General features: G+C 33.4%; 3 protein-coding genes across 3 annotated transcripts; 2 read left to right on the top strand and 1 right to left on the bottom strand.

Moving 5' to 3' along the window:
* Nucleotides 1-7,798: 7,798 nt before the first annotated feature.
* LOC104884780 (glycine dehydrogenase (decarboxylating), mitochondrial) lies at nt 7,799-15,441 on the bottom strand. Its single transcript, XM_010669474.3, has 15 exons — nt 14,054-15,441; nt 13,006-13,251; nt 12,846-12,923; nt 12,630-12,730; nt 12,354-12,549; nt 12,119-12,244; nt 11,448-11,633; nt 11,227-11,340; nt 10,223-10,375; nt 9,750-9,938; nt 9,556-9,633; nt 9,344-9,469; nt 9,144-9,242; nt 8,318-8,435; nt 7,799-8,231 (listed from the first exon to the last, which is right to left on the bottom strand). Exons 1-15 carry the CDS (start codon nt 15,278-15,280, stop codon nt 8,140-8,142), a joined length of 3,129 nt encoding a protein of 1,042 aa, XP_010667776.2. The 5' UTR covers nt 15,281-15,441; the 3' UTR covers nt 7,799-8,139.
* Nucleotides 15,442-21,291: 5,850 nt separating this feature from the next.
* LOC125494886 (putative F-box protein At3g58860) lies at nt 21,292-22,034 on the top strand. The gene is made up of 2 exons (XM_048638753.1): nt 21,292-21,780; nt 21,837-22,034. Exons 1-2 carry the CDS (start codon nt 21,292-21,294, stop codon nt 22,032-22,034), a joined length of 687 nt encoding a protein of 228 aa, XP_048494710.1.
* A 26,383-nt stretch (nt 22,035-48,417) lies between these two features.
* Nucleotides 48,418-49,162, top strand: LOC125494885 (proline--tRNA ligase, chloroplastic/mitochondrial-like). Its single transcript, XM_057393002.1, has 3 exons — nt 48,418-48,476; nt 48,574-48,772; nt 48,867-49,162. Exons 1-3 carry the CDS (start codon nt 48,418-48,420, stop codon nt 48,954-48,956), a joined length of 348 nt encoding a protein of 115 aa, XP_057248985.1. The 3' UTR covers nt 48,957-49,162.
* Nucleotides 49,163-68,163: the final 19,001 nt, after the last annotated feature.

Genomic DNA, 68,163 nt, shown 5'->3' with positions numbered 1-68,163 from the left:
TCATTCCCTTTGGATTATAGTTAAACAAAAACAGATGTTGAATATTCTTCTAGTGAGGATTGCAAAACATATGTTAAATATTCTTCTAGTGAGGATTGCAAAACAGATGTTGAATATTCTTCTAGTGAGGATTGCGAAAGAGATGTTGAATATTTGTATACATCAAAAAGGTTCTGTAGCATCATATTCTCCGATTTCATTGCATTGAGTTCTGTTTTGCAACCCAGAGTATAAGCCATCTAGAAAAATCCACGAACTTCATGTCGACATTACTTTGTTCTCCTCAACACTTCATGGAAACAACTCTCATGTGCATCAGCAGATAAGTCAGAAGCAAAACAATGCAAGAGCAAGCAGCTGATGGATGGCCAAGAGAAAATTCCAGCATTTTGCGCACAGATGTTGATTATTCTGATGACTACCGACGGAATGATTGCAAATCCTTGAAGATTGATTATGGCAGATTTGAAGGATTATATGAAAATCCAGAGAAGAAGAAGAAAGAGGAGAGAGAATGTGACCTAAAAAGTGAAGCAGAAAGAAGATGTATTGGGCTCAGCCCGTCTGACAGTAAACAATACGTCAGACGGTCTGATCCAATACTTTCACATTTTTTTATTACCCCTCATTAGCACCTTTAGACTTTCTTTACAGATTTACCTATCTATTGATTGTCGTTGTCACCTTTAGACGTAAGATTTGTTATACACATGATATTCTTAGTGATGAATCTATATGATGTAATTCACTACATTAGATTCCTTTTTAACTAGAGAAAAATCTTTATCAAATAGTTGGTGATAGGTGATCGAAAAGGGTGAAAGTCTTTCTTTTAAACTTCTTCTTGGGTTGGCAATATAGATGGGTTTAATTGCTTAAACCTCTTAATGATGATAGAGTGTAACGATTAAAGAAGGCAAGAAAAAAAAAGCAATGTTGAATTAACGGTTTTAAAAGTCTTTCAAGAATGAATCCTAAAAGTTATTTTTGTCCTTTATATATTAATTTTCAATCCCCGTCTTGTTGGAAGTCCCTTGTTCGACCAAGTTAACTTTCTATCAATGCACAACCTAGGAATCTGCACAATTGGTCATGAAAAACTCTCATAATTTTATGGTTTATGCGTAGTCCTTATATTTGCTCGACTAGTTGCATATGTGTGGTCCCCACACATATATCTGCTCAAGTAGTTGTAGATTTCCTTACTTCTATGTGCGGTCCCCATATATATGCTTCTACAAACGCCACACAAGCACACAACTTAGTTTTACTCTTATTTTTGGAGTTACTAAGAGATGATATCTTGGATATTTTGTAACACCCCCAAATTACTCGCTTTGAAATAAATAATTTAGTAAATAATATTTGAGTAATTTAGGAGTATTACCGCCACGTGACTAACACGCTTTCGACAACCAACTACTAACTAAAAAAATAACTTGCAGCGGAAGACTTTAACCAAAAATAACAATACTTCTTTATTAATAAAAGTAAATATTGTCTCAAAACTCAAATTAAACAAAACACCCTAATAATCTAGTTGAAGACCCCTTCCTAGTATGCTCCCATGCACATCCAAAACTCACCTGCAAAACTGCTTACCAAAAAGGTAAACAGAGCAAAGCCAAATAGGAAAAAGGAAATACGCGTCAGTATAAAACTGAGTACGAAATGTACTAGATAAGTAACACATTTTTCGCAACATTTTTCATTTTGAAAACTCCATCACTAATAATTCAATAACAACTTTTTAAGAATAAACTATTTTCAAACACATCAATAATAATTCAAGAATAACCTTTTAACAACAAACTCTTTCCAAACACTTGAATAATAATTCAAGAATAACTTTTTAAGAACAAACCCTTTCCAAATAACTTGGATTCAAAATAAACTTGAAAACAATTCCTCTTCTTATCTCCGATCCCTTTCTATTTCCTAAGTGTGCACACCCCCAAGCTAGTCATCCCATCACGGATCTATATCAAGGGGTAACAATAATTGTCAACAAGTGGGCTTTAAAGCATGAACCCTTCTTGATATTAATTAAGCGGTATTAATAATAATATAACATGTAAGTCATAAATAAACCCTTCTTGATATAAATCAAGGGATAATAATAATGATGTGACGTGTAAGTCATGAATAAATAAACCTCCTTTTCTCATAAACAACTTTTTGAACATTCAAAGTTCATAAAAAACAATCAATCTCTCCTTGTAAAAAATAAATTGAATTTCCAAAAAAGATAACAAAACTTTTATATAAAAATGATTGATAGAATTATTCATTCTTTTCACCTCCAAGAGTGAATAATAAAATATTGTAACCATTTCAAACCAATCCAAACATTAGATCAGTAAACAACTAAACACACATAAAACCACATTTCGAAAGATCTAGCTACATAACATACCTTGATTTTCCACAAAGAGTATACTAGTATCTTCATTTAATATTATGCTTGAGCTTTCTCATAACCAACCAATAAGTAACTTATCACATGAATTTAAACATGAATGACCTATTATGAGCATAATATTTTTGAGTAAGAAACATGAAAATCTTTTTCTTAACCCAAAGAAAAATAAAACTTGAATAAGAAATATAAAACTAGAATAGATAAGAAGAGAAATAAGAACCTTAAAGTAAGAGAGTATGAATTCTTCAAAGTTTTTGGGTGGAAAAGATGGCTTAAGGTATGGGGTATTTATAGGAGTAGAACAAGTAGTATTTAATTTTCAAAATTAAATAGTTTGTAACCTTCACCATGAATTAGAAGATCAAACCAAGATTTGTAACCTCCATCATAAATTTGAAAGTTTGAGGGAAACACAACCCCCCCGGCCCCCCAATATACAATCGCGTCAAAAATAATGGTCCAATTTTTTTTTTCTTTTTGGAAAATTTTGACTAGGATTTAAAACCCAAAGCTTAATAAATCCAATTTTGGCGTCATCTGCAGCCAAAATAATTTAAAAACGAGTGAAGTTATTAAAATACCCTTTGCTTAAAATAGTTATATTAGAAAATAAATATGTTAATTACTTGAATAAATACTAAAAAATATGAGGTACTCATTAATGAATGCAATCAAGTTTGTTTTATTACATTTATTTTCAAGTTATCGACGTACTCCATAATTTCCTTTATTCTATGATCGTGTAGATAAATCTGCAAAATATTACCAATTTTTTTAATCTTTTCATTCATTTTGAATTTGACATTTTCTATGACTATCAAGCACACCGTCTAGGCGTACTATGTCATAAGAGTGAATAGAAGAATATATTAATGCAACAATTATTGTTTGGAAAGTAGTACTTCTTCCATTTTGAAATAAGTGAAACGCTTCTCTGTATTATGTGAGAGTTTTTTGAGACAAGTGTTTCACTTATTTCAGAATGGAAGAAGTATATGATTTAGTAACTAAAAAAATTTGTTATTTCTTTAATAACAATATAAATATAATATGAATTGCTTATAAACTAACTTACATTCTCCAGATGTCTTAGCTTGCACTGGTTTGAAGATATTAAACTAATATAATAAGAGCATTGTTATATTATATTATGTTATGTTATGTTATGTTATGTTATGTTATGTTATGTTATGTTATGTTATGTTATGTTATGTTATGTTATGTTATGTTATGTTATGTTATGTTATGTTATGTTATGTTATGTTATGTTATGTTATGTTGTGTTGTGTTATGTTATGTTATGTTATGTTATGTTATATTGTATTATATTGTATTATATTATATTATATTACAAGATTCACCGTTATAAGGTACGTATGCATACTAGTTCAGTTAGATACGATATTATCATGTTTAAGTTATTAATTCTTTCATTAAAACCTAGAATCATGATAGGTAACAATTATATGGTTATGATTGATGAAATTGTTTGATAACATGAAATCAATTGGAAATTTCAATGTATTTCCTTGTCGTATGGCTTGTGAATTGGAATGAATTGTTATTTGAATACGTAATTCTATCGCATTACAAGCATGAAATAATAATTGGATTGAAAACCTATGACTGATTGTTGTAGCAAGGATCTTATAAGAGGTTGCCTAAATTAAAGGCTCAAGCACAATTATTTAAAGAGCAATGTACCTAAGAAGGGAAACTAAAATAATCTTATCCTTAATGTTATAAGAATGAATATCACTAAGAAGGATAGTTGGCGATCTTGTAGTCGCAATCCCTACAAGTAGTGAACAATGGGGGTGGGGTGGTGGGGTGGTGGGGTGGGGGGGGGGAGAGTGTAAGGATTAAAGAAGAGTGAGAAAAAAAATGTTGAATTAATGGTTTTAAAAGCTTTTGAAGAATGAATCCCAAAAGTTGTTGTGGTCATCTAATTATTGATTTTCAATCCCCATCTTGTTTGGGTGATTGGTCATGAAATCCCTTTGTTCGACCAAGATAAACTTTCTATCGATGCATGACCTGAGGATCTACCTGGGGATCTGCACATTTGATCTCGAAAAAACTCTCATAACTTTTCGATTTTATGTACAGTTCGACATATTTGCTCGACTAGTAGTAGATTTCCTCACGTTTATGCGTGGTCCCTAATATTTGCTCGACTAGTTGCAGATTTCCTTACTTATATGTTCGGTTCCTGTATATCTGCTTTAACAGTCGTACATAAGCACACAACTTAGGTTTACTCTTTCATTTGGAGTTACGAGGACATGATATTTTGGATAAGTTATTCTCATTAATGAATGCAATCACATTTATTTTATTACAGTTATTTTCAAGTTGATGCGAACTCTATAATTTCCTCTATTATGTGGTCGTGTGGATAAATATGCAAAAGATTACTAATTTTAGTTCTTTTTTATCTTTTCATTCATTTTGAATTTGAATTTTTCTGGGAATATTAAGCACTCCGTCTAGGCATACAAAGTCATTGGAGTGAATAGGAAAATATGTTGCACTAGAAACTATTATATTGCAGAGTATCTAATTTAGTAACTTAACTATTCTGCTACTTCGTCATCAACAATCTAAATATAATATATATGAATCGCTTATAAACTAACTTATATTCTTATATGTTAAACTAATGTAATAAGAGAATCCTTATCAATGAACCAAGAAAAAAAAATTGTATATCCTCCTCTCCCTTGCCTTCTCTCTCTCTCCTCCACATCATTTTCATAGATCATTTCAATTTCACTCCTTAACCATGAACCTATAGAAAAAAGATTTATCACTATATCTCAACATTTTTCCTTACCCCATCACATTTTATTCCTCATCCTTGTAAAAAAGATAAACGCAAAAACCAATTAAAAGAAAGAAATGAAAACAGGGGGAGAAAAGAAGACTTGAAATATGAAAAAAAAAGTATAGCAAAATGGGTGTCTATTTATATATAGAGAATGAAAGATTATTGTGAAGTGTGACTTGCGCGAGAGAAGAATGGCTCGGCACGAGTGATGCGCCCGCACCGTGTCAGGTGCGCCCGCACCAAGATGTGGTGCTCCCGCACGTCACTACGACAGATTTCAAGAGTGAGGCAGAACACTTTGGTGCTCCCGCACTCGAGGCATGTGCGCCCGCACATCAGGCTGGTGCGCCCGCACCAGATGATGGTGCTCCCGCACCTATCGGGGGATGCGAAATTTTCGGGTGTTTTTTTATCTTACGACTTAGGGCTTGTATCTTAGACTTCATATAAATATGTTTTGTCATATTTAGGGTTTCTTAACCACAAATACTAGAGAGAGAGATTAGGGAAAACACAATAGAGGAGACTAGAGAGAGTCTTTGAGATTCAATTGGAAATCCATTCAATTGAATCTTGCCTATTGTATTTGTAATCGTCTCGTTCATAGTGAAACAATCTTTTTCCCTGCCTTGAGGACGTAGCTATCACATTGATAGTGAACCTCGTTAAATCTTGTGTGTTCATTTATTCGCTTTCTTGTTTTCTTGTGTGTGTGCTTGGTTGTTGTGAATTATTGTTGGTTTAATTAAACGCTTCCGCATAACAATTATGAATGTTTTTGAATTATATTTCTGAAATATAATCTTGACATTAATTGCTAAGTTTATATATATTGCTTGGACCAGTAGAGAGGTGACAAGTGTCACGAAATGGCTTGCTAGCAGGGAAGCCTGACACATGTCAAGTGTTGTTTCTGTTTTTGGCTTTTACACATTTCAAGACGGAGTATTTTGATATTCAGAGTAGTTCTTTTAAATGCTCGACGTATGATAAACAAGATCACCCTAATTGGTTGACGACAATTATGTACTATTTTTTCTTGTCCAACAAGTAGAACCTTTAGTTTCAAAAAGGGCTCCAGTAACCATCTTTCACTCAATATTAGATTTAAACACTATGAAAGGGAGTTAAATAAACTTTAAATTGGTTTCTTAAACATTTAGAGGATTGCAATTGTTTTTGAAAATATTGTTTTAAAAGTTATGGTTATTTTTTAAAAGCTGGCAAGGAGAATCACTCAACATAATAGATTTTAGTTATATAGCAAAACTGAGCGCAAACTTTTAGAGCATTTAATGCATTTTATCTTTCCAGTGTGTGCCAACCATGTGCATGTTGCAATGTGACGTATGGCCATGCACACTAATCTATTATTGACAAGTGTATCCCACACGACACACACCCGTTGTAGATACGTGTTTATCTTTCTAGTGTGTGTTGAACATGCGCAAGTTGCAATATGACGCGTGATGATGCACAATGATTCATTATTGGCACGTATGTACCATGCACATACAATTCTTTTGTGGCATGCATCCATATAGGTTGGCTCCAATTGACATTATGTTTTATTATTTTTCAAGCTCATTGGGGGGACTATTCATAAGGATTTTTTGCAGGACTTTTCAGTTCACTTGGCTTGCTTGGCAACATCCAACAAGACATTTGGCCTCCCTTTTTCAACAAACATTCCGTTGTAATACAATTGTTATATGCCATATAATTCCAGTGTGAAACTTTGGAGTTCTCTTTTTTATTTAAGAAAAAAAGTGATTAGATCTCGCATATAAGCTTTGTTTTCAAAAAGGTGGTTAGATCTCGCATATAAGCTCGATGTGCTAAAAGTTTCTTATCTGGAGATCCAGTACACCCGATAGTAGGATCGTAACTAATAATTTCATGATAATTTTTTGTGCTTCGCCTTGTCACCTCTATTATAGTTACATAAATAAAAAGTTACCTAAATTAGTTAATCCAATATGAAATTTAGACAAATTTTACTATCATGTTAGCTTCCCTAAATTAATCTTAATAATGATCCGTCCTATAAGTAATCTCATTTTGCTTCACTAATCTATCCTAATTACTATTGTAAGATGATCCACATGAGTTTTACCATTAGAATCATGTACTTTTAGAAGAAACTTAATATTGGTATGCACGGGTATGTATGATGCACTCCATCATATATACATACTAGTATCCTTGCCCTAAATCCACCTTTCAGTGGATTCATCCTCCGGATTCAGAACATAACCATGATTTTCAGGTCTATCTCACTCATTATCCCTTTTAGTGTTATTTATTTAATAACATGTTTTATGAGTTTGACCACTTGAAATTATTGGCTAAACCTACCTTATTGTCCATTTTAAGATATATTCCTCACCTATAACTACACTCCAAAACTTGTCCACAGAGCACATCAAGTACCAGAGACACTGAAGTTCAGGACCATAGTAACTGCCCTTGGAACTTTAAAGTAGAGAACTCAAACATGACATGATATCATAATAAGCTCTAAACTGAGAACATTTTTGTAAAAATTGACAGAAGTAAATTCTTCCATTTTCAGTTTTCCATTTCTTTCTCCAATTTCATTCATGAATATTATTACACAAAGTTCTGATCTTTGAGAGAAAGCTAAAGTGAAAACTGAAAGAAGGTTGCTGAACTAGAAAGAAGAAATATATAAATGACATTCCTTTTTTTGTTACTTTTTCTTTTTAGGGGGGGAAAGGGAGGGAGAGGAAGAGAATGTATCCCTTTAGAAGTGAACATATGAAAATGCCCATAGGGCTAATCCCAATGAGAGAATGTATTATATATACAGCAGGACTATGTAAGAAAGAAATTTTTGGCAACTAAGCCAAAAGGCTCAAAGGGTTTAAGCAGCAGCAGCCTTCTCTTCTTCATAGTGATTTGCTGGGAGAAGGGTGCAGATCAAGTTTCGATCACCATAAACGTTGTCCACACGCGCTGAAATCAGCCATAATAAAGTTTCAGTTTAGCATTTTGAACGAGATAAGATGGAGTTGTTGGTCCTACAAATAGGAGAAGCATACCAGTAGTAGGCCAGAACTTTGCAGCACGAAGCCAGTCAGCAGGGTAAGCAGCATATTCCCGGGAGTATGGCTTGTTCCATGAGTCTGCCATGAGCATAGAGGGTGGATGTGGTGCTCCCTGTAGAAACAATAGAACAATAGCCCATTGATTTATAAGTTCCAAGAACTACTATTAAATCAATTATATGATACAATCGATCTGCTAATATATGCTCGTTATCACTCTCAACATCACTATCTAAATCTTAAAAAATCTATCAATCCATAGTCTTTCATAGGTGTTCACTTAGATATATCAACGATGATCTGTTTGCTAGATGAGAATAAGTGACGGTAATGTTAAATGAATTTTAGTGTAATTTTGCATGAGAAATCGCGTGTTAACGTCTATGATAATGCTTGTTTGGAGAAGTCACTTAAGATATCTCCTTTCTATAAAATAACATCACCATCCTTTATCACTTTGGAAGGATAATTATGAAGAAAACATGTGTTTCGAGACAGAAACTATCGTTACCATGGCCCCATGGGTTTTCTTCACAAAGTTACACTAAAATTCATTAGCATTATTAACATTTATTATCCTTACCAAACATCAAGTGAGGGTAACATGTGCAGAACTTTACACTTAACATACTAACTTTAGAAATGGTCTATGATTCTGGAATGACCTAAAATTGAAATGTCACCTATTACTTGGAGAAGAAAAGGAGTCGTTTTTATTTGCCAAAATAAGCACAAGATATCTAAGTAACAAAAACATAAGATGAATGTACCAAAAAAGTACCTATATCTTGATCAAAAGCTGAAAGAATAAAGACTTTACCTTGAGGACATTGTTGTTGGCATCAGCTTTCCCATTCTCAATCTCAGCAATTTCCTCTCTAATCGAAATTAGTGCATCACAAAACCTGTCCATCTCCGCCTGTTCAAGTGATAAATCCAAAGATCAATCACCATAAGACAGAATATGGAGGGAAGGGTGACTAGCAGGATGGACATATCAAAGCAATTAAGAAGATATACCTTGCTTTCACTTTCAGTGGGTTCAATCATGAGAGTGCCAGGAACCGGCCATGACATGGTTGGGCCATGGAATCCATAGTCCATAAGACGTTTAGCAACATCCTCAGCCTCGATGCCAGCAGTGTTCTGCAATTGTAAGTACCAGTTAACCCTATAAGCATGGGAATTGATTGTTGGAAAAATCGAGTAAAAAAATGCATCGGTAGAATTACCTTGAAGCCTCTTAAATCAATAATAAATTCGTGAGCACATGTTCCATTGACACCACGGAAAAGGACTGGATAATGATCCTGTAAAGACCAATGAGTGTATAGAGTTAAGCGAAAATCTTATTCACATAGTTAAATACAGATTATAGGCTGCGTTCACAAAGGGAGTTCAAACAAAGGTATCCATGGTCACATACCTCCAAACGCTTAGCCATGTAGTTTGCATTCAGGATAGCTTGCTTAGATGCTTCAGTTAGGCCGTTTGAGCCCATCATAGCAATATACGTGTATGAAATTGGTAAAATTAGAGCAGATCCCCAAGGTGCTGCAGAAATGGTACCTAAGGGCTCTAAGTTCTCCGGGGCAGGAATTCCACCAGTTGACACCTTCAACAGAAGAAATGACATTATGAACTCCAATACTCAATGTTCGTCTATCAAGCATTTAGATATTTGAAACACGAATAAATCTCAATGTAGCAAATTGAGATGCCCCGAGATTTATTGTATCAGCTCGGTCCATAAGTGGTCGTCAAATTCTAAAACTAGTGGGGAAAACACTTAATTTTGGATCCAGTAAGCTGATAATCGAATCTTATACTTCTCACTTCTGGAAAAGGGGAGGTTGGATAGAAGCACTATATGCAAGAAGTTTAGATGAGAGTTCATACCACAGGGTGTGATGGCAAAAATGGTGCCAAGTGTTTCTTCACACCAATGGGACCCATACCAGGACCACCTCCACCATGCGGAATGCAAAACGTTTTGTGCAGGTTGAGATGACAAACATCTGCTCCAATGAATCCTGGACTTGTGAGACCAACCTGGGGAAAATGGTCAATATATGTCATGTGCATTGAAGTCTACATTATATTTATCTGCAACGTGAAACAAAATGCTTCCTGAAGGGAAAAAGATGTGTAGATAAATATTTCTGTGGAAGAAAAGTAGCAAACTTAAAACAGAGAAGCGACAAAGTGAAATTATTGTAGTATGAAAATACGGAGTGTAATAACTTGAAATCTTTCTGGGCAATGCATAACATATGCTTCTACTGTGTATATTGCTAACTGGGTAGTATAGTCAAGAGTTTATCATACATTGTCAATGATACTACTGATAGTAGAACCAAAACTTCTGCATGTCTGCTAAGCCATGAAAACTAAGAAATGATATCTTTAAGGACAAATACACATCCAAACTAAGACAGTTGAAGTCTCTAGCCAACAATAATGCTGGGGAAAAGAGCATAAAGGAAACAAAGAGTCAAATACATAAGACGCGTGTATAGACATGATCCTAATGTCTCAAAATCTGTCATTGTCCATGGCAGTGCAACTCTAATCTTATATAAGTGTTTTTTATCTTATTAGATTTCCTTTACCACTTGTTACCAATTTAGATGTGGTATCGGGTGGGAAATTAGGAATACATATTTATGAAAATTACCATATAATTGAAGATAAATTCATATTACCACGGACTTTGGCATGAGACACTTTTACGCGAAAAAACACAACAATTTTTAACATTACTATAATTTATTAGGGTTTAGCTGTTTATCAAACTGGCTGTAAATGGCATCAGAAACTAGGAATTATGTGAACAGCAAATATTATACTCAATGACAATAAACTTAGCACTAGTCTGAAGAAGGCAGATATAATCAATGAACCTGTGCATTCATGTTGGCACCATCCATGTATACTTGACCTCCATTGTCGTGAATAATCTTGCAGATCTCATCAATTCCTTCTTCATAGACACCATGAGTTGAAGGATACGTAACCTGTATGATAGAAAAAAAATCAACAATTGGCAGAAAATACACGATATATATTATCAGAACAATTTACTTGGGAGTATTGATCATCTCCAAACCACAGTGGCTCATACCATAAGGGCAGACAAGTTGTCCTTGTGTGCTTCAGCAGCCTTTCTCACTTCCTCAATATTGATATTACCCTTGGCATCAGTTCCAACAGAGACAATTTTCATACCACACATTGCGGCACTTGCGGGATTGGTTCCATGAGCCGAGACAGGAATGATGCACACATTACGATGATGATCTCCTCGTGACTACATTTAGAAAATCATTCCACATCAATCTCAAGCCTCGCCAACATGGAGGTGGTAAACAACTAATGCATATCAAGGTGCTATCACCAGACAGCATTAGCATCATTAGAATCAAAAGCCCATATAACCCAAAATTATATGTTCAAATCTCTAATAAGCTTTGATGTCTGTGAAATCTAATTCAGTGCAAAGTTTACATCCTAGATCAAAGATTAGCTGTTTTGGCTAGAGTCTATACAACAGAAAAATGAGAAACCACTTACAGAGTTTCCATCTATAAACAAGTTAAAAAATAGCCTAGAATGCAGTACAAAGCAGCAAAGAAAGCTCCACATACTTAAATCTATCAAAGGTGACAATGTTGACATGGGCACGAATATTTATCTTATGATTTCCTCTCAAATATTTTTGAACATAACAGAATTCCACAATTTAGTGGTCTCAATATTGCTAGAAAAAACCAAATCAGACTGGAATAACCATACCAAATGGTAAGCTCGAATAACCATCAACCCAGCATACTCCCCAGCTGCACCAGCATTGGGTTGCAAAGAGAAAGAGTCGAATCCAGTAATGGTACACAACAAATCACCCAAGTTTTCAAACATTTCCTATAGCATCAAAACCCAAAAGAAAGTGTAAGGCACATTCTTAAGATTCAGGAAATCAAGTTGCTGGGATCAAATCATGTAGAAAGCAAACGATTGTTATCTCATGTACCTGATAACCCTGAGTCTGTTCGACTGGGGCGAAAGGATGAATACTTGCGAATTCAGGCCATGTAACTGGCATCATTTCAGTTGTGGCATTCAACTTCATTGTACAAGATCCCAGTGGAATCATACTGTGGCACAGTGAAAGATCCTTTGACTGTAATTTGTAAAGGTATCTCAGCAGCTCATGCTCCGTGTGGTATCTAACGGGAAAAAAATGCACTAAGAATAGGACATAAAACACATAACTTTATCTTAGTGAATTCAATGAAGAACACCATACGAGTTAAAAATCTGGTGAGTCAAATATGGGCTCTCCCTCACAAGGGAAGCAGGGATGGCATTTTCAACTTCTGGAGCAATAGATGCAGCAGTAAATGGTACCTGACATATGATCAAAATGGTGGTGGGAAATTAGTCAGCACACTTTTATATATTGTATGCTACTGCTACCATGAACTTCATTTTAAAAAAAATGAGAACATATTGAAAATCTCACAGCCTTGCCACCAGCAAAAACTTTGAAAAGCTTATCAACATCTTCCAATGTTGTTGTCTCGTCGAAAGAAACAGTGACCTGAAATTCAAACGCAACAATTTCAATATCAGAAGAACCAGATCAACAAACAACGCCAACTATTACAAGGAGTCAAACGTACAGTGTTCTTGTCCACAATACGCAAGTTCATTTCATGCTTTCTAGCTTCATTAGCAATTGCTTGAGAATCAGCACACTTGATCTTGACAGTGTCGAAGAAAGGCAGCCCCTGAACTTCCACTGTCCCAAGCTTTTTCAGGCCAGCTGCCAATGTGCCAGCTAGACCATGCACCCTTTGACCAATGGCTTTAAGACCTTCAGGTCCATGATACACACAATACATAGCAGCCATGTTGGCCAGCAAAGCCTGCAAAACAGGACATAAAGCTCATTCAACCACAGGAAAACCAAAAGGCAGCAGGAATATATGTCATTGACAGTTCTAATGAAAGCTACTAAAACAATTCACCCTAGAAAACTCGGAAAGAAACACATCAAAGCCCAATTGATGCAAAAGGAGCTTCCTCATCTCGTAAAAAAAAACCCTCTCAAAGCAGGGTACAAAAGGAGAAGCAAGGTGCTTTTATTCTTAAACTACCAACAAAAGTGAAGCCCCGGAAGCAATGGAGTACAAAATAAAAGCAAAGCCCTGCAGGCTGCAACCAACTATGAGAGTAATGTTAATTCAAAGTACACAGAAAAAAAAACTAATGAATTCTTTCACAAATCAGGATAGAAAACTTATTCATACTTTGAAAACATAAAGCATTTACGCAAGCCTTTACACAATTGTTGCATATTAATTCGGCCTTTTCTATTTTAGCATACTTCATTTTTTTTTTAAAACCATAAAAATCAAAAACATTAACAAACTCACTTAATCATGTAAAATATAAAACCCAAATGGGTGTCAACTCTTAAATACTATGGAATAAAAAAAGAGAGAAAAAGAACATATTGCTCAAAGACTGTCTGACCAACCCAATACTTTTCCAAAGACACCCCCTCTAATATATTCTCTATAGATATACTCCTAGATTCTACAATGATATCAGTTATTCTCTAAAAATCCAATTAAAACATATAAAAAACCTTAAGAAAACCCATGCATGGCAGGACTAAAAACTAGTTCGTTTAACTTCAGAAACCATGGAAGAGAAGCTCTATACCTGAGCAGTGCAGATGTTGCTAGTAGCCTTGTCTCTTCTAATATGTTGTTCCCTTGTCTGCATTGCCATACGAAGAGCAGATTTGCCAGAAGAATCAACACTAACACCGATAACTCTTCCTGGCATCAACCTCTTGTACTCTTGAGAAGTGGCCAAGAAAGCAGCATGAGGACCTCCATAACCCATAGGCACCCCAAATCTCTGAGCTGACCCAACAACAATATCAGCTCCCAACTCACCAGGCGGCTTCAACACTGTCAATGCCAAAAGATCAGTTGCCATAACCACCTTAACACCACTAGCATGTGCCTTCTTTATGAACTCTCCATAGTCCAAAACTTCTCCCTCAGTACCAGGATACTGAACCAGAACACCACAAACATCACCTGACGAGTAATCGATGTCCTTAAGATCCGCTGTCACAACCTTAAGATCGAAACCATCAGCCCTAGTCTTACAGATATCAATGGTTTGTGGATGACAGTTATTGGCTATAATAAAAGTTTTCCTCTTCCCTTTTAGTATATTGTTACACATAGCCATTGCCTCAGCAGCAGCAGTTCCCTCATCAAGTAAAGATGCATTCGACATGGGCAAACCAGTAAGATCAGTAATCATAGTTTGATAATTCAACAAAGATTCTAAACGACCCTGAGATATCTCAGCTTGGTAAGGTGTGTATTGAGTATACCAAGCAGGATTTTCCATTATATTCCTCAAAATTACAGGTGGTACATAAGTATCATAGTAACCCATCCCAATGAATGACTTAAAAATCTTATTTTTTGAAGCCAAATTCTTCATATGTTCAATCATTTGAGCCTCAGTTAATCCCTCATCAAATTTAGAAAACTTCATAGATTGGATCCTTATTGATTTAGGCACAGTTGCATCAATAAGTGCATTAGTATTATCAAACCCACAATACTGTGCCATTTTTATTTCTTCTTCTGGGTTTATAGAGTTATGTCTCCTAGCAAAAGTATCACTTGGTTTCAATGCATCAACAGAAATGGATCGATTTTGGGGTGTTTTTCCAAAACCCACATTATTTCCTGACTCATTTTTCCAGGAAAATCTAGAAGAAGAAGCCATTGTTGAAACATACCTTGAATTTGAGGAGAGAGAATCAAAGATTTTCTTCCCACCATTGTTGTTGTTGGGGCGGTTGTGATGTTGCAACCGCTTCAACAGTGCCCTGCTAGCAATCTTCCTTGCACGCTCCATTTTTCTAAAGATTTGATCTTTCTGCAAATACAAGAATAAAAAAGATATCTTCTTTATTTTTGTTTGCCCAATACAAGAAATGGGCAGATAAAGTATTTGTTACAGAAAGTTCAGAAATTTTTGGTTTCCATTAGAGAAGGAGAGTGGGCAAAAAGGGTACTAGTGGGTTGGTGATATATATACTACTCCATATTGGGTGCTTTATGTTTATATAAACCCCAAAAAAATAAAATAAAATAATTATTTTTATTGCTGGCAATTGATGTAAACGAGATCCAAAATATAAAAAGAAAATGAAATTAAGTAGCGATTTGGTATAGGGTATTGCCGGTATATAAAAAATGTTTAGTCTTAGAGCTTGTTTGGCTAACCTTTAAATGCATGAGAAATTAGAATTTCTAGGAAGTAAATAAATGTGTTGTTGTTTGGTTGCTAAAAGATGGGAAGTAAAACTTCATAACAAGTTCTATTTCCTGAAAATGGAGGAAATAACTTACCTAGTCCCCTTAAGTAGGTGGAAATTCCCATGAGAAATAGAATTTCCTTTGTTCAACCAAACAAAAAAAAATGTACTTTTAAAAAATAAAATTTCATGAATAATGTAAATTCATGGGAAGTTATATTTACCAATTTCAACCAAACAAGTCCTTAGTTTAATGATAGTTTGTTCGATAGAAATTATTGATTTTTTTCTAATAGTCTCATATTCTTTTAGATCATATATCTATTGTAAATGTCGTATGCATTTTATTCGATTATGGAAATTAAAAAATAAATTTTTTTTGTTGTTAGAAAATCTAAAGTGTAAGAGGAGGATGGTTGGTGGTGATGGGCCAGTATAGAGAGAGAAAGGAGATTCACCTAAGGCAGAAAAGGACAGTGCTTGCTAACGTGCACACGCAAATTTTTAGTAAATATATATTCATTTTATATTAATTAGAATTTGTCAGAATTTTTTTGGTAAATTAGGAAGAGAACAAAAAAGGGCAAAGCCCACTAGTAAGACTGATTGGAGAAGATTGTGTGATAGGAGATTGAATTTCAATGGATCATATTGCACTTTAAGTGGTAAGAAGAGCAGCACCTTAAAATTTCATGTCTTTTTTTTTATTTCTTTTTGGTAATTATAATTCTGTGGATGATTATAAAGAGGTGGGATTTTTTTTAAAAAGGTCAGTTTATCTTATAAAATAAAATTTGGTAAAATTTCTTGGCTATGGAATTCTGTGTTGGCAGATTCTGTTTCACATTTGGCTTATCACAATTTCCCACCTCATAATAATGTCCACCAATGAGAATAGTTTTTTCTGATCTGATTTCCTAGACTTCAGGGAAAAAATCTGGATTTGCTCAACTGTTTAGGAAGGAATTAGAGAATAAGTAAGGATGACATTGTTACATTACTCTCCCTTAGTAGTTTTGGTAGGATATGCATGCATGTTATATTAATATTTTTTTTTTCAATTAGTGATTTATTAGTGATTTAAAATATTTGATTTAAATAGATATTTATAATAATTTTTTAATTTTTTTTAATATGTTTTTCTTAAATCAATATTTTGCTATTTTTTAGTTATATGTTCATCATTATTCACATCTCTATTATTTAAGTAAAGAAAATATATATATAAAAAAAAAACTTGTGTTCAAATAAAGCGAAAGTTTTTGTGTATCAGATTCAATCGATGAATACTAATAAAGTGAAAGAATTTGATTTATATAATAGAAATTAGTGAATAATAAACAAAATTTAGGTTTTAAAATATTTCAGTATAATTATTAATATGAAATTCAAGTATTTATTTTTTTGTTCTGATTGTGCCCATCAATTTGTATTGTTAATTTAAATTTTTGATTAGAGTTTTCACACATATTTAAGAAGAGAAAATCATTCTCCTTAGTTTAATATTTATTTAAAAATTTCAAATGCAATTTCATTACTAATATGTTCAATATATATGACAAGTAGGAAGAAAAAAGACTATTTAATATATATGATAATTAAAATTCATTAAGGGTATATTAAATTTTTTGTAAAGGGACACCATTTTCCTCCCCTATTTACTTATATAATACTAGCACTATATGCATGCGATATTATATTAATATTAATAGTAAAATCATTAAGTGTTAAAAAACTAACTTAATAATAGTAATATTTATGGTGAATATTGATGAGCTTTATGATTTTTTTATTTGCATTGCTCTAGTGTAAAAGAGTAATATTTTCCAGAAAGAACTATGTCAAGATACGATATGTTATCTTATTTGGTAGACAATTCAACATTTCTCCTTTTAAACAATGATTTAGGTTATGTTTATTTATTTATTTAAAAATACATATATTTATAGGCGTATTTTATGAGTAGTAGTTCAATTTAATTCCACTGGCTAATTTAGGAATACTATATATGGTGATTACTGAGTAGTGCTTCAATAAAAAAAAATTAGAAAATGATATTATTTGATGCTTTATGTTTATATATTTCTTTAATTATTTATTATTTCAACTGATTGTGGGCCCTAAAAAACAAAAAAAATGATATTCTCTAAGTTCCTTAATTCTTTTATGGTTTTTTAATGCATGTTATATTTGAAATTGTTATTGCAATTGAGAATTTAGACAGTAAGAATCTCAGTAAATTTTTGCTTTTATAATCGTTTAAAAATTGATTTTGTCAACAGTTTATTTTCAATTGTTAGTTTCCTCTTTTTACACATTTTTATGTATTTTTTTGGTAATGTAGAACTTTCCTTATTACCCATATTTGTAAATGAGGAAAGAATTAAGAAAATCTGTAATTTAATTTTTTTGGGAGATTAAGGGTATATAAGTATTTTTAAGAATGGACACCATAGCTCACCCCTTGTCTTATATAATAGACTAGTCTTATATGCATGCGATGCGTGCGTTAATTTTAAAACTTGTTATTCTATTATATTTACTTCATTTGTACTACATAGTTATGATTACACTTAAAATATGAAAGATTAATAGTTAGATGAATTTAGATATATTAATTTACTAATGTAAAAAACTAATAAAGGTTGTGAGCAATTTTTAATATTAATTTTTTATAAAGGAATTTTGAACAAAAAGAATAGACATAATAAGTTGGTTTGACTGAACTAAAGAGTATCAAAGATAGTGAGTGTTTCAAACTTTTAGGTGTACGTCATGTATACCATTTTCTCTTATAAAAATAAGTCAAGATATCTTGTCCTTTTAATTTTTTAATTAAAGTATTTGATGCATATACCTTTTTTTAAAAAACTTTTTTAGAATGGCAAGTTGAAATGAGAAAGGGATTTTTAATTTGTTCTCTTTTGAAACTTTTTTTCATTCCATTAAATCGTTAAGGGTAATTTAGTATTTTCAAAGGGGGTGGGGGAGACACCATCTTCCTCCCCCCTTCACTTATATAACACTAGCTTTTAATGCACGCAATGCGTGCAACGATATTTCCCTCAGTTGCAGAGTTGGCTTTGATGGTCATGGAACTGGCTTTCGCGCAGCCCGTCATGGATCTCTGAGCTTGCTTGTGGTGATGACCAAAGCTCTGCAATTCATGTTGATATTCGATTATGGGCAAAAATTTTTGATTTTAATATATGGGTTTAAATATTTTTCTTTTATTTCCCCCAAATTTGAGTTCTCATATCATGTCTCAATTTTTTAAAATATTTGGGCACGAATATTAATGTTATATTTACGAAACTTGATTTTTTGATTTTAATATATGGATTTAAGTATTTTTCTTTTATTTCCCCCAAATTTCAGTTTTCATATTATGTCTGAATTTTTTTAAATATTTGGGCACGAATATTAAAGTTATATTTACGAAATTTGATTTTTTGATTTTAATATATGGGTTTAATTATTTTTTTCTCAAATTCTTTTTAATATATAGCCACAAAAACAATTCAAGTTCTCATATTTTGTCATAATTTTTTTTAATATCTAGGGCACGAATATTGAAGTCATTTTTGACGAAATTTCATTTTTTTCGACCATTTATGATGTAATTTAATTTGAATGTCAACTATCTTCGAATTAAATTTTAAATAAACTGTAATTTAAGTTAAAATGTTTTTGGAATAAAAAATATAATACAATACATATTCGTAAGAGTTATTGTAATTTGAGTGTAATTTTAATCGAACATAGAATATATTTTTAAGATTTGCTGAACTTAGAACAACACACATAATTTTATTTTCAACTAGTTATTAGGCCCGGGCTATGCCCCGGGTAAGAAAAAATTTCATTTATTAATATAATATTTTATGATAATAACAATAAATAAAACTTAGCCTAGTGGTTAAGACTGTAGTATATGTACTTGAGGTCTCGGGATCAAACTCTATACTACGCAATTTCTAAAAAAAATTATTGTATATTACATGAACTGTAACTCCCTAGGGGTAGTACTGTAGTGCTCAACACTGCTCTTCAAATGGCATCATGCATACATAATTAATTTTAATGAACATGCAAATTTATTTATTTTTAAGGATGCAAGGGATACGTTTAATAACATTAACTAATTACAACACATATTTTTAATTTTGTGGAAACATGGATCATTAAGAGATGTTAGATGAGATGGTGATTCTTTGAAAACCCTTACGTAAGGTCAGAGGTTCGAGCCCAGGCTTCAGCATATTTATTTTTTAAATAATGACCACTTGACTTTGTTGGTTAACAGACACGTGGCAAAATTCTAGTGGCAGGAGGAGAGTGCCACGTGGCGCATCGACGTTGTTACGCACGCCTTTTAATATATATGTATAGATGTATAGATGTATAGATAACGAACTACGTAGGTGATTAACGGTAACGAATCGGCAAATTTTAGAGTTTCGTATTTGAGAATGTCGTGAAGCTCTAATCTATGAAGAGAAATGTTTTTTTGTTTGTTTGGAGGTTGTGTTATGGAAAAATTGATTTGAGATGATGTTATGTCGTGTAATTTTTTTTTGTTATTGTATGTAGTATTAACATTTGGTAAGTTTTTGATCGATTATGAATCTTTTTTATTGGCAAGTTTATGTGATTGAATCTTGTATGAGTTGATTGGATTTAAACTTGATTTGATTGATATTTTTGTTTTGGCAAGTTTATGCATGGAATTGGGGTTGATTAGGTGCCTAGAGGTAATTATTTGTGGAAACTTGAAATATAATACTATGTTGAGGGCATTTTAGTAAATTCCAAGGGGGACACCATTGCTCCCCTGGCTTATATAATAGATAGATAATATAGAGATTAGTAGACATTAAACAGATGGTTTATGTTTTTTCAATTTTTAGAGATATGAATACAGTAAAAAACTTATTATATATATGTCTATTTAATTTTATTGATATGCAATTGCATACGATTACATATATATATATATATATATATATATATATATATATATATATATATATATACATATATATATATACACATATGTATACATATGTATACATATGTGTATATATATATATGTATATTATATATATATATATAATATATATATATATATATATATATATATATATATATATATATATATATATATATATATATATATATATATATATAGGGGTGGGATCCGCTGAAAACCGCTCTTAATCTGAAAACTGAAAACAAGGGTAACTTTTAACCTCTTTAGGGTAACTTTTAACCCCTTTAGGATAACTTTTAATACTTTTAGGGTAACTTTTAATACTTTTAGGATAACTGTTGTCAATTTTGGGGTCACTTTATTATATTAAGGTAGTTCTATATATTTCAAGAATAACTTTATTTATTATAAGAGTAAGTATTACCACTTTTAGGGTAACTTTTACCATTTTAAGGGTAACTTTTAGCAATTTTAAGGTAATTTTATATATATTTTAAGGGTAACTTTTAGCATTTTTAGGGTAACTTTATAGGCTACAAGAGTCTTTAATGGACTATTGCTCGAAAATTCTAGTGCCATTTGGTTTTCCAAAAACACCTCCTCCCCACTATTCTCATGGTAGTCGACGAACAAATACCTGAGGATGAACTTTCCGGCGAATTAGCCGGCGATCTTGAACTCGCGCGAGGTAAACGCCTGAAAATCCCTCCTCATCGACTCACTGAGTTGCCCGATTTAGCACTCGCTCACATTCTCTCTCACCTCTACGTCAAAGAAGCAGCGAAAACCATCGAGTTGTCCAAACAATTCAACTCAGTCTGGAATTCGGTCTCCACACTCACCTTCTCCGACGAAAACTATCGCAAATTTGGCAACTCCTTCATCGAACTTGTCGACTCTATGTTAGGGTTTCACAATGGCAAAAAAATCGATCCAAAATATACGAATTTCGTTGATGAATGGATTGAATTCGCTATTCAAAAGCAGGTCAAATCTTTGTGTTTGGATTTTACTCAGAAATCTAGTAGTAATTATCATCAGATTGCATGTGTTGAGTATAATTTGCGTGAATTTCTGTACGATGATGCGAATTTGGTGGAATTGGTACTTGTTTATGTAGATTTTCTCCTGAAGGATTATATAATTGGAATTGTTTGAAGTTACTGAGTATAACGAAAATTGAATTGGATGAGGAGATGATTTTTAGGGTTTTGTGTGGGTGTCTTGTGTTGGAGATCGACGTTGTAGGCTTGGAGCTTATAGAATGGAGTGGGTTTGATAAGCTAAAGATTGAGTTAGTTAGTTTGAGGGTGTTGAGGATTGTTTTGGGATGCATCAGTAGAAGAGCAGAGGAGTAAAGAGAGAAGTAGAGATGCAACTCAAGTGAGGGAGAGAGTACGCGAGAACCATTCGATTAGAAATCAACGCTCCAGATCTTCTGTTTTCAGTTTTTATTACTAATGAATTTATCATATCATGCTAAATTTTTTTAAGAGGAATATCAGATCTATATAATTGGATATGTGTCGATGATCCTCATTAAAAAAAAAAAGATGAATTATTAAAACTAATATATCTAAATAGAGTAACATTTTTATTTAATGACGAGTGAATGCCTAACAAATTGAATTAAAAATACTCACCATTCTTTCATCTAATTGTTTTATGGTCGTAAAAATCACATGTAACTACTATTACTTCCTCCATTTCATATTAGATACTACACTTTAAGAATTACGGATTTGAGTCAATTTTTCTTAGTGTATAATTAGATGAGAAGGTGTATGTGATTAAATTAATTAATAATATAACTAATATATTACACAGTCCCCTGTGAGCCACCAACACCACCCTACCACCACCAGTTGCCACCACTCTGCCAACTTCACCACCACAACCACCCCCCCAACCGCCACCACCAACCACTCCGCCACCACCATCAGATGCACCATCACAAGCACCCCGCCACCACTATCTTTCATTTTTTCAAATCCTACCAAAGTTTACGAAAATTCACCAAAATCCTTCTACCCATTGCTTCTATGTGAGAAAAATTCACAAAAATTCACCAAGATCTTCATTTAGATTATTTAAAGATCGAAGGAGAGAGAAACAATCTTCGTGAAAATAGTATAGGAAAGATAGATCTAACCCTAAACAAAAACAACAAAAAATGGAAAGAAGGAGATCGAAGGAGAGAGGAAGAATCTTCGCGAAGACGAAGGAGATCACATGAGAGAGAGAATGAAAATGAAGATGGAGATAAGGGATAGATGAGAGAAAATGAAGATGGAGAAGATCACAGGAGAGAAAAAGAAGGAGATCGAATGAGAGAGAAAGAATAAGAGAGAAAGAAGGAGATCGATGGTGGTGGGGGTTCATGTGGCCCTTGTGCTAGGCGATCGATGGTGGTCATGCTTGTACTAGGCGGTCGATGGTGGTGGCGGTTGGTGCCTAGTGGTTGTGGCAGTTGTGGGAGGCGGTAGCTAATTGTGGTGGTTGAATGTTGATGAAGTTAGTGGAGATGAGATGGTGGGTTTAATGGTGGCGGGTGGGGTTTAAAGGAGGGGAGGATATAGGAGAGGGGGTGGTTGAGGTGTATGTTTATATTAGGAGTATTTATTAATATAATAATATTAGATTAAGCTAGATTAGTGTAGATTAATATTATAAGTGAGGGTAAAAAAGTCATTTTGCTAGTAAAAACTTTCTAAATAAGGAAAGAAAAAAAATATAGCATTTAATTTGAAACATCTCATTTAGAAAAGTGTAGCATCTAATATGAAATGGAGGAAGTATTTTTGATAAGCGCGGGTAACACATGTAATATGTCACACGCTACTTCCTGTCAAGCGCTGATATGACACTAATCAAAAGCTTTATATAGGTTTTAAACCTTTAACCAGTTACTTTATAGTATGTAATTTGGTGAAGTTTTGTTCCATTTCTACACTATTTATTCAACTTGTTGGACCCATATAATTTTACACTCTCTGACAACCTCAATTTTTAAAGGATGTCTAAGCCTAGTGGTTAAAATTAAGGTGTTGTGAATGATAGGTCACAGGTTCGAATCTCCCATTTTCTTATTTGTACTTTGTAGTTTGTACTGCCTTCGTGGCTCATATGGATAAAAAAACCCCACAATTCTATCCTAATTAAGTAAACAAAAAATAATTTACTTGCAAACTCTCTTGTTTCGCTGCCTTGGTTTATGTCGTTACAGTAGATAAGAAGATGCTTAAAAAGCAAAGGGAATATTATTACAATATCCAGTCCGTTTTTTATGCAACACACCACACGAAGCCCAAACCGTGCGGCCACATTATTGTAGCTCTTCCTCCTTCCTCACCCCAATTCCTCTTCTCCTCACATTTTTCATTTTCCCTCTCCTCCCGCCCTAATTCCTCTTCGCGAAAACACCGATGGCAACCACCACCACCACCGATCTCCTTGAGTCCTTCCTCGATTCTCTCTCATACTCTCGCTGTCGCAATCGACGGAATCTCGGCTTCTTCTGTGGGGTTCGGCTACGAGATTTCTATCCAAAATCGTTTAGTTAAACAAGCTGCTTGGGCTTATCTTCAACCAATTTTTTCTTCTTCTCCTTTTTCCTCTTCTACCAGATTTTGCTTTTCCTACGACTTTTTCCGACCGATTATCGTTGTTTTCCGACGCCTTATGTCAGAAACTGCTACACGTGTCTATCACAAGTTGGTCGACGCTTTGTGGCTCATCCTCTGCAGATAACAATGGTTTCTATTATGTTCTTTTTTTAATGGGTTCAATTTGCAGCAATTTGATGGAGTTAAGAGGAGTGATGTGGTTGATTGTTTGAGTCGGTGGTTGTGGTGGTGGTGTGGTGGTGATGGGGAGGAGGAGAACGTGGTGGTTCCATGGTTTGTTCAAAGAGATGGGATGGAAATTGAGAAATGGTTTGGTGTTTGTATAAAGTAACCCATGCTTTCACTAAAAAGTAACCCTTCAACATTACAAAAAAGCAACCCTTATCATTTGAAAAAGTAACCCATAGTTTCAGTAAAAGTAACCCCTATTTACCGTAGAAGTAACCTCTTATAATTACAAACGTAACCTATACTTTCAGTAAAAGTAACCTCTTATCATTACAAACATTAATCTCCAGTTCCAGTCAAGTAACCGCTTAGCATTCGAAAAACTAATCCTTAGTTTCACTAAAACTAACACCTAAAAAATAGAAGAAAAAAACCTAGATTCAACAAGAGTAACCCCTGTTATGAAAAGTAACCCCTCTGAAAATAGATTCAAAAGTAATTCCTGTTACGAAAAGTAACCCCTCGCTCTGAAAACGAATTCACGCTTGAGCTTTTTTTAGGGAACGCGGGTTACACTATCAAGCCTAACTTGGGCCTTTTATTAATCGGCCATACTATTTGTTCAAGGTGTGAGACCTGCCTTATACAAAAGTTTGTGTATCTAAGATATATTCTTAAAAAAATTTAATAGTCTTTTGGAGGGATTTGTTGAAATGTAACACAAGAAAACAAGTCTTGCAATATATTTATTTTTCCCTCTCCAATAGCATGGGGATTTTTTTTTAATCTCTTTTTATTCCTCTTTTCTCCTTGATTCTCGTGCACATCTCAACATTACGATGATGCGAATTTGTTGAAGTATATTTTTTGATTTTACATGGAGTCCTTAATCAAGAACCGAAAACAATGATAAAGGATACTAGTGATATAAATCGGATCAATCTCAAAACTTGACAATACAAGTAATCCAGTTGAAACTAATTACTTATACTAACTGTCTCAAATTATTGAAATGTAACACAAGAAAACACTAACCCCATTAAAATCCATGAACTAGTTTTTTTTATTATTATTTAAGAATAATAATAGCACGGAGTATGAATGGGGATTTGATTTATATATTCAATATAACAAATAAATAAAATTTATAACAAATAAACAAAATTTTAACACCTTCCATGCATTTGATAATGGGTCAAAATCGTTCGCTCTGATACTATGATTAACTTCATCGGGCCTAACGGCTAACACAAATCCACGACAGAGGAGAGTCTGACTACATTAAAGGTTAACAACGTATTCCATCCAAAAACAATTTGTAATAGGTGGACTAACGCAACAATCTATATTTTAAGTGATTCTATCCCTGCTGATTTGAAATAAAACCCTAGCCCTCTCTCTTTTTTCTCTCTAAAACCCTAGCCTCCTCTACCCCTTCTTCATCAGTTAGGGGCTGCCATGGATGATTTCATCCATGGTAAGCCCCTTTTTTCGCTTTTATTTTCAGTTTTTATTTCATTTTCTTGTTTTGTTGAATAAATTAGTATCTCTTTGTGAGATTTCTTTAAACCCTGTTATGGGGTTTTTAGTCTCTGTTGTGGAGATCTCCTTCTCTCCTATGGGAGTTGTGAGTGTAGTTTTTTTTTTGTTTTTAGGTATGAGAAATTGTTCTTATTGGTTGAAGTTCGAGACTCAACATGAAGGTATTGGAATCTCGGATGCGGTTAACATGGTTCGATCAAGAATGTTCTTCCCAAACTATGTCAGAATGATAGACTACTCATCAATAGCTGTTTGATTCAGCAAATACAAGGGGGCTGCGCTGTATTGCTCGATTTGGTTCATTATAGTTTCTTCGAAGACGAATTTGATTTAATCTTGTTTAATTGTATATTGTTTTTCTTTAATATCTATTGTAGATGCCGTTTGGCCTTCCATTAATAAAACTAGTCTTTTGTGCAAGCGATGCGTGCGATGATATTTTTAGGCCTAATACTAAGTAGTAAACAAACTGAAAATGCAAGTTAGTATGTAAGTTCACCTCTATTTTGTGAATAAGATTCTTCCATGTTCTTTTTATGTTGTCATTCATTTTTGTGATTTTGAATAGTTTTTTGTTTCTCAAGTCTTATATGCGCATGTTCTTTTATAATCAGTATGATGTTCTTTACTAAATATCGTCATGTTCTTTTTTTTTTTTTGAGTTTATTCATTTTTGTAATTTATAATAGTTTTTTATATGGATTTCAGTAATTTCTCTATGATCCCAAAATTGTAACCGAAAAGTATAATACAATTTTAGTTTTTTTTCCTTGTCTAACTTCTAAATTCTGATTTCACAGATATTTAAGAATTTTCATCATTTTAATTTTTTCTCCTTTTCTAAATGTTCACACTTTGAGTTTCAATTATATTTGAAAGGAAATTTAAGTTTTTCATACACAATCTGATTTTGCATGAAATGGTCATTTTTAATTTTTCTCCTTTTCTAAATTTGAACACTTTGATTTTCAATTATAGGTGAAATGAAATTTCAAATTTTTCATACACAATCTGATTTCGCATGAAATGGTTTTTGCAAAGCATTTTATAGAAATAAAATACCGTTATTTGTTCATTATTTATACTTATTTATTAAAGTGTTTTTAAATATTATTTGATTGTAGTTCAAAGAATCTTATTTCTACAAAATGGAGGTGAACTTAAATACTAACTTGCATTTTCTTTTTGTTTACTACTTAGAATAATTAGGCCTAAAAATGTCATCGCACGCATCGCGTGCATAAAAAGCTATGTATGTATAGTCGTCAATGATAATAACATGAAATATATTTGTTGATCAGTGAAAGTAGAAGCTAATCAAGCAGGTATTTTATTTCTATAAAGTTATAATAAGAGGAAACTTTAATTTTCCTCATATAAGCTAATCAAGTAGAAGCTAATCAAGCAAGTATTTTGTAATTTAGAAAGGAAAGGGGGGCAAAATAGTCGGTTCAAAAAAGGACACCGTTGCTCCCCCTTCCCTTATGTAATAGAGATTTCTCTTTAAAAAAAAAAGTGATTCTATCCCTATTTCTTCAATGTTGGATATATAACTAATAACTATTCCCAACAAACATGTGATTATACTCTTAACACATATTCACATAATTATATTTTATAAACAATGTTTTAAATATGCATAATTGAGCGCATTTTATAAAGTCTATCCTAAATCCCTTAAGAAAAATACTATCTTCTTAACTCTCAAGTGTCCTTTTCAATATGTTAGATGCCCTCATGTAAAATTAAATTTTCACCTATGCAAATATGGATTTTTATCATTTAAGCTGACACTTGTGTTTGTTTTTGTTTACATAAACAGCATTTTCTAACTTTTCGTGACTTTTTTTTTTGACATCATCACTCATTGTATTTGTGCCAAAGACAAAGATGCATCTAACTGACGGTCTCTATATCTTATTTAGTTCTAGTCTACTTCCTCCATTTTGTAATATTTATAATGTTTTTTGTTTAAGAAATTTTTTATCACTTTTTTTTTTTTGACAATATATTATCTTTTTATTTCTCTTACAACAAAGGAGATTTTTTTTTTTTTATCTCTTTTCATCTCTCCTTTTTCCTTGGTCTTTGTGAACATTTCAAACTTACAAGTATTAAAAAAAAGCAAATATGTTTTTTGGTTGTATACGGAGTCCTTAATCAAGAATAACCAAAAACAATAATTATGGATACTCGTGATATAAATAGAATTCGATTCCAAGTCTTTATGAGTATTACTACAAAAGGTGTTACCAAATAGTTAGTTAGCATTTTCTCCAATAGAGATATAATATACAAGCACTATTTTCAAATCTATATTCGACATCTCCCCATTAATTAGCTAGAAAATCATACAATGTACTTATAGTGAAGTATCTCCATGTAAGATCATGTTAAATTAATATAATTTTTAATATTTTCATATTTTTGCTAATATGTAATTAATGATATTAATAACCTAAGTTATACATTAGATATCGTGCATCAAATATTCCAGATGCTAGTGCACACAATGCCTCGATGTTGGATCCACCACCGAAAAGAGTCCAAAAGAACGCAAAGTCTTATAAAAGTCTGTCTCACATTAACACTAACGTGAGACGAGTCTGTTTTTCCTCCAATTCTTAGCCTCGACTTTCATTTATGGTTTTATGGTTAATAATTGTGATTCTGGCTATTAGTTACTATATTTTGATAAATAGTTATGATATTTGGGTATTTAGTTATTATTATTTTTTACACAGAAAACGCACAAAACTCAGATTATCTCCTACAATTTGACGACTTTGAATCTCTCCTATGGCGAAAATGTTGAAGAAATATCAACAGTTCTCAAACACAACAATTGGAAAATTTTAATGGGTTCTTCAAACATCACTAAATAGCTAAACCCATATATTATTCAATATGTTCTTCATCATAATCAGTTTTTTTGATCCAACTAAACTTTTGGATTTCTTCAACTGGTCACATTTTCAATAGGGTACTCATCAATATTTGTTTTCTTTCTCAATTTTGGTTGTTCTTCTTTGATATAGTGATCACTGTTTGTAAGAAAATGAGTTTCTTAATTGAAGCTGCTAATGTGTTTTTGTGTGTTAAAGATGGTGATTTTTGCCCTAGTTTGGTTTGTTGCAATTCTTTGTTGTCTGACTTATTAGTGCATTAGTTTTTTTGAGAAAGACATAATTACTTATGCGTGATATTGAAGTTATGGCCAATAAAATGCATTATAATTTGATTTTTATGATATAACTAATATATTTCATCGCTTAATTAATATACTCCAGCACTTAACTAATATACTTCAGCGATTAACTAATATACTCCAACGACTAACTAATATACTTCAACACTTAACTAATTCATCCAGAATCAAATTAAGGCTAGCATAACTAATAGGTGCAAGCGCTTAACTAATTCTACTGCTGGTTTGATGCACGCGCGTGATGTCAGCATGCCATCAGCAGTCTCACGTTAACACTAACGTGAGACAGTCTCTCCAAAAACGGACTTCCAAAAGTACTACTATGTCCGATACCATATACTTTTTTTTTCCACTTAGCTTGTGTAATTGGAAATAACTTCCCCACCTATTGAGATGGGGATAATTTTAGCCTAGTTGAAAGAGTAAAAGACAATGTTTGGGGTGAGAGAGTTGCATGATAAAACAAGACTAATTCTAAAACTAATTAACTAGCATATTGTGGAGTGCTGAAAATTGAAAGGTCGTGTGAAGTTTTCGTTTCACACACAAGAATTTGCCGAGTGTAACCACTATTGACTATTGAGTTGTTTGTGGACCAAATCCTGTTTGGTGGAGGATATAAGATCCTGTAATTTAGGGGGTCCAAATCAAGCAAATTGTTGTGCTGGATTTGTATTTTACTACTATTTAGCCATGCCCACAAAAATGTATAGCAAGCTAATTGTCTCAACTCTCAAGGATGTTCATGTGAGTCTTTTGTCCACTGCTTATTGCTAAGATAACCATACAATACCAATTTATCTCTATTCAAGCTAGAGGTTATATTATCTCGCCTTGTTTGGCACACGAAATGGCTAGTGGTTTTTATATCTAAGACCAGGAATAGACGTTGATGAGATTTCTATATATGAGCACCATAAATAATCTCATGTGTTAAATGTTTTAAGGGAAAACGATTTTTTCAACTTAAGCCTAGATGCAAATGCACAGAGTAATTACTCAAGCATGGGTCAAATGAGCTATGGATAATTTCTAACTACCCATAATGCTCAAATAACCTGATGCATATTTACTGTAAAACAAGGTTGGCTTCCTGATCCCAGATCGATCATTTGCTTAATGCTTAGAATGCCACAACTTTGTAATTGCAGAAAGATATACAAAAAGGAAGGTGAATAAGTGCATTTGATATGTTAAAGATGCCAACTTCGTCGCTGATTCACTAGCCACAGTGGCGGATCTTAACTAACTATTTAACAGTGGCGGAGTTGATAAAATGAAAGTTTTAGTGTAAAATTTTAAATGATGAATAAAAACACTAATAAACACCAAAATATAAATATACTATTATTAATGGCTACAAAGAGCTTGTAGCTAATGTAATAAATCAAAATCTCAAAGGTGCAATTTTTAAGAAATTGTTTTCATTTATTTGTTTGACCATTATGAAATGTTCAAGAAATTGAAGGTATAGTTCGTTAGCAACTAAATAAATTATTCCAGTAAAAAAACCTAAATAAATTACCAAATTGCTTTCTTAAGTCACAAAAAAGAGATAAACTTATATTTTATGATTGCTAGGAATGAGTTTGAGAAAATAAGAAGTACTATTATAGTTAAATAAAAAAAAAGTTTTTTTTAGAGAAGAAGAGTAAAAGATAGTACAATCAATGGAATTTTTTTTCTAAATTAGGCAAATTGATATAAGCCAAAGATAAAGGAGAAGAAAAGAAGGAAAAGAAAAAAAAAAGAGAGCATTTAAAAATGAAGAAAAACAAAAAAAGTCCAAATGTGTTGATGCAAGTTCAAAGTTCAAACCTTGCAACCTGCTCAAACTTCCTTTTACACCTTACTTCACTGCCACTGTGCCACAGTTTATTTTGTGATATGAACTATAATTTACTTAATTTATCTTATATAGTTATGGGGGGCCAAACCCCACCCACCCCTTCTATAATCCGCTCCTGACTAGCCAAGCAGAGCATCGACAAAAGAATCTGAATTTCTTGCTTGGATGTGAAAATCATACATATATCTTGTTGCACTGAATCTCCTAGTGTTCTTTATGTTTTGTCGATAATGGATTTAGGTGCTATAACTAGCTGCAGTCAACCATTTATACCCAGACTTTTGAGTCACTTAATGAAATAAAATCACTCCCAGATCTGAAAAAAAGGATCACCTCCTATAAACAAGTGGCTTAACTGCAAGATGGATTTCAAGAGGCGGGTGATTCATTATGTTGCGTGCTTATCACAAAGTTTATATAGCTGGCTGAAATAAGCTAGTTAAGCTAAGTTGTAACGTTAGTAGACATGCCATCCCAAACAGAGTTCATGATGATGTACAAGATCAAGTCCAAGAAATGACACCTCTAATAGTCTAATAGAGAAACAAGTACACAGGAACCAAAGACATAAATCTGTAGGTGAAAACACAAAAAAATTATCACCACTTAGTAATTATATTGGGATCAATTGTCGCTTAACAAGAACATATCAACTGTCTCAACCTCCTCGCATTAGAAACCACTTGTTACAAAATATGGCATAAAAGAGGGTCAGGAGGATGGTTAACACACACACAAAATCGATAGCTTTTGATTCACAACGCATAGATATAAATGAAGCAGCAGTGGCTGCGTTGTAAGTGACTCTAGGAAGTGGAGCTAGACAAGCAGGTGCCCTCATCAATTAACCTTCCATCTTCAGTTGCCATGAAGTATAACCAGAAGTTCGCCACTGGTTTTTTCTTCCGAATACCATGGTGAAACTGGAAAAGGATGTTCATCACCATCTCAAATATTGATGGTGTAGCATGAAAATTGTCATCTATGGGAGTTAATCCCTTCTTGAATGCAAGCTCTGGAAGAGGGGGAAAGTAGAAAAAGAAGAGAGTAAGATAGGTTCGATTTATTAAAAATAAACACATCCATATAGAGAAAATAGAGTGTCTAAACAAAAGGAGTAAAAATTAGCAGTTTGAAATTGTTGAAATTGACCCAACTCTTTGAAGTAGTAAGATTTTAAGTCATTGCAAAAAATGATTTTTATGTCTAGTAAGATTTTGGGTTTGATAAGTCGATCATAATTTAGCACCAAAAACTAAGCCAGTGAAAATAGCACTAAAAATAAACTGGCTAGATACAATCATACACCCTAATGAAATTGAAAATAGAAAATACAGAAATTACATCCAAATAGTTCCTTTTTCTAACTATCAGCTTAAGTTATGTGTAACTATAAATAACATTGAGATTTGGTAGTACTCACACCATTGCATATGCCACTTGTAAATTGTAATACTAACACTTAACATAATACCTGTGCCCAAACAAACAGCATGTAATTGGATGCTGCAAATAATAATAAGGGTATTAGACTTGTAAGAGTGAGGATCAGGCGCAGAATTTCATCAATGTCAGACAGGTCAGATCTCCATGAACCATCATTCACAAGCGCCACGATTCAGCTCCTGTGCAGACTTCACAACTGAGCCCCTTCTTCTATAGAAAAGCAAAAGCAGAAGAGTGAAAGCATTACCAGAAAAAATACACAAAAAGACAACAATAAGAAGTTCAAGATCAGCAATCACTATTTTCTTACGAAAAAACAGGCCATAGGACTAGTTCTATAATATACATGTAGCTCATAGATTAGATAGTACTCCATGGAATTATTTGTTCTCCAGATCACTTTCTATTAGATTATCTAACATGTGAATGCATTTTGGTCCATCAGGGAAAATCAAATGTCTCATGATGTATAATGTGAAGATTGGTGAGATCAAATTTCAAATATCCATTATAAAGCAATAAGTACTAACAATAATATTTAGCACCAACCACGAAAACGCAGGTTCTGAGTTTACTATAAGATACTGTGAGCTAATATTATCGACCTTCTCGGTAAAGAGGGATTGCATCAAAATTGCAAATTGCAATCTTTTTGGCATTCATTATCAGAGCATCGAATTCCATATTGACTAACCATAGAATAGAACATGCATATGAAGAATGTAATATTGACAAAACAATGCTGAAACTGAAAAATACTTATAGGGGACTAGTAGGGAGTACATAAAAGCTGAATGTTAACAACAACAACCATTAAACAAACAAGATAATTTACTATTCAAAAAAAAAAAAAAAACAAACAAGATAATTTTATTGCAATTGACTAAGACAAACAATATACATGAGTAATAGAATCTAACAGTAAATCTTTAACTAAAACCACTCATCACAAATACAAGTTTTTTAAAGTACTCGATCGATAACAAGTACATATTTGTTTCTTTGGAAGCCATTCGAATATGCACTTGACATGAAAAAGATGTTTACAACGAGTCATCTTCACATTCTCCTCTTCACTTGATATCTCTTCCAGACAAATTGAACACAAATTATCTTCACTTAACTCCTCTCCTCCTTTTACTAATTCTATTGTTGGTTTGATCTTCGTTAAAATCTTTGCTACTGTTATTTGCTCTTAGGCAACCTCCTCAGTACATTTAGCTATTCGTGAATTTTCACCATTCCTTGATAAAGTACTATGCGTGGCTTCTTGTTGAATACGAAACGACCTTAAAATGCTAATAACATGGTCGATTTTGTCTTCAGTTTGGTTATCAACATCATGCTCTATTTTGAAACATTTCGTAACATTATGATCACGCGGCATCCCATAAAAAAGTTCATGCTGCAGTTGCAGGCACCCTCCCGGCATCCCATAAAGAAAATCATGCGGCATCGTCGTATGAAGTTCATGCTGCAGTAGCCCGCGTCCTGGAGGCGTCCCATGAAAAAGTTCATGTGGCATCGTCGTAATATGATGAAGTTCACGCGGCAGTTGCCGGTGGTCTTGCGGCGTCCCATAAAAACGTTCAAGCGGCAGTAGCAGGCGGCCTTGCGGCATTGGATGAAAAATTTCATGCGGCATTAGCAGGTGACGTCTCTCAGTAGTAAGATGAGAATAATTGATACGGTGTGAAACATTATCATCATAGATTTTATCGGATACGGCCTCATGTGGTTCACCGACGTCAACAACATCTGCCACAAAAACCACCGTAGGACTTCTAGGATTAAGTCCAAGAGTTGTCGAACGAAAACGGAAGCAACTCATTATATAATCCAAGACTTGTTGAGCAAGCAATTCTTTTGTTTTAGCTCCAAAAACCTCAGCGTTCTTAAGAACTTCTTTAGGAAAATCAGGTAACTTACTTTTGTTGAGATAACGTAGCTTAAATTTGACAACAACATGAGAATGGTTGATTTTTTGTTCTTTAAGAGAAGATATGTTGAAGACAAACAAACCTTCATCAAAAGGTACAATATCATTATTCAGGTCTTTCCAAAGGCGATAGAGGCTTAAATTTGTGAGCTTTGTTTTTGGGTGAATTCTTGACATGCTGTTTGTTAGTTAAAGAATTTCTTTGTTCGGGTAATTTTGGGCGACTGTTTGTGAAGAATTGAAGAGAAGGAAGGCTATAATCGATCGAGTAAGGTGCTGTGAAGTAATTTGTACTGTATTGGGCATATTATTGAATGTGAGTTTTTTTATTACCAGCTTCAGATTATATAGAATAGAACACGTCCTAATTGAAAAAGAATTAGGAAACCTAAACCGAATGATGTTAGAAGAAATAACAAAATAAGATAGTTCCCTTATTTACTACAACTAACAACTCTACAAGTGATATATTGCTCGTGAGATACAAGCTAAGGCTGGATGTCATTACTGACTATTTTTTTTTTTTTGATGCAGAGGGGAAACCCAAACAAAAACAAACTAATAATCTAAATTCTAATTAAAACAATCAAACGAGGAGTAGTAACTCCTGAAATATCCTCGCGAAGGAGGGTAGCGATCTCTTGTGGTGGAGCCTCGAAGAACACTACATTAACACCAATAGCTACCCCTGAACCAGCTAATCTACTAGAATTTTTCGCACGCGATGCGTGCTTGGATTTTTTTCGAAACAAAAACTCGATTTTCTTCGGTATAAGAGTCAAAATTTGAACATTAGACATATGAAGTATAATTGTTTTTAGTTGCAAAATTTGATTGGTTTAGTTTCTGTCACTTAAGTCTCTCACCATTATTTTTGTCTTTTTTTTTATATAACTTTTCAAAGTTAAATTCTATGAAGAAAATAGAAATTTTATTGAATTTATTTATGATTTCTAATATTATTATTTTTTAGTTGATCTTTGAATTAAGTACAGTACTAACTTCTAGATTCTAAACACTATAAAAAAGTAAATAATTCTTTTCCATGTCTAACTTCTAAATTCTGATTTCACTACAAATACACCTCTATTTTTATCATAACCCACCATTAATTGTGAATGGTTCTTGAGAATAGTGATTTAATTTGTAAGTAAAGTTTTGTAAATGTTTTTGTATGTATTGACGTTCTAGGTTATTAGTTTTAGTTTGTATATTAATTTTAAGTTTTAATAAAGTTTTCCGATTATTTGAGTGATTTGCGTGATTTTTATAACGTGATTTTCTCAATTGCATGAGTGATTTGTATAATTTTTTCTTTTAAGTGATTTGTGAGTGAGTGTTGTAAATTAATTTTCGGTAGTTTTCTTTGAGTGCCAATTTTGATTTTGACATAATTCCTTTTGTAATTTAGAAAGGGAAGAGGGGCAAAATAGGCATTTCAAAAGAGGACACCATTGCTCCCCCCTTACCTTATATAATAGAGATCTGCCACTTTATTTCCTTCCCTGTAATAACAATGAGCTAATCTAAACTCCCAATCAATAGAATTGATGAGAGAATGTGTTAAATATGGATCTGGGCCGCACCCATTACAAGGAGAGAGAGTCCACTTCACAACACAAAAAAGGTTCCACCTTAAAACCATATGGCAATAAGGGGAGTAACCCCTTTGCATTATAAAGTGAGCCCATCTCTCTTATTTAATCAATGTGGGACACTCACATGTGGTGTGCGTTATACATCATAGCTTCAACATAACGACAAGCAGACAAAAGGTAAGCACATTCACCCCCATGGTGGTTAGCATTTTGAAGGACTTCTATGCACGCATTGTTGTCCATATGAAATTGTAGCTTAGTGAGTCCCAAATCCCTCGCCATTTCCAGTCATATAGCTACTGCTATAATGCAAGGATGTTAATTTTGTTTCAAACATTATGTAAAACTTTTTTTTAATGGCACCGTACCACCGTGTTAGGGTGCAAAAAAAAAAAGTTAATTTCCAGGATCCTAATTCCTACGTACCTTATTCTTCTTCCTTGCGGTTTTGCTACTTGTTGCCTCATTTTCTTTTTTGGTTAATAGGTTATTAGCACAATACAAACTAACCTTATATGCATGCGTACGAAAGCATATAAAAATTAAATTAATTGTATAGAATAACTGTCTTTGTATTTTGTTTCAAAGAACTACTGTGCAATTTAAATGTGGTACTTTTTTTTTTACTTTTTCTCTTTTTTCATTTAAATCGAGCAGTTAGTCATCCTTTTTTTTTTTCTTTTTCTATTTTTCAATATCCTCATGTGTTGCATATATAATAAAGATAACCCCATAATACAATGATAAAAATTATTAGAAGAAATGGTCTAATTTTAATATAAAGTAGACATAGTCACTAAATGAATTAAACTATCCACTGAAAGAAATTAACCTAGTGACTATTGGCCTAATCTTCTTTTTAATATTGAGCTTACCATTGCCTAATTTTAATTTAAAAGTAGGCGGTCTCTTAACTTACAAGACAAACTCATACAATGAAATGAGTACAACTTACCCATATTCAACTAGTTTTTAAGCCTAGGCTATGCCCCGAGTAAGAAAAATTTTCATTCATCAATATTGTTCTTTAAAATGATAACACTAAATTCAACTTGCTCTAGTGGTTAAAACTTTTGTATATGAACTTGAGGTCACGGGATCGAAACCTATACTTTGCAATTTCTATTTTTTTTATTATGCATGGATTGCATGAACTAACACTCCCTTAGGGAGAACGCCACGTGGTACCCTTCCTTGTTTAGGAACGTCTTTTAATATATTAGGTTCGGGCTATGTCCTGGGTAAGAAAAAAATTTATTTATTAATATAATACTTTATGAAAATAAGACTTAATCTAGTGGGATCATATCCCTGTACTACGCAATTTCTAATTTTTTTAATTGTACATGGATTACATGAACTAAAACTCCCTATAGAGAGAGCCACGTACGTGGCACAATTTCTTGTTTATGCACGCCTTTTAATATATTTGTATAGATATATATATATATAAATTGGTTAATTAAGTCTCTGAATTGACAGTGGAAAAAGAATTGAAAATAGGCTGAGGGCCCTTGAAAATAAAGGAACACCTGAGAGGCCTCTTAAATTTTAGAGATATTGTCTTAGAGTTTCAAAAGAAATAAATTCTTAAACTTTAATTTCTCAAATTAAGCAGTACATTAAAGGCTAATTTTGTTTTTTAAAAAAACAACAAACTAAAGGATATAAAATAATTTTTTGGTTTTTTTTATTGGAAATATATTTTAATTTATAGCATTTTCAAAAAAATACCTGGAATCGGTGACAGATCAAGAACAAAATTTATTGGATAGGGCAAATTAAGTCTAGTAACATGTATAAGTTTATCTTGAGCCAAATCAAGCTTGAGAACATGGATGTTCCCTTTTATTTATTAGTCATAAAGCTTTATGCTTTGCAGTATTCGTATATTGGTCTTGTCCGGAAATTTCTAAAAAATATATCTATTTAAAAATAAAAAATTTAACAAATATATAAAACAATTAATATTAACTATGATGATTTTTTATATATTTTTACATATAGTAAACTACAAAATTATTAATGGTGAATGTGGTGCCTTGCAAGCACAATTCAGAGTATTATAACTTATCCGCGAGATTCGAGATAAAAGTAATTGAAAATAAAGGATGTGAAAATTAATTAAGTTCGTATCTACATAAAAAGAAACATGTTAAGGTCATATAGATGTTTAAATTAAGTATTCAACTTTTTTTTTGGGTACATAATGAAAGTTAGGACACCCTTCTCTCAAGGGAGACTCCTGACGAATCAAGAAGAATTAATTTATTTAACAAAGGTTCCGTAGAAATATCCACGTCTACCGAAGCAGCAGAACTAGTGTGACTTTTTTTTGATAGAAGACCTGCTACCCGATTAGCTTCCCGAAAAATATGCTTGATGGTGTAGAATCTAAAATAACGAAGCAAATGCCGAATGTCATCAATTAGGGTTTGGATAGTCCAGGGGCAAGTGTAATGCCCTTGCAACACTCATATAACTACTTAATTATCTCCTTCAATATAAAGATCTTGAATATGCTGTTGAATGGCAAGTATTAGTTCATTTCTTAATCCCCAGGCTTCAGCAACAAGAGCTGAGGTTTGGCCAAATCGATAAACTTAAGCGGCCACAAGAAGACCAGCAGAGTTGCGAATGGCAACACCGGCAGCGACCGATAATGTTTCAATAACTGAACCATCAAAGTTAAGCTTGAAGCAACTGGAGGGGGGAGGTGCTAGCTAACTGCGATGGAAGTAGGGGACATGCAATAAGGAATTGAAGAGATAGTAAAGGAAAAATCTATCGTAGTTCGAGTAGTCAATTCCAAATACAAATGCCAAGCTCTGTAATAAATACAATTTAAATTAAGCATAATTTCCTCGAAGATAATTGAATAACTTTCCTTCTAAATACTCCACAAATTGTAGCAAAACAATTGTAAAGCCTTAGGGTAGGGACGGAGACACATTAGGCATTGTACAAGATCTTGAGGCACTATATAACGAATTTTTGGTCGTATATTGTTTGAGTTCCAATATTGACTAATTAGAGGGCATGTGAAAAATAAATGGTTAAGAGTCTCATTATCAGATTTACAAAGAAGGTAAAGAGCGTCATTAGTGATTTGACGGTCGGCTAAATTGAATTTTAATGGCAAGCCGTTTTGTAGACATTGCCATAGAAAAATTTCTACTTTAGGGGATACATTAATCTTCCATATCCATTTAAAAGACCAAGGGATACTGTAAGGAGTAATTCCATGAGCGAGCGAGGTGGTTGTTTTTACAGAAAATTCACCAGAGCTAGTAAGCCCCCAACAAGGAACGTCTGCGGTGGGATAGTTGGGGATAGGAATCCCCAAAATTAGATGGACGATATGGGATGGAATTAATTCATTAAGGAGAGAAACATTCCATTGCCTAGATGGAAGAATGACATATTGATAGTAAGTTCCAAATTATCAATAGCCATGATTTGAAGATTTAGCATTTCAATAAGGCTTTGGTTAGCACACCAGTTGTCAATCCAAAAATAAACATTTGTTCCAGTTCCAATTTTCCAACGTATTCCTTTCCTTAGAAGCTCTCGAGATCGGAGAATGGACTTCCAAATATTAGAGTCTCGTGACTTAGCTTTGTATTTAAAGAAAGAAGTATTTAGAAGAAAAATTTGGCGTATAAGAGTTGGCCAGAGAGAGTGTTGGTCAGAAAGGATTCGCCATTCCATTTTGGCTAAGTATGCGTCATTTACATGGGTCGTTTTCCGAAAATTCAACCGACCATATTTTTTAGGACGACAAATTTTTGACCATGCAATTAGGGATAGTCCAGAAGAGTTCGTTGAAGAGCGCCAGAAAAACCTTCGGTTGATATTATCTATTGTAGAGCATATTTTCTTGGGAAGCTGAGTCATTGGCATAAGATAAGCCGGGGAAGATTCTAGATGACTCTGAATAAGAACTGATTTTGCCTTCAATCTAAACTTAACATGCATGGACACAACATTGTGTGTGTTTGCAATGTCCTTGTGTTTTGCATATGCATGGGTCCTGCATTCAACGCAAAGTATACACACGGGTGTATCATGTGCATGGTACACCCAATATTATTTTTTACTCATTTGTTTATTTGAAGTTCTACTTATTATGTGATTATGTCCATTTGGAGATTTCAAATCAACAATGAAAAAAAAGCATTGGGTGTACGACTAGCATGATACACCCGGATGTATATGCAAAAAATCCCCTTCAACACAAATTTCTGAAATCTGACTTTGTTTTTTGGCCCAAATTATCATATTTTTGTATAAGTAGAGTTAGTTTTCTTGAATTTCAATTTTACACCTAATTATGAATCTTCGTATTCTCCAAACTCTCACCTCATATTCTCTCCTCATACTCATACGTACAAAGGCATTTTTCTCTACAAATCAAACATGTGTTTTTGAAAGGCTTATTATTTGATCATTCAAATAGATTGGGTTAAGCAAAACTATCAAAAACACAAAAATCAGAAAAAACAATCTCAAATCGATTAAATAGTTGGATAACTAAAACAATAGAATTTATCGGGTAGGGTACCCAATTCCAGATACAAGTTAAGGAAAGAATATGAGTATTACATTTGTTGAGATAATATTGGATAACCGGTTCAATAATCACCTTATAATTGGTCCCCCCCCTCAAAAAAAAAAAATCACCTTATAATTGGAAGAATTTGCAACTTGCATTGAATATATGAAAATTTAACGACTTAAAAGAATTTAGACAATTATATGAGTATAAGATCACTTTGTAATTTGAGTAAATAGTAATAACTGTGCTAGTAGTACTGGAAATCATATGGTAAGGTTGGTGCTGAGGGTTAAATAATAGTGAAAGTATTGGGTCAGACCGTCTGACGTATTGTTTACTGTCAGACGGATTGAGCCCAATACATCTTCTCTTTGCTTCACTTTTTAGGTCACATTCTCTCTCCTCTTTCTTCTTCTTCTTCTCTGGATTTTTCATATAATCCTTCAAATCTGCCATAATCAATCTTCAAGGATTTGTTCAATCATTCCGTCGGTAAGGGGAAACCGGAAAGCTTTAATTTTGGTGGACCGGAGTTTGTAAAATTATATTACATTCAGAAACTAGATGAGTATTGATAGTTTGTAAAATAATCGGCAGAAATAACCTGATCACTAGCATTTATGATCTAAATTGAAAGATTATTTCACGGGCAAAAGTTCGTCATACCAAAATCCATTTCAATGCTTTGTAAACAAAGTCCATTTATGTCATAGATCAGTAGCACTTAACACCTGATAATGAAAATCCATCGCACCCTCAACCAACAAATGGGAAAAGAAGTGTGGTTTGTCAAGAAAAAAAGCATGATCAAGAGGAATGAAGAAGAAGGAGAAAGTGAAAGAAAGCAGAGGTTAGTGTTTTGTTTTTCAGTTGGACTTTGTTTTGTTTCAGTTGGACTTTGTGTTTCTTTTAGTTGGACTTTGTGTTTCTTTCAGTTGGACTTTGTTTTGTTTCAGTTGGACTTTGTTTTTTTTTTCAGTTGGACTACCTGAAAAAAAATGAAGACTACCTGAAAAAGAATGAAGACTACCTGAAAAAAAATGAAGACTACCTGAAAAAGAATAAAGACCAACTGAAACCCAAAGTAAATCTAACTGAAGTACAAAAACCAACTGAAAAAAAAAAGAAGACTAACTGAAAACAAAATGAAGACTACCTGAAAAAAATGAAGACTACCTGAAAAAAATTAAGACTACCTGAAAAAAAATTAAGACTAACTGAAAAAAAATTGAAACCACCTGAAAGTCGTCCGACCAAAGATTATGGTCGGACGAGTCCAACACAATACGTTCTCTAAATAATATTATAACATGTAGTACAATACTAATTTGTAAACCTTGCATGGTCAATGCCGTCTTTAAGAACAATGGAACTAGCGTCGAGCTCGAGCTTACTAAATGGGACATCTTAAAAATTTAAAATCTCTCTACGTCATCTTTATATAGTATCCTTTGATACTATTATGCTTCATTTCAATAATAATATTGTTCTTTATTTTTTATGTCTCATTTTGATTCATATGGTGAGAATTCAGAAAAACCTTTATGTAAGGATTGTGAGTGCATAGCGGAAGCAACTTAAAGATGTAGAGATTGAAAAAAATAATATAATTGCAAATATGTGGCAAGAAAAGTAATAAAAGTGGAGACACGATATTTAACGTGGGAAAAATGCTCAAATAGAGGAAAAAATTGCACGCACGACGAGTATTCAAAATTTACAATATGAAAATAGAGAGTATAAGAATCACCCGAAACTTATTAGGATGAGTAGTATAAATAGAACTCTCACTATAATATAAACTCATAAATAAATATTACAAACTATAATAGTGGAATAATAATAATATAAGTTGGGTTATAAACAAAGAGGGACGATTTTGGAACGCTTATATATGACTTCTTGTATTTGCGGAGGTTGGGTGATGATTTTTGGTTGACTTCCTCCAAAGTTTGCCCAAATTCCAATTTATAGTATGGAGTGGCGGTGAATAATGTCGGCAAATGAACCAGTTAGTTGAAGAAATCTCAAGAAATTTCTAGCTCCATATATGCCGACATTACTCTTCATGATTCCTTGATAAAGTGCTAGGACTATCTAGCAAAGTTGAGAAATGAGTTTGACATTGTAACAAGTCTTCTCAACAAATATCACTATTTTGAAAAGGAGAATCCACCTTTATATAATATATATAGTCTATCACTACTTTCTCTTCGTAGAAATGACGAATCTATACAAATATATGAAAGGGCATGCGTAACAATGTATACACGCCACATGGTACTTTTGTTACTCCACTAGAATTGTCCAATGTGTACATAAATCATGTCAATTAACAAAAGTAAAATTAGCTTGCAACAAGATTTGAACCCGTGACCTCCTGTTGTTATACGTGACACAATTACCATCTCAACCAACTTTTAATCATGTTTTAAGTGTCCACATTATTATATTTGTACCTTTTAAATGTTGAGTTTTCCTTAATATATTTTAATGGGAATGGAAAAAAGCATATCAAGTCATAAACACAATACCAACCCAGAACAACGCCCGGATCCAAATACTAGTTAAAACCAAAAACAAGTCTTCAAGAAATGCGTGACAGGAAAATAACTTGTTCAAGGTTATCATATGGGCCTAGATGCGAATGCAAGGATTAATCACTCAAGCATGGCTACATGGGGCAAATGACTTATGGATCATTTTAAAGCCCATAATGCTCACATAACTTATCTCTATTATATAAGGGAAGGGGGGAACAATGATGTCCTCTTTTGAAACGCCTATTTTGCCCCCCCTTTCTTTTCTAATATACAAAAGGAATGTCAAATCAAAATCGACACTCAAAGAAAACTACCGAAAATTAATTTGCAACACTCACTCACAAATCACTTAAAAGACGTAACTTTAAAAATCACTCATACAATTGAGAAAATCACGTTATAAAAATCACGAAATCACTCAAATAATCAGGAAACTTTATTAAAACCTAAAATTAACATACAAACTAAAACTAATAACCTAGAACGTCAATACATACAAAAATATTTACAAAAATTTACTTACAAATAACTATTCTCAAGAACCATTCACAATTACATACTCACAAAAGTTACCTATAAACACAAATCTGAGAAAAACATAAGATTTTGCTGGCGATATCACACATTCATCCATCGGCAATTTGCGAACTTCCAAAAAGGTACATAAACCTTCAAAACTATTTCACATTAGTTGAAATAAACAATAGCAACTTAGTCGACTGTTACGTAGTTAAAAAAATAGAGATGATAACAATGAGTTCAAAAGGGCTTTTATACAATCAAACTTAAATTTAATTCATTTTCATATAAAACAAATTTAGTTTTTTCTAAAAAAAATGCCAATATTAAATTTTTTGCAAAAAATCCATGTTCAGAAATAAATTTTGAAAAACAAAACAATATCAAACTTTTTGCGAACAACTTTTGCGAAAATCCATTTTCAGAAAAAAAAATACATTAATTTGCAAAAAGTAATGATTTTTGTTTTTCTAAAAAAAAATCCCAACATCAAATTGTATATGAAAATTTTAAAATTTCATTACAAATATAATTGAAGCTCAAAGTGTTAAAATTTGGACAAAATTTAAAATGATGACAATTTTAAATATCAATGTGAAAACAGAATTTAGGAGTTAGACAATGAAAAAAAAAACTAAAATTAGTTTATATTTTTCGGTTACAATTTTGGGATCATGGAGAAATTACTGAAATATATGATTTAAGAAATTACCTTTTGTTTGTTAGAACATCGACCCAATTAGATATACTGCTGCTTCAAACTTGAAATGCCTGATTTTTTTATGGTGTTCTTTGATGTTGATTTGAAAATCTATTGTTGCATGTATTTCTTTGATGTTATTCGCAAATTAAACACATTTGAAATGTATACGGAGTATTTAGTGTTAAAATTTAGAAAAGGAGATTAGTTTTTTTTCATCTTTTTGGTTTTATGGGAATTTCAGGAGAGATAAGAAAAGTTTAAATTTGGTGTATATGGATAAAAGTTGATTTGGGAATTGAAACTTAATGTTGATGATGAAATGTGAAAATTGGAGTAAATTTCTCTTGAGGATGAAGACCAGAAGGGAAAAAAATAGAAGAGTGTGGAGAGAGATAAAGCCACGCATGAATCATGATATTAGGTGGGTGGGTGGCTGAATGTTGTTCCACGCATTGCTTATTAGATGGGGAGGGGTGCATCAAAATTTTGTTTGAACAAGTAAGCCTGATTAGACAAGTGTGAAGTGAATGCAGCTCTAATTTCACTAGCAAACTTGGTGTTCAACAAGCAAGGAAATTCGTCTGTTATGAGACCAGTGCTTATGAGAGTTTTAGCGGTATAATTTAGAAGGGGTATTAAAAATATCATCGCATGCATCGCGTGCATAAAAAACTAGTTCTATAAGCTGTAAGCAGAGTAATCAAGTTGTACTCATACTAAATGTTTATTGAGGATAACGTAGTTAATTTAGTTGATAAATTATTGTTGGGTATATGGCGTGATATGAAGCTCCTGGAGGTGTATGGGTGTGGAGATGAGGTTGTGTAGAAGGAAAACGTCATTTGGACATAAGGTTGACTTTGGATGCGCATATCTTTCAATATATAAATGATTTTGAGGTGATTCAAATTGGAGGTGATAGCTTATTCCGAGAGCTTCCAACAATAGGTCATATGTCCAATTCCAGTGAGAAACGAGAAAGTTATGACTGTTTTACGAAGAGCTGACGAAACTGTTTCGTCTCGCCTGGCCAGGTGCGCCCGCACCAAACAGTGGTGCGCCTGCACCTCTTCTACGAAGGATTTTTCACACATTGAGGCAGAAGACTCAGGTGCGCCCGCACCAGGGGCTGGTGCGCCCGCACCTATCGAGAACGCGTTTTTTTGCGGTTTTCTTTGGTGGGGGTATAAATAGGTGCCCTAATTGTGTCATTAATGTATTCATTCATCTATAAAACACATATTTGAGAGAGAAAAAGCTTTAAGAGAGAGTTCTTGAGCGCTTTTGTAATCTTTCTTGAACATTCATTGATTCCTGGTGCAGATTCGTGGTTTTTCTCCCAGTTCTTAGGTTTCCACGTAAAAAGTTCTGGTATGTTCTTTCCCGCTTTCTTATTTGATATTCTATTATTGTTTGCTATTATTTCTGGATTGATAGTCAATAGGACTTACACTTATCATTTTTTTTCAGGTAGTCTTCATTTTTTTTTTTCAGGTAGTCTTCATTTTTTTCCAGTTAGTCTTAATTTGTTTTCAGTTAGTCTTCATTTTTTTCAGTTAGTCTAAATGAAAGTAAGTTACCTCTAAATGAAAGTAACTTAGGTCTAAATGAAACTAAGTTACCTCTAAATGAAAGTAACTTAGGTCTAACTGAAAGTAACTTAGGTCTAAATGAAAGTAAGTTACCTCTAAATGAAAGTAACTAAGGTCTAACTGAAAGTAACTTAGGTCTAACTGAAAGTAACTTAGGTCTAACTGAAAGTAACTTAGGTCTAAATGAAAGTAAGTTACCTCTAAATGAAAGTAACTTAGGGGGCGTTTGGTTCGTTGAGAGGAAAGGGAAAGGATTTGAGAAAGGGTTACAAGAGGAATGGAAAGGGTTTCCCTTTAATTAAAAATGTTGTTTGGTTAGGAACATCAAAGAAATTGGAAAATTATTATTATTATTAAAATAATCATAATAACAAATAATAATAATAGATAATAATAATTAATATTAATAAAATAATAATCTTTAAAATAATAGTTTTTAAATAATAATAAATAATAATAGTAATAATAATAAATAATTATTTAAAATAAAAATTATAATAATAATAAATAAATAAATAATATATAATAATAATAATAAATAATATATAATAATAATAATAAATAATACAATAATAATAAATAATTATAACAATAAATTATAATAATAATAATATATGATAATAAATAATAATAATAATAAATAATACTCCCTCTGTTTTTTTTATCTTTCTCACTTAGAATCTTGACACTATTCATGCATAGAGAGAATCTTCTCAAATGTTCTCAATTTATAAGAAAAAACATAGTCATGTGGGGTCTTGTTTGATTCGTCTCAATTAGTACTTTATTAATATTCAATCGTTATAATTTTTACTAATATATAATGAAAGATATTTAAGTTTTAAAACATGCATTGGCAAACGTGCAAAGTCAAAGTAGGAATGATAAAAAAAAACAGAGGGAGTAACAAATAATGATAAATAATAATAATTATAATTATTATTAAATAATAATCATAAATATAAAAATGAATAAATAATAATAATAAATAGTAATATTTATATTATTAATAAATAATAATAATAATTATTAAATAATAATAATAAATAATAATAAATAATGAATAATAATATTAATAATAATAATAAATATTAATAATGATAATAAAAATAATAATAAAAAAATAAAAAAATAAAATAAAAATAAAAATAAAAATAAAAATAAAAATAAAAATAAAAAAAATAAAAATAAAAATAAAAATAAATAATAATAATAATAATAATAATAATAATAATAATAATAATAATAATAATAATAATAATAATAATAATAATAATAATAATTTCATGGTAGAGGGATATGGGGTAATCCCAAACCTTTGGGGGGTGGTGGAGAATAAATCTAAGGGAAAGGAGGGTAATCCTAATAAGAAAAAGGGGTAAAGGGTTTGAAAAAACACACTAACCAAACAGTTACAAAGGGAAACAAGGAACTCAATTCCCTTTCCCTTTCTTGAAAACCTCCAACCAAACCCCCCCTTAGGTATAACTGAAAGTAACTTAGGTCTAACTGAAAGTAACTTAGGTCTAAATGCAACTTAGTTTTCAGTTACTTATATTATCGTTTCAGTTAGTTTTTCTTATTCTTTCATTTAACAAATAATAGTTTCACAAGAATAAATAACCAACTGAAAGAATAAAGTAACCAAATGAAAGGATAAACCAACCAACTGAAAGAATATGCCAACGAACTGAAAGAATAATTCGACTAACTGAAAAGAAAAATTCGACTAAAAGAAAAACTATTAAACCTGAAAGAAATTCATTCAACCGCCATTTTTGTTCTTCAATTTAAAAGATTATTTATTGCGATGGTGAGTTGTAATGGTGAGTTGTATCTTTGAATTAAAAAAAATACAGATTCTTAAATTAATAAAGCTTCATGCTGATTGTAAACGAATCCAGTGTATAGTTTCTTGACGACGAAGAATGAATATAAAATTTTGAATGATGTCTACGATGTTGTTGGGGATTGTTTCTGCAACAACTCACACCGTCGGGGGTTCGTCTGGCTGGGATGTCTCCTCTAGTCTCACAAACGGGTCTTCTTCCACTTCTTTCAGCCAAGAACGCCATAGCAGGGATATTTGAACAACGGTCCGACAGAAAGTTTCGGTCAGACCGTCTGATACAATACTTTCACTATATATATATATATATATATAGGAATGAGATCTTGTGAAAACCACTAGTTAATCTGAAAACTGAAAACAAGCAATCTCAACCGTTAGATTATACATAATATAATCTGACGGACGATATTCATGGTTGAGTTTTGAGCCAATCAAGCCTTTTCTCTCTCTTCCTCTTTCTTCTCCCCCCTCTCTCTCTCTCTCTCCTTCGTTTATTCTGAAACTCAAACTTTCTCTCTCCTCTTCTCCTCTCTCTCTCCTTCGTTTGCTTTCTCTCTCTTCCTCTCCTCACCGGTAATTTTCTCTAACCTCATCAACAATGGCGTCGGCCGCCATGGATTCACCTTTCTTCGACTCACGTTTGCAGAGCTTCACAATGTTTCTCTCTCCTCAAATCCTTACCTTGAGACTCTTGCGCCAAGCCATGTCATCTTCGTCACTTCTTCTGGTCGCCGATTCATCGCCGTTGATGGAGTTTATGCGCTTCTTCAATAGAAGCAGCAGCTCCTCCTACCAAGTCGAAATCAGAAGACAGAGCAATTACTCCGCGTTCTCAGGACTTCAATGCTTGGTACCTCGATATTATCGCCCATGCTGAGCTTGCAGATTATGGTCCTGTTCGTGGTACCATGGTTATTCGCCCTTATGGTTATGCTATCTGGGAATCCATTCAGGTCTAACTATTTTTTCTTACTTTTTTTTTAGTTTTTTCAAGTGACCACCTTTGCTTTAAACTTTTTTGTGTTTGGTTTTATTGGGTAATTGCAGGATTATTTGAATGTGAAGTTCAAGGAAACTGGTCACAGCAACATGTACTTCCCACAGGTACACTCAAATGTAGAAATATTTCTGTTTTGATTATTGATTGATGAGGTTGAATAATTTTAAATTTCTCTGTTTTCTGGTTTGAGAGTTATGTGATTTGATGAGTAATTGTTAATTTTATGATAATTTGACTTGTGAATTTTTGGTGGATTTTGGTGTAGATTTATTGAAAACTTAAAAGTTACCCTATATCAAGTTTTTTATTAGTTTCCAAAGTATTGTTATTAGTTGCTGTTTTAAAGCTATTTGTTACCCCCTCTCACTAACATATATTTGGCGAAATTCATACAAAGTATTGTTATTAGTTGCCAAAGTATTATGATTAGTTGCTGTTTAAAGCTATTTGTTACCCCCTCTCACTAACATATATTTCAAGGTAAAAAGTTACCTTAAAAGTGATAATAGTTACTCTTATAATAAATAAAGTTACCCTTGAAATATACAGAACTATCCTTAATATAATAAAATTACCCCTAAACTGACAAAAGTTACCCTAAAAGTGTTAAAAGTTACCCTAAAGGGGTTAAAAGTTACTTCGTTTTCAGTTTTCAGCCTAAGAGTGATTTTCAGCGGATCCTTCCCATATATATATATATATATATATATATATATATATTATCTAATTATACAACTAAGTTTAATTGGATATATTTTAGCAGTTATTGCTTAGTAAGGTATCGCAACCTTTCAGTATAAATATGTGATTGTTAACGAGAGAAAAGTGGAACCAATATTAAGATGGGTAATGTTATATGTAGCCCTTAGGGCTACATATAAGCATTAAATACATTTCTTTAAATGGAAATAGTTTAAGAATTCAAGATACATTTTCACATCAATTATGAGGTAATAAATGCTTGATTCAATATTTTATTTCCATTTTAAGCACCTTATACATAGCCCTTTAGGGCTATGTATATCATTTTCCTATTAAGATTCATATTGGTTACTATAAAGAAACTTAATAATGTCCAATTTGTATATGTTCATATGCTCATTCTTAGATATCTCCTCTTTGTTAGAAATTTCATTACAGTAAAAAAAGATTGGTATTGGAGAATATAATTTTTTTAAAAGAAAAACATATGTTTGGATTGGTCATTGGTATTCTAATTACCTACATACAAAGTAATTATTGTTTTATTTTTATGTCTATTTACCAAAACTGACCCGATAAGAATTTGATTATGGTCAACAAAATTATTATTTTCTCCTACATGCTCCTGCAAAGTCTCCATAGTTCTCTTGAGAATAACTAGTATGAGGTGTTTCCTCTCATAACTTTTGCATATTTTATACCTTTTCTTCACCAATTATCCTCGAATTTTCAAAAAAAATCACAGGTATCTCTTGCACTTTTCAAAATTCACCATGTATCTTTGAGTTCTATGGAGATACATCAAAATGCTTTCAATGACTGACGACGGTTAACTTCGTTAATCATTAAAACACTAAATTTTTAAAACCCTAATTAACCCCTCTCTATCTCCCTAACCCAACCACCTGACCCCTAACCACCACTCCACTACCTAAACCCTAACACACGAGCAGCCCCCACCCCGATCCCCCACCACCCAACCCATAGGCCGCAGCCTCCTTACCCCCTTGGATTTCCGAAACCCCCCACCCCCCGCAGGCTGCAACCCTCCTCGATTACCTTAACCCCAACCCAACTCCAAACCCGTACGATTTCTGCGAGCAACATGTGTGGTCCACCTCTTGATTTCATGATCTTCATCCCTCCATTAGCGAGGTTCCAAGTTTGGGATCCCTTCTTCTTTTCAGTTCCCCAGAATCGGTGGTACCCTCCTAGTTGCAACGACGAGTCTATTACCAACGTCACCGGGTAGAGCGGCGGGAGAAAATGCGTGGACGTACACTTGGCGGAGTGACACGTCGAGGTGAGTGAGTGGGTGGGGGTTGTGGCCTACGGGGTGGGGAAGGGTCGGAGGTGCTCGTGGGTTAGGGATCAGGTGGTAGTGGTTAGGGATCAGGTGGTGGGGTTACGGAGAGAGAGCTAGGGTTAATTAGCGTTTTAAAAATATTTAGAATTATATAATAACTAACAGAGTTAACTGCCATTAGTCATTAATGATATATTAATATATTAAATACTTGGTGTATTTGAAAAGTGTCAAGGTATATGGTGAATTTTCTGAAAACTCGTAGTTAATTGGTGAAAAAATCGTATTTTATATTTGCTCATTTGAATGACGTATGGGACATCGATACAAAACAAAGTGCTTGATAAGACATTGTTCCATGTACTTTAAGTCTTTAAGGAGCACCTAAGAATTTGAGACCAGATATTTTTCCGCAATAAAATATTAGTTATATAAATTTTCTGTAACAATTTGTTGAAGCTCCATTCAAACAATCTGAAAGTCAGTATTATTGATTTTAATGTCTTTGTTTTTCTCTTTTCTTCCTGCTTGTCATCGCAACTGTGTTTTTGTTTTCGGAATAAGAATAAGCAATTGTTGATAAGACAAAGAGTAGTAAGAATATAATTTTACTCAGCGGATAAGTAATTTGTTTTCCACAAATTATTATAAAAGATCGTCTGACGTTAATCTTAAAGTCCGAAAACCATTATTTATATTTCTTGGGCACTTAGTTAACTTTTTTCACAATTAATTATTATGTTTAGGATTAAAGTTATGATTGTGTAGTTATTAGTTCTGATTTTTGTTCAATTAGTTATTATTGTTTTCTAATATAAGGGTAAATTTATACAAAAAGTATTTTGTGAACTCAACTTCTATACGTCGCCCATAAAGTACTTAAAATCGCCCAAAAAAAATTAAAATTACATTTTAAACCCTTTTTTTTCTAAATCACAGCCCCATCGTCATCAACCACCTCACTCCTGCACCACCACCTGCTGTACCACCGCCACCCTTCTTACCTCATTAATTTATGGTTATAAATAAATTTGAAATGGGAAGAAGTGACCTTTCTACCCCTACCCCCGTCGCCCCTTCCTCCTCTCCTCTCACTTCCTCGTTGCCACCCCCGCCGCCCCTCTACCCCCTTCGCTCCACGTCCTTCCTCCTCCTCTGCACCTGCCACTAGCACCATCCCCCCCGAAGAACAATAATTTGTTTTTTAATTTTCAGTATAGGAAGAAAGAGGAAGATGGGAGTAAGAGAAAGAACAAGAGGGGTGAAGGTCTACAGTGGAAGCGTGCGAGCATGGGGATTTTGCTGGGGAAGCGCCGGGGGGGTTGCAGAGGTTGGGCTGCGCGTTAAGGGGAGATGCGAGGGGGGCACTTGGGTCAGGTAATGTGGGCGGGGAGGGGGTGAGCAGAGACGAAGGGAGAGGAGAGGGGGGAAGGGCAACAGGGAAAGGGGGGAGGGGGCGACAGGGTGGGCAGAGTCAAAGGGTGGGGTGGGGGGGGGGTTGCGGTCTGTTGCGAGGGTGGGGATGGGGCTGTAGGGGCGGGGGATACAGGGGGTGGGGTAGCTATGTGGTGGTGGTTATGGAGGAAAAGAAGCAGAGGAGAGAGAAAAGAGAAAACCTACATTTGTAGGTTAACAATAAGTAAGGGTTTATTTTTCGTAAACACACCCAAAAATGGAATTATTTCTAAATCTATAAAACGGTGGGATTGTTTTGACAGGATCGCTCAAAGGTGGGATTATTCCCATAGAAAAATCCTATTATATATGTGCACCATAAATAATCTCGTGTGTTACTCAAATATTTTAAGGGAAAAAGATTTTTTCAACTTAAGCCTAGATGCAAATGCACAGAGTAATTACTCAAGCATGGGTCAAATAAGCTATGGATAATTTCTAAATACCCATAATGCTCATATAACCTGTCGTATATTTACTGTAAAACAAGGTTGGCTTCCTGATCCCAGATCAATTGCTTAATGCTTAGGATGCCATAACCTTGAAACTTCAGAAAGGAATATAAATGGAAGGTGAATAAGTGCATTTGATATGATAAAGATGCCAACTTTGTCGCTGATTACTAGCCAAGCAGAGCATCGACAAAAGAATCTGAATTTCTTGCCTGTATGTGAAAATCATACATATCTCTTGTTGCACTGAATCTCCTAGTGTTCTTTATCTTTTGTTGATAATGGATTTAGGTGCTATAACTAGCTGCACTTAACCATTTATAATACGCAGACTTTTGAGTCTACTTAATGAAATAAAATCACTCCCAATTATGAAAAAAAGGATCACCTCCTATAAACAAGTGGCTTAACTGCAAAATGGGTTTTAATAGGAAGATGATTCATTATGTTGCATGCTTATCACAGAGTTTATATAGCTGGCTGAAATAAGCTAGTTAAGCTAAGTTGTAACGTTAGTAGACATGCCATCCCAAACAGAGTTCATGATGATATACAAGATCAATTCCAAGAAATAACACCTCTAATAGTCTAATAGAGAAACAAGTACACACGAACCAAAGGCATAAATTTGTAGGTGAAAACAGATAAAAATTATCACCAAGTAGTAATTATATTGGGATCAATTGTCGCTTAATAAGAACATATCAACTGTTGCACATCAACCTCCTCACATTATAAACCACTTGTTACAAAATATGGCATAAAACAGAGTCAGGAGGATGGTTAACACACACAAAATAGATAACATTTGATTCACAAGGCATAGAAATAAATGAAGCAGCAGTGGTTGCGTTGTAAGCGACTCTAGGAGGCGGAGCTAGACAAGCAACAGGTGTTCTCATCAATTAACCTTCCATCTTCAGTTGCCATGAAGTATAACCAGAAGTTCGCCACTGGTTTTTTCTTCCGAATACCATGGTGAAACTGGAGAAGCGATGTACATCACCATCTCAAATATTGATGGTGTAGCATTAAAATTGTCTGTGATATCATCTACGGGAGTTGATGACATAGGTTATCTGTTTATAGCCCCTGACAATGAGAATATTGAGATATCTTTTTTTTTTTGGTAAACATAGCAAAGCAGAAAATCAAATATTCGGGAACACAAAGTTATTACAGTCCGCTATGAAGTTGTTACAAATGTAAATCGGGGGTTGGGGAAAAGTACGAATTACATTCTCTTCGTCCTCTGATGATCTTGCTTCCTTGGCTAACAAGTCTGCCACTGCATTATCTCTCCTCGGAACATACCTGATTTTAGAAATATTCAGCCTCCTACACAAAACCCTGCAATCATGCAACACATTAGTAAACATGTCAACCCTAGAGCTATCCCCATTTAGTAGGGTCGTGGCCTCTTGGCAATCCGTGTAGAGGGCAACATGAGTAACACCCACTTCAATTGCCAGCTGCAAGCCCACTTTTATACTTTGCAACTCTGCCATTAAGACCGATATTGAGATATCTTTACTCTTCCAAAACATGTCTCTTTAGTCCCTTCTTGAATGCAAGCTTTGGAAGAGGGGGAAAGTAGAAAAAGAAGAGAGTATAAGATAGGTTAGATTTATTTTTTTTAAAAAAACATCCATATAAAGAAAATAGAGTGTCTAAACAAAAGGAGTACAAAGTTTGCAGTTTGAAATTGTTGAAATTGACCCAACTATTCGAAGTAGTAAGATTTTTTGGTTCTAAACAATTCATTGCAAAAATGACTTTTTAAGTCTAGTAAGATTTTGGGTGCAATAAGTCGATCAGAATTTAGCACCAAAAACTAAGCCAGTGAAATTAGCACTAAAAATAAACTGGCTAGATACAATCATACACCCTAATGAGATTGAAAATGGAAAATACAGAAATTACATCCAAATAGGTCCTTTTTCTAACTCTATCAGCTTAAGTTATGCGTAACTATAAATAACATTGAGATTTGGTAATACTCACACCATTGCATATGGCATATGCCACTTGTAAATTGTAATACTAACACTTAACAGAATACCTGTGCCCAGACAGCATTTTAATTGGATGCTGCAAATAATAAGGATATTAGACTTGTAACTTGTAAGAGTGAGGATCAGGCGCAGAATTTCATCAATGTCAGACAGGTCAGATCTCCATGAACCATCATTCACAAGCGCCACGAATTCAGCTCCTGTGCAGACTTCACAACTGAGTCCCCTCTTCTATAGAAAAGCAAAAGTAGTTCAAAGGAAACTAACAGACAGAAGAGTGAAAACATTACCAGAAAAGATTTAACCTCATAAGCGCTGGCAGCCGGCGGCCTGGTAGGTATAGCTTAACCCTTTCAAGTTTAATGTAACAATAACAAAGGCTCCAACCTAAGATTTCACCAAAAGCAACATAATCTAAATAAGTCATCGAATATTGCTCAACCCTGAATCCAGCAACTTCACATAATCCTAATGTATTCCATTAATCTTGATGCAATTTCAGGTGCCAACAGATGATTAATATGATGAACAAGATGAATTTACCCTTTCAGCATATTTTATTAGGATAGATGAAAGGACTAGCACAATATCATAATAAAAGCAGCAGGATAGATTAGATAATATGAGTGCAAGCAGATAGTATGAGATAAGAGATGTGAGTGTAACCATTTAATATGCAACAACTAATGAGTATAAACTAGACTTTTACATGTTGCCATGAGATAAGAAATTGCTACTCACATAAGGACATCATCCACTACACCAACACTATGTGATGTGGATGACACAAAAAGACAATAATAAGAAGTTCAAGATCAGCAAAGTGATTGCTTATTCTTACGAAAAATCAGGCCATAGGACTAGTTCTATAGTATACATGTGTAGCTCATAGATTAGGTAGTACTCCATGGAATTATATTGTTCTCCAGATCACTTTCTATTAGATTATCTAACATGTGAATGCATTTTGGTCCATCAACGAAAAACAAATGTCTCATAATGTATAATGTGAAGATAAGTGAGATCAAATTTCAAATATCCATTATAAAGCAATAAGTACTAACAAAGATATTTAGCACCTACCACGAAAACGCAGGTTCTGAGTTTAATTACTATAAGATACTGTGAGCTAATAATCTGTTCGGACCTCCACGGGCGAAGCCCAACAGATTTCAAGTCTGTCTCCTTAACCACTCAGACATATCGACCTTCTCGGTAAAGAGGGATTGCATCAAGATTGCAAATTGCAATCATTTTGGCATTCATTATCAGAGCATCGAATTCCATATTGACTAACCATAGAATAGAACATGCATATGAAGAATGTAATATTGACAAAACAATGCTAAACCTGAAAAATACTTATAGGGGACTAGTAGAGAGTACATAAAAGCTGAATGTTAACAACAACAACCATTAAACAAAAAAGATAATTTTATTGCAATTAACTAATACAAACAATTTGGTACGGTCTAACATGTTTGATCGCGTACGTAAATAGTAGTATCTATCTAACACTAAATCTTTAATTAAAACTACCTAATCACATATACACGTTTCCTAAACTACTCGATCGACAACAAGGACATGTTTGTTTCTTTGGAAGCCATCTGAATATGCACGCGCAATGAAAAAGATGTTTACAGCGAGTCATCTTCACATTCTCCACTTCACTTGACATCTCTTCCAGACAAATTGAACACAAACTATTTCTACTTAACTCCTCACCTCCTTTTACTAATTCTATTGTTGGTTTGATCTCTGATAAAATCTTTGGTACTGGTATTTGATCTTGTGTAAGCTTAGTACCTTTCTTAGCGGTTCGTGAATTTTTACCCTTATGCTTGGCTTCTTCTCGAATACGCAACAACCTTAAAATGCTAATAACATGGTCGATTTTGTCTTCACTTTGGTTATCAACATGCTCTATTTTGAAACATTCCATACCATTATCATTACGCGGCATCCCATGAAAAAGTTCTTGCTGCAGTTGCAGGCGGCCTCCCGGCATCGCATAAAAAAAATCCTGCGGCAGTAGCCCGCGTCCTCGAGGCGTCCCATGAAAAAGTTCATGTGGCAATTGCAGGCGACCTTGCGGTATCCCATGAACAAATTCATACGGCATCGTCGTAATATAATGAAGTTCACGCGGCAGTTGCCGGTGGTCTCGCGGCATTGGATGAAAAATTTCATGCGGCATTAGCAGGTGACGTCTCTCAGTAGTAAGATCAGAATAATTCATACGGTGTGAAACATTATCATCATAGATTTTATCGGATACGGCCTCTTGTGGTTCACCGTCAACAACATCTGCTACAAGAACCACCGTAGGACTTATAGGATTAACCCAAAGAGTTGTCGAATAAAAACGGAAGCAACTCATTATATAATCCAAGACTTGTTGAGCAAGCAATTCTTTTGTTTTAGCTCCAAAAACCTCAACATTCTTAAGAACTTCTTTAGGAAAATCAGGTAACTTACTTTTGTTGAGATAATGTAGCTTAAATCTGACAACAACATGAGAATGGTTGATTTTTTGTTCTTTAAGAGAAGATATGTTGAAGACAAACAAACCTTCATCAAAAGATACAATATTATTATTCAGGTCTCTCCAAAGGCGGTAGAGGCTTAAATTTGTGAGCTTTGTTTGTGGGTTAATTCTTGACATGGTTGTTAGTTGAAGAATTTCTTTCTTCGGGTAATTTTGGGCTGACTGTTTATGAGGAATTGAAGAGAGAGGGAAGGCTATAATCGAGTAAGATGCTGTAAAGTAATTTGTATTGGGAAGATTATTGAATGTGAGTTCTTTCTTACCAGCATCAGATTATATAGAATACAACAAGTTCTAATTGAAAAAGAATTAGGAAACCTAAACCGAATGATGTTAGAAGAAATAACAAAATAAGATAGTTTCCTTATTTACTACAACTCTACAAGTGATATATTGCTCGTGAGATATTACAAGGCTGGAATACTGGATATCATTAGTGACTATTTTTTTTTTATGATGCAGAGGGGAAAACCCAAACAAAAACAAACTAATCTAAAACAATCAAACGACGAGGAGTAGCAACTCCTGAAATGTCCTCACGAAGGAGGGTAGTGATCTCTTTTGCCCATATCCCTCGCCATTTCCAATCGTATAGCTGCTGCTATAATGCAACTTATGCAAGGATCCTACCTTATTCTTTCTTCCTTGCCATTTTGCTACTTGTTGCCTCATTCCCTTTTTTGGTTAATAGGTTAGCACAAAACAAACTAACCTTATATGCACGTGTACGAAAGCATATAAAAAAATAAATTAATTGTGTAGAATAACTGTCTTTGTATTTTGTTTCAAAGAACTACTGTGCAATTAAAAAGTGGTACTTTTTTTTTGAACTTTTTCTCTTTTTTCAGTTAAATTGAGCAGTTAGTCGTCCTTTTTTTTTCTTTTTCTATTTCTTAATGTCCTCAAGTGTTGGCATATATAATAGAGATAACCCCATAATACAATGACAAAAATTATTAAAAAAAGGTCTAATTTTAATATAAAAGTAGACATAGTCACTAAATAAATTAAACTAGTCACCGAAAGAAATTAATCTAGTGATTATTGGACTTTTTCTCTTTTTCATATTGAGCTTACCATTGCCTAATTTTAATTTAAAAGTATGCGGTCTCTTACACGACAAACTCATACAATAAAATGAGTACAACTTACCCATATTCAACTAGTCTTTAAGCCCAGGCTATGTCCCGGGTAAGGAAAATTTTCATTATCAATATTATACTTTAAAATGATAACACTAAATACAACTTGCTCTAGTGGTTAAAACTTTAGTATATGAACTTGAGGTCAGGGATCAAAATCTATACTTTGCAATTTCTAATATTTTTTTTTATTGTACATGGATTGCATGAAATAACACTCTCTTAGGTAGAGTGCCACGTGGTATTGTTCCTTGTTTAGGAACGCCTTTTAATATATTAGGTCCGGGCTATGTCCCAGATAAGAAAAAAAATTATTTATTAATATAATACTTTTATGATAAAACCATTAAATACAACTTAATATAGTGGTTAAGACTTTAGTATATGTACTTAAGGTCTTGGGATCAAACTCCTATATATACTACGCAATTTCTAAATTTTTTTATTGTACATGAATTACATGAACTAAAACTCCCTAAAAAGACAGCCACATGGTACAATTTCTTGTTTTTAGCATGTGAAGGATGGTGCTTGCGGTGGTTCGAAGGGGGCAGACCTGGTTTGCACGGTGGTGTTGGTGTTTATTTGTTATATCGAACTAAAGCTGAGGAGAGAGTGGTAATGGAAAATTTGGGGATTCCTTTGCCGGTGCTTTCCGGCAAGATTTTAATGGAGGAAAAGACTGAAAATGGGGAGTTGCGAGTGAGTGGTGAGTGATGATTGAAGGAAGCCGTGGACATGCTATTTTGTTTTTTTTTTTGCTAAATCAGTAATATATATCATCAAACAAGAACATACAACCAAGATTTACAAAGGACAAGGCGAACCAACTAGGTTGGACCCCCTAAGAACCTAAGCAAGCAAAAACTAGTTACCCACCTGCATTGACAGTGATCATAACCATTCACTTGTCTTCCTAGACAGTTTCCTAGGCCCTGAACTGTATACTCTAGTTATTACATTCTTTTGTATACTATGAACAACTCTATCTATGTGTATCACTTTTTGATGCCACCACACCTAGTTTCTGACCCACCAAATGTGGTAGATAACAGCTCATATAGCAGCAGCCAGAATTTCCTTCTGTTCTTTTGTTTTCCACAATCATTTATCCATTGAACTATGCCATCCACCTCTGTAATCTGAGAGCCAATCTGTAACCATCCATTAATTCTCCTCCACACTTCTTGGCTATAGCAGCATTGAAACATTAAGTGATCCTCAGTTTCATCATCTTGTTCACAAATCAGGCAGTTAGAGTTCTCACTAACTCCAAACCTGTACAATTTTGCAGTTGTTTGTAGCCTTTTCTTCATTACAAGCCAAACAAAAAATCTATACTTTGGGACTGTCATTCTGTTCCAAACATATTTATCCCAATGAATCCTTGTATATTCCCCCACCAGATGCTTATACACCTCTTGAATTTTGTAGGAGTCCATCTGCATAAGTTGAGCTTCTCTAATATCTCTTGTTAGCCTATCCTTCACTTCACACAATTTTTTCCAATACCAGCTGCTTGTTGTAGGAGGTTGATACTCCCACCAATTTCTATTTTTGATATATACTTCATTTATCCATTTTATCCACAAATTATCCTTCTTCATACCTATTGCCCACACATACTTTCCTATGGCTGCAGTATTCCATTCTTGAATCTTATTAATTCCTAGCCCACCTGCTTGCTTTGGGGAACACACATTCTCCCAAGCCACATAACCTGCTCTCCCACTATAGAACTCCCCTGTCCACAAATAAGCTCTACACATCTTTTCTATCTCTTGTATGATCTTTTTAGGCAATACAAAGATTTGAGCCCAATAGATGTGAATGCTCATTAAAACTGAATTCACTAGTACCACTCTTCCCTGATAAGATAAGTGCCTTGAACTCCAGCTTCTAATTCTTGCAGACATTTTTTCAACCAGCTTCATGCATTCTTTAACTTCAATTCTCTTAAAACAGATGGGCACCCCTAGGTACTTAAATGGCAATGTACCTAGCCTGAATCCAGATGCATCAAGGATTCTTTGAATCTCATTTCTTTTCATACCAGTGGTATAAACTTCAGATTTAGCCTCATTCACTTCTAATCCAGAAACATCTGAAAAGTGTTTGAAACCCTGCAACATCGTGTATACAGACACAAAGCTCCATTTGCTATACAATATTACATCATCAGCAAAACATAAGTGGTTCAATTTAATACCAGCACATCTGGGATGGAACTGAAACTGTTCTTTCTCACCCACACATTTCAGTGTTCTTGTAAGGTACTCCATGCAAATGACAAAAAGAAGAGGAGACATGGGATCCCCCTGTCTCAATCCCCTCTTTCCTTCAAAGAAACCACAACATCTTCCATTTATCAAGAGTGTAAACTTTGGAGACCTAACACACTCCATAATCATCTGTATCATTCTCACAGGAAATTTCAAAGCATGTAACATATCCTCTAAGAACTTCCACTCAATAGAATCATAGGCCTTTTTCATATCCATCTTTATAATACACCCAGGACTACTCTTTTTTCTTCCATAACTCCTCACTAAGTCCTGACAAATCATCACATTATGAGCAATGAACCTCCCTTGTATAAATGCTCCCTGATTCTCAGCAATAATCTCAGGAAGGACATCTTTTAATCTATTACAGATGATTTTTGTGATGCTTTTATAGATCACATTACAACATGCTATCGGTCTATATTCAGAAACATGACTAGGACACTTTACTTTAGGAATTAAAGCAAGTATGGTAGTATTAATTTCTTTTAAGAGTTTACCAGTATTGAAGAAGTCCATCACAGCTCCAATAATGTCAGCACCCACCACTGGCCATGCTTCTCTGAAAAAATGAGTCCCAAATCCATCAGAACCAGGGGACTTATCACCAGGAATTGAGAAAATTGCCAGCTTTATTTCCTCCCATGTCACTGGTCTCATAACCAAAGTCCGCTGTTCATTTGATAAAACAGGCCCCTTATCTATGATCTCTTGACAAATCTGACCTTGCATCACCCTGTGAGTATCCAGCAGATGAATATAGTATTGCTCAAATGCTTTCTCTACATTATCACCTTTCACCCAATCACCCTGCATATTGTTTATGCCATATACTGTATTCTGCATTCTTCTTTGTTTTATTGCCCTATGAAACATGGCAGTATTTTCATCCCCTTCTTGTATCCAAGTAATCTTTGCCTTTTGATTCAGATTAGACAAATAGTGGCCATGGATTCTTCTGTATTCTGTCATCACCTTTAGCTCCCTTTCATGATTTCTATCTGGGCCCTTACTCTTCTGGCATTCCATGAGCTCAGCATAAGCCCTAGCATCAGCAGCTTGTATATCTGAATAGCCTTCCCTATTAATACTTTCATCACCTTTTTCATTTTTTTAAGTCTCTGGACCACACTAAACATCCTCGTCCCTGGTATATGTTCATCCCAACATGTTTTCACTTTTTCTAGGAAGTTAGGAGCAGTTACCACATTTTAAAAAACTTGAAAGGCCTCTTTCCAGCTGTGTTCTCAGGGAACACTCTCACCACCATAGGAGAATGGTCAAATAATCCTTCTGGCATGAACCAAGCCTCAGAGCTAGGATAGCAATCCATCCACTTTTCATTACACAACACTCTATCTAACTTACTAAACACCCTATCTTCCCCAAATTGTTTATTATTCCATGTATAGAAAGAACCTGTAGACTTTAAATCTACCAATTCACACACATCTAAACATCTTCTAAAAGGCATCATCTCTGAGTCCTCTAGCAGCACCAATTCTTTCATCTCTATTAAGCACGCAGTTGAAATCCCCCAATACAATCCAAGGACCCTTGATCCTTGACTTTATTACTTCCAGATCTCTCCATAGGAATACTCTAGAAGAAGCAGCATTATGAGCATACACAAAGGTACACTCAAATTCCTTCACTCCACTAGTAGCTTGTACCTGGCAGTGAATTAGTTGATCAGTCACCTCTCTAATGTTAACATGAAACGCCAGATCATTCCAAGCCACTATTATTCTCCCAGCAGGATGATACGCTGAATTTGAGCAGAAACACCACCCTAGAAATAATTTTCTATACACCTCACCTAGTTTCTTCGCTTTAACTTTTGTCTCAATGAGACACACAATTCCTAAGGGTCTAGTGCTAATTATTTTCTTCACATCTTGTTGCTTTTTAGCACTAGTAATCCCTAAGACATTCCAGCAAAACACACTATCCATTCTCTTTAGGGGAATCCCTTCCCCTGTCAGTATCTACCTCTCCATTTCCACATACAATTTCACCTATCATAACCTCTTCAGATTCCATTTCCTTCAACACATCAAAAGAGTTCTTCACTTCTGTTACATTCCTACTAACATCTGATCTGCTTGTTTTCGTAACCAGTGTGAATTCATCTTCTTTCTGAATCTGAATCTCAACCACCTCAGGTAGTTCAGTCCTAATCTGCTGAACTTTAGGTTTCCATACCTTTTTAGGTCTATCCATTCTACATTCCTCAGTAAGATGACCTATCTTCTTGCATTTTAAACAACTCACGGGTTTCCATTCATAATGTATCTCCATAACAACCTCAATCCCTTTCTCATTGATGAATGCTAATTGTTCAGGAAAATCCTGATTGACCTTAACTTCCACAAGCACACTTGCATATTGCAATTTCTCCCTCTTTGCAGTTGCCTGATCAACACGCACAAATTTCCCAATAGGACTAACCAGCTTCATTAAGCTTCTCTCACTCCAGTACTTAAAATCAACTTTCATCTGAATCCAGGTAGGCAGGACCTGCAGGTCATCCTTCATCACATCCATATCAGAATCCCATGCTTTCACAATCAGAGGTTTATTATAAAAGAACATAGGACTTCCATTCAGAATACTATCTCGCTTCTCCATTGATCTAAATCTAACAATGAACACACCTGATTTCAGCATTCCAACTTTATCTACCCCTAAATTCTTCCATATTCTCCTAATAAAGCCTTCCATAACATATACAGGAGGATTTGCACCTATTACGTAACAAATTATCGATGAGCTCCAAAAATCCACCTCCGATTGAATATCCTCATCGTCTATTTTCACAACTGTTTTCTCTGTTGATACTGGTTCTATTGCAATAGTATCATTTGGAAAACACACCTCAGATTCCTGAAATTGAAGTATTGGAATCGGTTCAACATTTCTTACCTCACGATTCGCCCAACTTATCTTACTTGATTGTCCACTCTGCTTCCCCGCAGAAGAATGGATTGAATAAAGCCATTCTGAGAAGAGTCGATGAGTTTGCTGACTTCTGGCAAATCTCGAAGATCATCTTCCTCATTTTGAATCACTGGTTCAACCTCCATAGCTGATATTCCCAAAATCTCATCCATTGATCGAGTTTTCTTAGCTTGTGAATCATAACATGGACCTTTTGCTTTTCCCGCCATTTTCTGCCCCTTCGAACTTCTTGCCATAGCTATAATGTTTTACATTGAGAGAATTTCTAGAGAGAGAAAAATGAGGTTTTTTCCTTTATTTACCATCTCATGTTAACTGCTAGATTTGGTTGAACTCATTTATAGCCATTGTTTGGTCTTCTAGAAGCTGAAGTACATTGTTTTTATTTCGTTTCGTCCTCTTTTTTCTTTCGACGAGGTGGTGGGGGAAGGGGAAAGGCGAGGAGGATGGGGTGGCAGGGGAGGAATGCGGGAGGAGGGTGTGGCAGGGACAAAGGAGAGAGCCTGTTGGGAGAAGGTAGTAAGGAGAGAGAAAGGGGAGGGAGAAGGCAGTAAACCAGGTAAAAAAAAAGTAAAAACGAAGATTAACCAGTAAAATGGGTCACCAATCAACTGGGACTATTTTTGCAAAACATATCCCAAAGTTGGGACTACTCAGAAATAATCTTTAGTTGGGAACGAAAATGGTGGAATACCCGTAGTTGGGAATGTTCCTGTCAAATTTTCCAATTTAAAATATGTATATCAAAGGAAGTTCAAAGTAGCTCAAATAAACTTTTATAAAAATATGTGTAGTGAAAGAAAAAGTTTATGATTGAAGAACAAATTAACATAACTAAAGCAGTTTTCAAATCAATTACAAAACCAAAGACATAAAATTTTAATTTTACCTAAACTTTGAAATGAATAACAATACCAACATCCATTAACAAGTAATAAAAATACCAAGAAAACAACTTCTTCATCAAGTAATTTTTATATTTTGTATTTACATAACATGATATTTAATTAAAACTAATGATGATTGTAAGTTACATCCTTCAAAATTACATTTAGATGAAATTTAATAACCATCACCAAAATAAACCACGCACGCATCGCGTGCAAAGAAGGCTAATAGTAGAAGAGTGTAGGCTTTACGGTAGACACAATTTCATGCAAAAGATGAGGAAATGAAAAATCATAAAAAAACTCAATTAATAAAATTGGACTAAATAAATAATGTGGGTTGTTAGTACTATTTACTAAGGTTATGTTCTTTTGAACTGGATTAATGAAAATTTAGTTTTGTTCAGTTCAGACAAATTCAGTTCTGTTCTGTTTAATCCATTTCAGTTCAGTTAGTTTTCTCTCACAGTTTTCATCCGTTTTAGTTCAGTTTAGCTTAGGGCCTGTTCTCCCCAGCTTATTTTAAGTTCAGTTCAGTTCAGTTTTGTTCAATTCAATTCAGCTCCAATCAGTTCAGCTCCAATCAGTTCAGTTCAGTTCAGCTCCATTCTTTTATAACCATTTTGTCAAATATTATCATTATGTTGGTATAATTTATTTTTACTAATTACTCTTATTGTTATTATTATTATTATTTAATTATTTTTATATCATTACTATAAAGTAATAATAATAATATTATTATTATTATTATTGTTATAATTATTATTATTATTATTATTATTATTATTATTATTATTATTATTATTATTATTATTATTATTATTATTATTATTATTATTATTATTGTTGTTGTTGTTGTTGTTGTTGTTGTTGTTGTTGTTGTTGTTGTTGTTGTTGTTGTTGTTGGTGTTGTTGTTGTTGTTGTTGTTGTTGTTGTTGTTGTTGTTGTTTCTATATATTATTTTGTGTATTATAGCTTTACTCATTATTATTACTAGTATTATTAGGAGGAACATGATTTAGGTCAAAGCACAATTAAACCCACGTTATTAAGCCCATAAACCAATCAAATCGCGTCAAAACGGTTTATGATGCAATTTTCGCGGTCCAACCCAATCATTATTTTTATTACTAAAAATTATTATATTATTAAATCTAATTATTAAAATAGTAATATTTAATTTACTTCTTAGATATTATTGTTATTATATAATCATCATCAAGTATTAATATATTAATACAAATAATATAAAATAATAATTATTAATTATCATTATTATCATTAATTATTATTATTAATTTATGATTATTAATACTATCCCTGTTTTTATTTAGTTGCAATAATTTCTACTTTTAGGTGTTTTTTATTAGTTGCAACATTTCCCTTTTTATGAAAGCTTTTGGGATATAATTTGATTATATTACCCTTACTTCACCTACCCTCCCCATTTAATTACAGTACTAGTAGCAGGGGCAAGTGAGTCGATTATACTCTCTTTTCTCATTTCTTAAAGTTTGTGCAAAAAGGTAAATGTTGCCACTAAATAAAAACAGAGGTAGTATTAATTATTTATAACTATCATTTAAACATATCAAAATACTATTATTATTATTCATTATTATTACTTATCATTATAATTATTAGGTAATATTCATATTATTATTATTTAAATATTATTTATATATTTATTACATTCAATTTAATTTAATTCAATTCAGTTCAGTTCAGTTCAATTCAGCTGTTTTATGCCGAAGAGAACAGACCCTTAGTTCATGAAACAAAATAGTAACTACTCCCTCCGTCTTTTTTTATTTGCTACATTTTGCCATTTAGGGGTGTTTCAATTTATTTGCTACATTTGCAAATATTTCCATATATAGTACATAGGTCCACACTTTATTTACAAATTTGTCATCACTCCCTTCTTGATTTTGTAAATGTTTCCATATATAATACATAGGTCCCACAATTTACCTATTTGCTTTTTTGTTAATTCCATTTATGTCAATGGTCCCCACTCCCTCCTTGGTCTTTGTGAAAAAGTGCTTGTAGCAAATAAAAAAAGACGGAGGGAGTACATCGTAGTCATTACGAAGAAAAAAATATGTTGTGCTAATCAACATTTTGTAAACTTCTTTTCTGAAATACTAATGACTAATAATTATTTAGAAATATAATCAAATTTGCATTTTTTTGGATTACTAATGACTTAACTATTGTTCCTAACCAGTTAAGATGATTATAGGTAAGTTCTATAACGCCAAAATGGGGCATGAGTGCACCGGGTTTAGGGTTATTTAAGAGTTTTGCAAGTCGGTAACAAACTTTAAAAATTGTTTAAGCAAAACTTCAATTAATAAACACATCTAATCTTTTATCTTGCATTTATATCTTTCTTACATTATTTCAATAGTTAATTGCTTATTACCACATCATGATTCAAATTTAAATATCACAACATATTAAGCTTACTTAACTATTGAAATATTTTGGGTTTTATTTTTTTTGTCTTTATAAATAATGTTATTAAAATTAATTGTCACCATATAATTTTTCCACCCATACATGAGAACAATACTTTTTCTTTATATGTAATGAAATTGATATAAAAATTTAAAGTGGTAATGAATAATGGTATAAAATTTACGTGAATTTATAGGGTGTATGAGACAAGTTTGCCTGCTAAATAATCAGTTAAAGTTAGATAAATGACTTTAAACAGGCACGTGTGTTTAATTTAATAATGATCCATTCTAATAAAATAATAACAGTTTTTTTTATCCATATGAACACGAAGGCAATACAAAGTACAAAGAAGGAGAGGGAGATTCGAACCTGTGACTTATCCTTCACATCACCTCAATCTTAACCAATAGGTCAAGAACTCCTTGGTAAGAAAATAATAACAATAATACTACTAATTATTAAGTCATAATCGTGTATACAAGGGTCCTAAGCCAGATTTAAATTATTCTCATTACCACATTATAAGATATTAAATCACAAATCTATACACTTCTTTTGTCTTGACGTCAAAATCTAAAAATTTTGTTATAATTTTATCTTAGTATCGTGTAAGGTATATCTATATTCATCTGTTAGGTATAATAACTTTCTTAAATGTACTCCCTCTGTTTTTTTATATCCTTCTCACTTGGAATATTGACACAATTCATACTTGGAGAGAATCTTATCAATTTTTCTCAATTTATAAGGAAAAATATAGTCATGTGGGGTTTTGTTTGTTTTGTCTCAATTAGTATTTTATTAATATTCAATTGTTATAGTTTTTACTAATTTATAATGAAAGATATTTAAGTATAAAGAGGTGTATTTGGAGGCGCACATAGGATATTGAAAATGATAAAAAAATAGATGGAGTATTATTTAGTTAGAAGATAGGATAAATTATGTTGTCACTACTTTTTATGTATTAACTATTTAATTATTTAAACCACAATTTAAGATAATGTATTATAAAATGTTAAATTTATATAAAAAAAAATTTCTTGTGCAATCTGCACAAGTCTAAAAGTCATTTTTCTTTGGTTGTTTGTTTTGCAATGACAACAATAAAAGTTAAG

Source organism: Beta vulgaris, chromosome 2, assembly GCF_026745355.1.
Source record: "Beta vulgaris subsp. vulgaris cultivar EL10 chromosome 2, EL10.2, whole genome shotgun sequence".
NCBI classification, from domain to species: domain Eukaryota; kingdom Viridiplantae; phylum Streptophyta; class Magnoliopsida; order Caryophyllales; family Amaranthaceae; genus Beta; species Beta vulgaris.
Note: the sequence above shows the minus strand (reverse complement) of the source record. Positions and strands in the feature narration are given on the sequence as shown.

Coding starts and splice junctions, on each gene's coding strand:
- LOC125494885 (XM_057393002.1), top strand. CDS start 48,418: ATGGCGTCGGCCGCCATGGATTCACCTTTCTTCGACTCACGTTTGCAG. Junction 48,477..48,573: donor CGTTTGCAGAGCTTCACAAT/GTTTCTCTCTCC, acceptor CCGTTGATGGAG/TTTATGCGCTTCTTCAATAG. Junction 48,773..48,866: donor CTATCTGGGAATCCATTCAG/GTCTAACTATTT, acceptor GGGTAATTGCAG/GATTATTTGAATGTGAAGTT.
- LOC104884780 (XM_010669474.3), bottom strand. CDS start 15,280: ATGGAGCGTGCAAGGAAGATTGCTAGCAGGGCACTGTTGAAGCGGTTG. Junction 12,245..12,353: donor AACAGACTCAGGGTTATCAG/GTACATGAGATA, acceptor TTGATGCTATAG/GAAATGTTTGAAAACTTGGG. Junction 9,243..9,343: donor CCACTGAAAGTGAAAGCAAG/GTATATCTTCTT, acceptor TCACTTGAACAG/GCGGAGATGGACAGGTTTTG.
- LOC125494886 (XM_048638753.1), top strand. CDS start 21,292: ATGGTAGTCGACGAACAAATACCTGAGGATGAACTTTCCGGCGAATTA. Junction 21,781..21,836: donor ATGCGAATTTGGTGGAATTG/GTACTTGTTTAT, acceptor AATTGTTTGAAG/TTACTGAGTATAACGAAAAT.